The following is a 60,948-nucleotide window of genomic DNA, read 5'->3' as shown; positions in this document are numbered from 1 at the left end:
AGGCCTGTTTCTCAAAAATACTATATGAATATTTAAATTAAAAGGGAGGGGGGGGGGGGGGGATGTTTATTTCTTACAAAAGTATTCTGATTCCAAATTTGATGAAGAAAAAAATATTGTCAAGCAGAACAAAAATTTTGAATCCAGATTTCCCCATACCTTAAATTTAGAAAAAATAATAAAAATAATTAAATTGTTATTGTCGAAAAAAAATATACCCCCCCTCCCCCCAACCCACCACTTTTGAAGTGACATGGTTACTCCCCTAGTGTAACCAGAAAAAGTAACTGTTATACTGTTGGGCTGTTTTTAGCTCTTTGATTGGGTTGTTGTCTCTTTCACACATTCTTTGTATCATTCCCAATTTCATGACAATTTGCTTTTGTGTCATTGATATTAATGATCTGTGAAGTATGATTTCTCAAGAGGTTGTGGGTTTGTCTTTGATTTCATTTTGATTTTTACTGCATACTTGAAAAATTGATTTTGCAGCTTTAAATTTAATCATGTTGCACAGCATTAATGATTAGGGTTCAAGACTGGACTGGTTGACATTGAGTCAGCTAAATGTATGTGTATAAGGTAGGTTTAAAATTTTCAAGTTCTGATTGATAGGGATGGACATAGTCATAGGCATAGGTAAAGGAACAGAGATTCAGGGACTTACTGTCCAGCACTCTGTTGTCACTGATTTGGAGAGAGAAAAACCTGCACCATTTGTGCAATTCTACTATGCATTTAAACACTTAGGTTCAGTAATATTAACATGGACAGTCGACCTTCGGGCTTCCCATGGATAGAAAGCAAGTGCCTGTATTATGAACAGTTCCCAGATTATTTGTCTGCTTTTTTTTTTTTATTTGTTTTGTGTTTAAATTTCGTATTTCTTTTTATTTCTTTTGTTTAAAAGTATTTACCTGTAGGTTTCTGACTACATTTTTGTTTTTAGGTGGCATTTTTAGTTTGGAATAATTATAGTTCGATAAATTCAGTAATATTTATAGTTTCTTCTTTGTTTATGGTAGTCTATCGTCTGCTATAGAATATTTCTCTGGACTTACCTTATAAATGATGAAAAGATCCGAGTGGCCCCGAAAAATATGCAAATTGCCTGAACGTGAAACTCCACGGCAACACTTCCGGTAATAACAATGTCGGATTCCACCATTGAAAACAATCTAGGATAATGTGAAGGTCAGGATTATACAGTGCAAACACAATAAAAGGTAGGACAGTTGTGGATATTTGGAAAGGATTTTTATTCCGCTTAATGAAAAACGTCATCTCGAGTGAACGCGGCTGATATTTAAAAAAATTTCGACAAAAAACACGGTGCCAATTTTACATGACGGCGACTATAGGGTAATTTTTTGAAAATAAAACAAGCGTGTTTTAGGTATTTCAGTCTAATGAATGGAGGAAAGTATTGTTTCTGTTTAAAAACATTTACGACTGTTACATATAAAATAAAATCACAGTAAACTTCAAAATGGCAACAACACACGATTACTATCAAACGAATTAAAAGTTTTAACCATTTTAATCAGGATAAATAGTAATTTTCACAGGTCATTATTTGATGCCTTGAAGCACATTTCAATGAAACTTGGTATCGTCCATTAGTTCTTCAAACGAAAGACTTGTCGTTTTGAGAGAAATATCTATATATATGTATATAAATGTATGTCAGACAGGTCAGATAATTAAAAAAGGTATAAGTTATGTCACAAGCCCGTAAATTTCTGCATGCAGCAGTGTATGTACCTGTTTGGATCAAATACTGTTGGGGATGTCGTATCCGTGACAAGGTTTAACGTGACCATTTAAAAGTGTTACAGTGGACCATACTTTTTTTTTCATTTGTAGAATCCACAATTCCGTCTCCCTCTTCGTCGACTATATCTAATCAGTGAATGCTAGAACTTTTTGGAAAAATACCTATATGGTCTAAATACTCATATGGTCCAGCCCGTTAATAACCAAACGAGTATAATACTTATATGGTCCGACCATACGCGTATGGCAGATTTTCATCAAAATTAATGTAAAATTCAAGTCTTCAGTGTCTACTAGAAAACAAAACATTAAACAAATGTGATTAGATATATTTGATCAATATTTAAATTCAATATCACTAAAAATGGCCATCAACCGGAACCATATATTCGAAGCCAGAGTGCTTGAATAATCTGAATAGTATGCAATATGCAGTAACCGAAATATTAAAGGTATATGTATATAATACTAGTAAACACTTCTTAATAAAACTACCGAAGCTAATTTATAACCAATGTCACTAAGTCAATGATTTAAATGGTTATTTAACAGTTCAAAATAAGCAAAAACATTGACTGAATTTGTCCAACAAATAGAGCGATCCGAGGTATATAGGCTTCAAAATTTATGTAATTTAATTCGCAGTTGTAAGCACAAAGTCATATTTCTTTAAGGGGTTTTTAGTATTATATTTAGAGCGTTTGTATTATTGTTCTCGTCACACTTTCTATCATTTAATCCCACATATGAATTGACCATTCGATATGGTTCATCGGTAAATCAGTGATTGAGTCAGATTTAAAAACTTTAAATTCTTTTTTAAAGGCGTTTTTATATACATGTAAAAATAAGAAGATGTGGTATGATAGCCAATTAGACAACTCTCCACAAGAGACCAAATGGCATAGAGGTTAACAACTATAGGTCAACGTGCTGCCTTTAGCAGTGAGCCTCACTTTGAGAGCATTTCTCTCTTTGCCACTGCTTCTGATGTACATAAATTTTCTGTAGATATATTAAGGCGCAGCATTTTATTTTTAATTGTTAATCAACAAGCTTGCAACCGTGCCCCTATAAACTTTATATAAGATTTTATAAACCATTGTAAGCTTCTTATGTTTTCCCCCTGAATGGATGTTTGCTTAATATTAAGTAGCAGATATTACATGACGATTTTGGACAAAAGTCTTACAATATCGATTATATCATTTTATATGTATAACTATTTGTATCCATCTGTTGAAGCCTTTTTCAACCGATTTTTATAGTTTGTTCTTATGATGTACTGTTACACCACTGTCCAAGGTTAGGGAGAGTGTTGAGCGCTCACAAACATGTTTAACCCCGCCACATTCTTTATCATTCATTCCTGTCCCAAGTCAGGAGCCTGTAGTTCAGTGGTTGTCTTTGGTTCATGAAAGTCATATTTGTTTTTCGTAAACTGTTTTGTTATAAATTAGTTTGTTAGTTTTCTCAATTGAATTGTTTCATATTTTCATGTCGGGTCCTTTTATATCCGACCTTACGGTATGGGTTTTTCTCTTTGTTGAAGGCCTTACATCCACTTCATTTGAACTTTGGTGGATAGTTTTCTCATTGGCAATCATACCACATCTCCTTATCTTTATACAGTACTTTTGAATTAGTTTCCTTTTGATTACGTTAATGTTAAGGTTCGAAAAGTTAATACGTATCGTAACTAAATACAGCCAAACTTCCAAACCAAATACTTGTATCAATGCAAAGTTCTAGTAAATGTTAATAGTTATTTGTGGTAACGAAATCCTTGACTTAAAAATTTACCAATAATTTAAAGATACGTTCATCGAAATCCAAAATGTCACTACAGACATAAGCATAGCGAACAAGTTTGGATATGTTAGCGGCAATAACTGAAATTAGGCATTAAGCTTAAATCCTAGGCAATAGGCTAACGCCTAGGCAGTAAGTTATAGACAGAAATTTTCACGCATTCAGCTTATTTCCTGAAATCTGATGAAGATTATACCACCTATTGCCGATCATCATTTCACATGTTTCAGGCAATAAGTTTAACTTGGGTTTTTTGTTTTATATTCCAAATACATGTACATCCGGTGAAGTATTCTCTATGAATAATATTTTAAAAACTATATTCCAAAATTTAATATACATTAATTTAAAAAATATTTGTGTTTCAAGGAAAAGGGGGAATTGAATATACTATCTGAAAGTTGTGTAAAGGAAATTGTCTCTTCACCTATCGAGCCAGTTAGAGCTGGTCACAAATAGACAATTTTAGATAAGAATTTTTGCCAGTCACATTATCTATCAATCGGTTTTGTTGAATATATAAATTTTCTTAAATTTTCTTAGGCTATTACAACTAAATATGGTTAGACATTTTTTTACCATTGAAGGTTTGAATGGCTGGTTACTAAAGTAGACAAGAATGATGAGGGAATTTTCAAAGTTTATGTTTTTCTAGAGGAACTGTAAGGTATTTTTTGAAAATACATAAAGAAATAGGTCATAGCGGCCTATCATTATTGTAGTCCGTATAATAAAACAACCTAATAATGGCTTTGCAAATATTTTCCATGATTTCATTGTACTAATTCTTCCATTTTGTTAAAATTGTAACATGATAAAAAGCGCATAGGGAAGAGGGTATCACATAAGAAAATAAAATTTTGTTATGTGATACCCCCTTCCAAATCCTCTTATATCAAAAAGTGCTTCAAAGGTGGCTTCTAATTTAATTGATGTTTTCACAATTTTTCGTGTGGCACTTAAACAGCAAAGTGAAAAAGGTCGTATATTTACAGCTTATGTTTGGTTATATCCGAATTAATGCTATTGTGGCAAGAACTAGTTATTGTTCACGGTAAGCCAATACATTCCCAATCACAGGCTAGAATGAGTGGTCAAAAGGAAATATTTATAACATGCTTACTGCACGGATGAGGGACAATGAATTAACTATGTGGTCAGTTAGAATCAAATAAATCCATATACAAATGAATTCTGCTCTACACAGATGTATTGGACAATCACCAGTTGCAAATGCTTGAAACTTAAAAACTTTGCAATCGTCTTTGCCATATCTCAGCATCAAGTGGTAACAAATAAATTTCGATACAATTTTCTATCAATGTTAAAATAAAGAGATGTGGTATGATTGCCAATGAGACAACTATCCAACAAGTTAACATAGATTTTATGAGGTTTATTCGATGAGTTTTGTTATCAATATTTAACTAATGATTAAGTTCAGATAATTGACATTTATACTTCAGTTCTTATTATTTTAGTATGTATCAAATGTATTTTAACTTTAAATAAACTTCTTTTTATTACTCTCATTTTCATTTCATTAATGCATGGAGATAATTTTCAGGAATTAAGATTATATCCTAGGATTTAAGAATAATGTGCCTTACATTATTTAGGCAATAGACTTACTGCCTAGGCGTTAGCTTATTGATTAGGATTCAAGCTTAATGCCTAATTTCACTTATTACCGCTAACAGATATATAACACCGTAAGAAAGGACAAATGGAAAATTAATAATAGGGCACTTTTGTGTGATAATATTGTGTGATATTGTACTGAAGGTTTACAAAGTCAAAAAGTCAAAACTGTCAACCGAACTAAAAGTGCCACAATATCATGAAATAAACTCATCATAGATACCAGGATTTGAATTTATCTCAAACATTATAACAAAATAATTTTTAACACTCCAGAGATAGTTAATGCCATTATTTCTGTATGCTTTATACAGAAGTAAATGGTAATTTGTTTTATAATTTATTGTCACATTGTATAAGGGAGATTGATTTTACAAAAGATTTTACTTTTAATTACCATTCATTTATTCAATGTCATTAAGCATCAATGCAACACACAAATTGAACTAACAAGAAATAATGAATAAAACAATGAACAGAAGGTGTAATGTTTCAGTAATAAGCGACATACTATACTCTACTGTATCGTTAAATCTTCAGTTACAAAAGGCAATATTCATGAAGATATGATATGATTGACCATTACAAAGTACAATCGTTGCTAACAGATAACTAACATGAGCACAAGCATAGTACATATTTAGTTCCGGTAAGGAGACTTTTCAGTCTTCAGGAAGAAAACCAACCATATTTATGGAGCTTGTCGACAAGTTGGTGTGTCTCAGGAATATATTTCGTCTTAAGGGAATATCGTACTTTTTGAATGAGCTTAACATGAGTTATCATTTGAACGATCTACTTTGCACCCATGCCTAGTCCGTTTAATTTGATGTTACATGTATTTTTGAACATTTTTGCATGAACGTTTTTCTTTTTCTTTCGATATGGTAAACATTGTATTTTAAGGGCTTAAGAGCTTAATTGCTTAGTCATGGCGTTGTCAGTTAATTCTCGACTTATGAGTGTGAATGTCCTTCTGGTATCTCTTTTAAAGAAGTCGTCTTACAGATTTGATCAAAATAAACAGTTTTCAAATGTAGATCTTTATATTAGAAACAATTCTGCCCGGTCAAATTTTCTCTTTTGATAACATCTGGTCAAATTCGCTTCCATTTAGCATTGAACATTCAAAGAAGGAGATTTGTGTAAAAGTTTACCGACAACGGACGATGGTAATGAAAGAAACAGAAAAATAACATAGAAAAACAAATTTTCGAGCAGAAAAACGATTGTCTAAACATACAGAGACATAAAGACAACCACAACTGGTTGAGATTTAACTATTAAACTATTTAACAGCGACGTATAGTTGACCAAAACGTTTGTGTAATCATTTCTTATAACTGATGTGCTGTTTATTAATTACAACTAGAACACACCCGCGACATGTCGCGGGTCTTTGACTGAATTAAAATTTTAAATATGTATAAGCCTTATTTTTAGCCTGGATTTTTAGTATTGGTATTGTCATATGATAAAGTCATGTTGATTATAAATGCACGGTTTTCTCTGTTTTCAAAATCTTTTTGTTTGAACCCCTCGACCAGGAACTTATCCTTTATTTGTAATATTAATTATTTGGAAAACAAAAGGACCTGGAATGATGTATTGTTTAATCAACACCATTGTCCTATATTAGTTATATATAAAGTTGAATTATTTGATTCGCCGTTTTTACGTCATGCCGGCTAACAAATTGGAAACTGTACAGATATACGCCTTATTTTAAGTCTGGATTTTTTGTATTCGTATTGTCATCTTGTAAAGTCATGCTGATTAAAATACTACAACCAAAACAATGTGACAATGATTGAATTTAGAAGTGTCAACCCTGTATAAGTACGAAGTGTAGGTGTGATTATGACCCGTGTATATAGCAAATCCAAAATACACCGTTTGGTGGTGCGCCTGACAGATGCGGAACATACAGATTAGGTAATAGGTAACAGGTGACATATACTATTGGTATCGGTATCGGATTCGACCCGGAGCTTGTTAATTATTGGTTATATTAATTATGTAGAAAACAAAAAAGGTCTGGAATGGTGTAATGTTTAATCAACACCATTGTCCTATATAATTAGTTATAAATATAGTTGAATTCGTTGATTCGTCGTTTTTACCCAATGCCAGCTAACAAATTGGACCTCGTTATTTTAGTATTATAGATGAGGAACAAAGAGTAAAATACAAGCAAAACATTATGCAACCCAATATACATTTATTTATAATTTATTTCCGGTTCATTAATATCACTGCCACATGTTCATTCATCCAGTATTTCTCCATTCCCAATGACGCTTTATTCAAGAGATATTCGAATTGTTCAATAGTATGTTTGGAGCTAATCCCGCCATCTTCGTGCAGGTATAATCTTTCTCCTTTTTGAAATTCCCGGGTTAAATCTAATTTTCCTATAATATTGATAAAATTAACTCAGTATAAATATTTAAATGAGTGAGATAAATGTATGATAAGTGCTCCTTGCTCCTCAAACTGCTATCATAGAACAATTAATCTACTCTTTAAAAATACATTTTGAATTATTGATACAAATATAAAAAAATATATTTAGTATACAGAATGTAATTAGATTAATTATTATAATTTCATGTTTTCGATTTCAATGGCATAAAACTACTTTATTATATCTTCTTATTTCACAAAACATTAGAAAATGTCGCATAGATGTCGAGTTTTTTTTCCCTTAAAATTTGAAAACAAAGTTGTCTTTTTAATGCCAAACATTTGTTCGCTGCGCTCCGCATCATTACTAGCGTTGAGCCCCGACTAACCTAACCCTCTAATTATACGTCCCTGTTCAAGAATACATATTCTATATGCCACCTAGGTTTGTAAAGGAATCTATTGTATACACATGCATGATGCAAGTAAAGCCATTGTTAAACATTTAGCTTCAATATTATAGACCTAACCATGTCATATAAACTGGACCTGCAAAGCATCGTATTAAAAAACAAAATGATCTCAATAAAAAAAGCTGCTGAAGATTTGGCATACACTGTGCGTATTGTTATGCGTTTACTTTTCTACATTGGCTAGAGGTATAGGGGGAGGGTTGAGATCTCATAAACATGTTTAACCCCGCCGCATTTTTGCGCCTGTCCCAAGTCAGGAGCCTCTAGCCTTTGTTAGTCTTGTATTATTTTTAATTTTAGTTTCTTGTGTACAATTTGGAGTTTAGTATGGCGTTCATTATCACTGAACTAGTATATATATTTGTTTAGGGGCCAGCTGAAGGACGCCTCCGGGTGCGGGAATTTCTCGCTGCATTGAAGACCTGTTGGTGGCCTTCTGCTGTTGTCTGTTCTGTGGTCGGGTTGTTGTCTCTTTGACACATTCCCCATTTCCATTCTCAATTTTACTGTTTGTTAAAAAACTGTTATACAGACTCTGAAGTGTTTGATTCTTGATGTAAAACGAGGAATGTCATGTGTTTTTGACAATATTTCAATTTCTAAATTGTTTGGCTTAATTTGCGAGATAAAAAGTAAACAGTATAGTCATTGGCAGTGTTTTTGTTATACAGTTTCTAGTAGCAACTTTGATTAACAGTTACTGTACAATTCAAGTTAAAATCTTTAAATCAATGAAAAACATACCTCCCTTGTGCACAGGTTAGTAAAATATAAACTTATTCCTTTCAAAAGCGTGAACTTTCCAGAGCACCTGAGATCAACACAAGTTATAGGTGGGGTTCTTTTTGCTCAGTCTCAAGTTTACTATATTGTGTTTTGTAAACTGTTGTTTATCTTTCGGTCGTTTTTCGTTTTTTTTTTGCCATAGTGTTGTCACTTTGTTTCGACTTATGAGTTTGAATTTTCCTTGTATCACATTCCGCAATGTCGAATTTCTGGATTAATTCTCAGTGAGAACGCTCGTGACTGACAAGTCTAACCCAAATCTTAAAGGCAATTAGCGTGTGGGGTCGGCAACGTTATATAATTACAGCAATTACAATTTCTTTTTTTTATTTTACATAGAAATTTTAGGCCGACGTCACTAAACATCATGTCATGACTAATACAAAGTAACTTGAGATTTTGTGCTGACTTTTGAAAGTTTTTGACTAAACATTGGGGCAGGCACAAAAATATTTAATAGTTTCTATATTGTTTAGAGTATTTAAAGATCTGACGTTAATAGCAAAGTCCGCAAATGAACTTTCAAAATTGGGTGGCACTGTCTTTTCTTGTATAGTTCCTTAACCTTAGCAGATACATAGATTTTGGGTATGTTTAACATTTATAGGATTTTTATTCTCATACTAGCATAATAGTTGTTTCTTCCTATATAACATATTATGTAGAAGAATGTCATTTTACTTCAGAATCAATTTTGAATATCAAATAATTTAGAAATGAAAAGAAATAATTTGGTGTATATTTCTGATTTTCATTGTGAAAGATCTGTTATATCATTTTAAACGAGGTACATGTTTGCCATCGACTGGAGTTGTCACTATTAGCTAGATAAGACGAGTTTACTATGGTTGTCAAAAAAGCCTAAAACAAAATTAGCGAATATTGAAAGTTATAAAATCAGCTTCATATTAAAATAGTTTATTTATGATATGTTTAAGAACATCTGAAAAATATTAAGCCGACCAATTAAAATAACACGAAAAAAGACAGACAATAACGTGGTCTAAAGATATAAGAGCAAAAGATAAATAACGGTTTAGTACTATTGTTTGTCTTTTGGTTTTTTTTCCTTTTTAGCCATGGGTTGACAGTTTATTTTCGACTAATGAGTTTGAATGTCCCTCTGGTATATTTCGCCTCTCTTTTCCTCCGATATTGGTTTGATTTGTATATTTAGAATTTTTAATTTCATGTGTAGGATTTGGTAAACCGTTATTTATATTTTGCTCTTATGTCTTTAGACCATGTTATTGTCTGTCTTTTTTTCACGTGATTTTAATTGGTCGGCTGTTGGTAACTTCTTACTATTTTTCAGATGTCAATAAACATATCATAAAAAAAAAATATTTGAAGATGAAGCTGATTTTATCACTTTCAATGTTCTCTAATTTTGTTTAAGGCTTTTTTATCAGATATAAATGTACGGAATCCTCTGGTTTTATCCATGTAGTGCTATTAAAACTTTGCCCGGCAACCCCTACTTTTCTTTTGATAATTTTATTACAAATAGGTAAAAGCGATTTTAAAAAATCTAGTAAAATCCTTATTATTTTTTTCATAGTTTTTTTATTTGGAAAAATGTGCAAATGATAAATGTATGAAAAGTCAATAAAAAATCATTTCCTGCCAATTTTTTTCAATGACTTTTAATTTCAAAACAAGGACACGGACCTTTCATGTTGTTCTACCTTTTTTTACATCATTTATAATCTATCAATTTATAATAGTCTATAACTGCTGACTGTTCCCGAGCACATAAGCCCATCACAAGTTTTAAGTGGGGTTTTTGTTGTTTAATATTTTGTTTCTCGTGTAGTGGACGTATATCTTACTATACAAGTTTGATAAGCCATCTGGATTTACAATATTATCAAATGCGAACAGATCTTACAAAACAACGTTGTTAACTAAAAATATAAGTATTTTTTACTAACAATGCAATTATATTATATCCTACTACAAAACAACTTACAATTATATCATAGATTGAGACATAATTGTATAATATGCATAGTTCAACATTGCATACGTTTTTTTTTTGTTATAACACTAATATTTATAAAGGCGATCAGTCGAAGACACCGAATTGCCACCAGTAAATAACTACATTCGATAAGAAAGTTAAAACCTTTGCACATTTTAATATATCTTCTAAATCTTGTCAATAACTACAGCAGTTTTGGTTTCTATTTACTAGTAAATGATAATTGGCTAGATTCAGCAAAGAAGTTGTGTTTGCTGGTTGCTGTATGTCATATTTTATTTTCGTTTATTATTTTTTTTTCATAATTAGGCTAATGGTTTGTTCGTTTCAATTGTTTTATATTTCATGATGTCATGTATTATCGCTAACTTCACGGTATTAGTCTTGCCCATTTTAAAGACTATATGGTCATCTATAGCTGCTTAAAACCACATTATTTCGACGGGGGGTATTGTCTCATTGGAAGACATACCACATATCCTTCCTTTGCAATCATTCATGGTTTGAATTACAAAACACACTTATCAATAACGGTCATATTCGTCTATTTACAGTTCCATATATACACATATCCATGCTTTAAACAAGGACAAGAGACTGTCTAAAAATATTGTATGCCATACTGACAACGATTGAAAACCAAACTTGTACATCCTTGACCAATAAATTTAGTCATACTTGTTTTATACAAACCTATGTGAACCTCAGAATTCTCGATTGCCTCTATCTACACATTCACGTAGCTACAATTATCTGACTTTGAATTCGCCACCAATTCATTCTTAATTTTGAACTTTGATATATCAACATTAGCATTCATTTCTCTGTTCAAGCGATGGATGGAATTAAGATAAAAACTTTCGCTGTATCCTGCAGAAAGAATATTTATCATAATCAATTTAGAGATGATACATAAAAGACAAATATAAAAGTGCGTTTAAGATAACACAATATTGCATATACAGTATGTCCTCACATGATTTCATAGACAATCGTAGATTCCAGTATGATTTCATTACAAACTAGGGAAATATGCCAGTAAAACATGAAAATATTCAACGAACCAGAATATGAAAATGCTAGTATATTCTTTTTACAAAGTTTAAATAAAAATGAGGAACGAACTGTACAATATCAAAAATGTTACATTAAAAAATGTTTCGTAGAAAATACAAAATTAAAGATTTTGACTTTTTTATATTTATCATAATTGTATATTACGTTTAATGAGATATATGTAGTATCAAACACATGGAGACTAATATTTACCTTCAGGATCTAGGTAGGAAAGCTCTATAATGTCTTTACGAGATGTGTCTGTCACATCAAATGTAATCAATAATTTGTCATCGACTGCAACAAGATGTCAAGTAATAATTAAAATCATTCAAGACATCATGAGTACTGCAATTGAATAAAAAAGAAATATGTGTATACCGGTACACGTAACTAATTTGATTTTGGATGTAACACGTCTTCTGAATGGCTGAAAGTGTTTTGTCGACATAATTCTGTCATGTGACCGTGACGTCACCAACGTTTTTTTCAAAATGTACTCCTAACAAATGGAATTTTAGAAATAAATTATGAGAAATGACTGTAATTTTTTTTTGTCTATTTGAAATAACCTAAGAAATGTGTTGCATACTTTTAAATACTCGGGTTATTCAGTGTGCACCACATGTTTAATGTTATTTATTCATAGATAAAAAAAATATTACAGCCATAATAAAGAATCCTTAAGCGAAAAAAATATTTTTATTTACATGCAGTACCAATATGTACATATACGGGGGTTATTGTTGTGTTGTGTAGATAGAAAAAAAGAACGACATTGACGTAATATCTGTCTTTCTGTACAATACAATTTCATCTTCGGTGTTGTTTTCTTAATTATTATGTATTTAGTATGATATTTGATGTGCTCACTTGAATTCACAAGTTTGATCCCCAGCATGACTTGACGTTAAACAAATCATGCCAACATATTTAATAAGTGTGGCAAGTTCATCTTTTATAAACTCAGCGTTTTGAAGAAGTTATAACACATTCAAAATTCTACTTTCCGTTTTAAACATTGACATTGTATAAAGCATATTTAAGTGGTCGCTCAAGCAACTGCCATACTAATGAGAGGTTTAGATAGCTATAAAACCAGGTTTAACCCACCATTTTCTACAGAAGAAAATTCCTGTACCAAGTCAGGAATATGACAGTTGTTATCTATTCGTTTGACGTGTTTGATCTTTTTATTTTGCCTTTTGATTAGGGAATTTCCATTTTGAATTTTCCTCGGAGTCGGTATTATTGTGATTTTACATTTTTTCATACATATACTAATTTTTTATTGGCTGCAGGACGAATAACCTGATTTGTATTGTGTTTCAATTTATGTATACGCATCCCGATATTACAATTATAATCTCTGTCAATCTAATCAATCATTACATAATTAAAGAGATGTAATAAGTTTGCCAATGAGATAACTATCCCTCCTAGTTCAAATGACGTGGATATGAGTAATCATAGATCGCCAGAAAGCCTTCAAAATGAGACCAACCCATACCGTGAAGTCTTTTAGGATATAAAAGTTCACGATATAAACATGTGGAACAATTCAAACGAGGAGGCAAACAGCTAAATTTATACCAATATAATTCACGAAATACAAATATGGCGAAGTTGAACCAACGACAATATCTGAATTACTGCCAAATAAAAATGCGAGGTTTAACGTTTGTGTTTGCTCAATCCTTCTTCTATCCTCGGACACTAACAAACGTTTTGTTGTTTTTTTTTCTCAATGAAAGTATAAATACCACGATAATATTTGCTGACAATAGAGAACAGGATTGTGGTTACGATGTATATACCACGCAAATGTTTTTGAACGGTCAGCTGAATCATGATGGCTACGGAAAAACGTCAGAGTGATTGCGTCAAATTTATCATTTCAAACCATTGATGTAATAGCTTTATTAAAAAAGCAGTACACAAACACGTCAGTAACAGGTACATGTATTTTTTATTTTATTTTGGGGGTTTTTAAAATTCATTCGAGATGAAACCTAATGACGATCAAATGTTTAGCAGGTTTCAGCCAAGTGTTAGAAAATGAAAATTCAAATCTATATCAACGTTTATATGTAATAAAAGTTCAGCACTGGAGATATAAAGTACTTTAAAAGGACTCAAACGCCGGGCTTGACATATCCAGCGTTTGCTTTTAAATCTACAGCGCTAGACTTTACAAATCCAGCGCTTGACTTTAAAAACCACGACTCTTTACATGTATGAGAACAACATGACTCCCTACATTTCAGTATGTGAATCTTTGACAGACATTGTGTCAGTCCATTGATCGATATAGCAAAGGTTTGTATTGACATTTAACAACACTCATGCGCCTGCCACTAAATCCTCCGGTTGTTTTATCATGTCATATCTTATTTATTAATAAGTAGAGAATGGGTGTTCATAGTAAGTTTTGAATTAATTTTGATTCATGTATTCACAATGGTGATCCACTTGACATAATGAACGATAAATTGTCTATTGTTGATGGCTGCATGTTGCAATATGAATGTCTTTTGTTTGATTCCGTCGCTATTTTGGAGCCTGGGGCCTCGGTGGCCAAGTGGTCTAAGTAGTTCTACTACTGTAATCACTAGCCAGTCAACACTGAGGTTGTGAGTTCGAACTCCGCTCATGCGGGTGCACTCGACTCCAATCTTGATTGACTATGATTGTCAGTTTTCCTATCGAAGGTCGGTGGTTTTCGCCGGGCACCCCGGCTTCCTCCACCAATAAAAACTGGCCGCCACGAAATAGCCCAAATGTGGCGCTTAAAAGTGGCGTTTAAACACCATCAATCATTTTTGGGCCTCATTGAACTACAGTTTACCCAAAATGCCCCTTTGTTCAAAAGATTTGATTTTATATGGTGGACGGACAGACGAACGGAAGTAAGGATGTACGGAAGAAAGGAAAAACTGACGAATGATCAAGTTCATCACTTCATTTCTTCTTCGCCTAGAGTACCTTGCATAGTGTTTCGTATTTCCAATAGAACATCTAACTGCTTTTCATACGATAAACTCTGCAAACTTCCAAACCATACAATTATTTTTTTATCTGTCATAGTTCTGTGAATGAAATAATGGGGGAAAAGTTACTAATTACTTATTAATTAATGCATTTGGAAGCTTATATAAGCTAACGTATTCAAGACTCGCAAGATGCTTTATTTTTGGAAACATAAATCGGAATTTATAACTCAGTCTGAAAAAAAGGTTGTAAGTTATAGAATTATTTTAAGACAATTTTTTTTTTCATAACAAAGAGAAACAAAATATATTTTTTTAATCGATGTATTTTTTTCTTTTATAATTTTCAAACAAAAACAAGCTATTTTTTTTAACCTTCTGATACTACAAGAATTAAAAAAATAGCGTCGCTCCCCGCACATAAAAATGATGTAAAGTCGGTAGCTGTAAACATTTTCTCTGGCAGAAGTATTATTCTATAAATATTTGCAAAATTATGAATACCTTATCATCATTGGATACAAGCGATTTGGTTTTTGTGGGTGGTTATTTTTTGGTTCACCGGACTACAAACCACACGACAGCTTGAATATATATCGCGATTCTATATTGCCTGCATTGCCTCTGTGTTAGGAAACAATAAAGCATAGAAATTCGGAAAGAGAGCTACTATGAGCTCATGGGAGCCAAGCGACAGTCTCCATTTGACATCCTATCTTAAAAACTTCTTTCAAAGTGAAAGGCCCAACTTTTTATTCAATAAAGAACTATGCGTCGTTTTCGTAGATATTCCAATGAAACATTCAAACAAACAAGGATGCAACATTGTAAGCCAATTAAGATTAAGTCCCTTTAGTATACAAACAGAATCTACCTGGGTTTGCAAGCTCATTTTCTGTATCTCTGAAAGACAGAATTTTCAATATTATTTTCAATGCTATCCATAGACATTTTTATAAATATACTAACTTTACTTTTCTCAGTGCTGCCATGTATTCCTCTCCGATTGGTTGGATTTCTAATTTATTTCCATATATTGTTTTCAGGTTTGCAGCGGTTTTGCTAAGAAAATCTATAAAATAGTGATTCATAATGTTTAATGTTTAAAATCTTAGCCAGGCAAACACTACATTGAATACAAGAACATTAGAAAAAGTAGTACAGTGTGCAGTAACACAGAAAATCCTAGCAGTCGTCTTTGATACTTATTTCCGCAGCTTTTGCTGTTGCTAATACGTACCATTGGAAGAAATATGATAACATCGTGTTTATGTTATATATATATTTAGGCCATTAAAAAGAGTATGTTTGTTTGCCCTAACCCTACCTACCCAGAAAATCGCTGCCTACTCAAAATCTTTTATTGTCCTGATGTGAAAAAGTTTTTTTTTTAATCAGATAGGCATGATATAATAAACAATTGACACTTCAATTTCTCTTTGCCAAAATAAAAAAAAAAGGAAATGCATGCCTACCTACCCACTGTCTCTACCTTTGAGTAGGGTTTGGGCAAACCAAACTATTTTTAAGTGTGGCCTTATTTACTATATTATATAATTATAAATCAAACAAGTTTTCTTTTGAGCTTTAGACTAAACCACGTGCAAAATGATTTTAATTTTTTAATTGTAAAACTTTGAATCTTTGGATTTTCTTACCCTTCCCGAGCACCTGAGATCACCCCCAGTTTTTGGTGGGGTTTGTGTTGCTTATATAGTCTTTATTTTCCTATGTTGTGTTTTGTGTACTATTGTTTGTCTGTTTGTTCTTTTCTTTTGTAGCCATGGCGTTATCTAGCCTCAAATGCAGTATGCATATGTTATTGATCAATAAATGATTCATCATACAAATAATCGACTTTCTTTTCAAATATTTCATCAACAAAAGGAGATAGACAAGTTCGAAAAACACATTTGGTTAATAAGGAAGATAAAAAATGCGTTCATCATCACATACAATATGCCTAACACGTGCTAATTTATATACCAACCTTTAGAAATATCTACTGGGACGTAAGTTAGAGATTCATGCGTATTTAAAAGTTTATCTAAGATCAACATTGTCTTGCTTGCATTTCCACTACCAAGATCAACAATCATTCTCGAATCTTTCAAAATTTCTATCAATTCCTTTAAAATACAACTACATTAAAAAAAAAGAAACAAAATTGCCGCAGAAATGATAATGTTTTCTTTTCTCTGACTCTTTAGTCCTTACACAATTTTATCATCTACCAATTAGAAAGGTTTTATCAATTTAAAATGTCGCCGTTGTATTATATTTACTTGCATGACAAGTTTCATTGTCAATAAAAGAAGAAAAAAACTGGTATCTATAATGAGTTTATTTACAACCACTGGGTCGATGCCACTGCTGGTGGAGTTTTTATTCCCCGAGGTTATCACCAGCCCAGTAGTCAGCACTTCTGTGTTGACATGAATTTTCGTTGATATAATCATATTATAAATTAACTGATTACAAAACTTTAAAATTTTGAAATAATAAGGTTTTTCTACCTCAGGAATAGATCACCTTAGCTGTATTTTGGTAAAACCTGTAGGAATTTTTGGTCCTCAATGCTCTTCAACTTCGTACTTAATCATGTTTATTTAGGCTTTTCAACTTTTTTTTTATTCGAGCGTCACTGATGAGTCTTTTGTAGACGAAACGCGCGTCTGGCGTAAATACAAAATTTAAATCCTGGTATCTATGATGAGTTTATTTAAAACAGAATCCGATTGATTTAAATGTTATTCAGCCCTAATTATAAGCTTTACATGTGATGACGGAACTGTTAGTAACGGATGGCAATCTACAAAATTATATTTTCATGGCAATTGTATGTGGTTATCATATTTCCCGAAAGAAACATGATACATATGCCAACTTATATTGCTAAAAATGAATTAAAGTTATTTTGTATTGATGCCTACAACTTATATTGCTAAAATGAAGAAAAAAAAACTATTGTAAATGTGCCTAGTATTGACCGAATCAAGTCCATTTTACAGATTGTTTTATGTTGGCCTGTAACACCATTGTCCGAGGTGGTTAGAGGGTGTTGATGCTAAGTATATGATAAGTTATGATAATCTACAATACAATGCAGTACGCTGTCGTTTTATTTCGATGTTATATTGCATATATTAGACAATGTTTGATATCTTTTTCTATCTAAACGACATGTTAGCTTAATTTACGAGTACGTACTGTTAAAATGTCACTCAGAATTTTCCTTTCAAAACGATGAAAGTAGTACCATTTGCATTGCTCCATACAAATATCATTTAACCGAGATCCTTCTTCGTCATAACGGTACCATGCTGGGATATGCACTGGATTAGCTGAAAGTCCGTTTAGTAATTCTCTCTTCAGGTTGTCCATGCTAGAATTAACTACTTGAACAATAATTGAAAAAGTATTAGTAGATAAAGCTTGCGTACATGTATATCATAAATCCACCAAACGTCTTTGAACGTTATAATAACAGTAAATGTCTGTGTAGGGTTCACGGTGCTCTGTGATACGGTTCACTGGACGGCGTTGTCAATGTATCTGGTGTTTGTTGTTCAAATTGTTGTTAAACTAGTAATATAATTAATACAAACGAGTCGTTAAAAGTAGATAACAAGATTAGTAAATAAAAGAATTAAATTGTGTTAGAAAATAGCAACGTGGTCGGAGCCGATGAAATTGTAGGATTTGATGTGCCTTAATTGTGAAGAATGAATGACAATCATGTTCTTAGTGAGGGATTGTTCTATTGTTCGACCCTACATGTACTTACAGTTCAAAACAAAGAATTTCTATAAATAAGATACATCTGCCCAAAGCCATTTATGAGCTTGAGAGGATTAAATTTTATTATTGAAATTGATAAAAAAATTAAATATTTAACATCTAACTAATACTTCTTCAGTTCAATATGTTGAAGATTACAAGAAGTTCAACAAACAAATATCAAAATAGTTGAATTTACTGATGCAGTAAAAGTTGGTACGTTAAAGTTATAATAAAGCAACACAAAAGGAAAGAAAAAAACAGGCCATTCTTAATATAACTTAATCTTAGAGCTTATACACTTACAAAATTTCAGATTACTGGATCAGCGGTTGGTAAAAATAGTATTTACATACAGGGGGTTACGTCAACCTTTGAATTATTTGCTTAACGTATTAAAAGAATTAAAATTTCAATTTCAATTTAAAGGCATTTTATTTGATCATTTCATTTCAGTTAATTACCTTACTTATTGTATAGATTTAGATTTTTAGATTTATTAGGAAAACACTCAGACACATTTACAATGTGTTACAAGAGGTCATTATTGATAACATATATACATTAAATATGACAGAAATGAACATGTGATTAACAAAGTAATACAAACAAAATTTAAAGAAGAGAAGACAGTTTTCCGATAAACACTGACAATTTCTTATATAATTCAATATTGCAAAGTGAAAAAAGGCCTTCCATTTTTACAATGTTTGGGTTATTGCTATAATATTGTGGTAAATATCTGTTTCTCAATTCTACTATCTCTGCATTTTTACAAATAAATAATACATGATATTCATCACCAATATCCTCTTTGCATAAATTACATTTTCTATCTGATTTTGGTATATTGTACCATCTATAGGCAATCGTAAGTTTGCAGTTCTAAATTTTGAAATCCAAATTCTAAATGACTCTGGTAAGTTAATAAGATTTCTTTCTATTTCAAAACTCATTTTGAACAGTGAATAAAATTGTCCACGCGATGTGGTGTGTAAATCACTGTACCATTTTTGTATGAACTGGTCACACAAAATTTGTTTTACTAAAACCTTTTCGTATACAGCAAACTGGTTTAAAAAAATGAAACTCATGCCTAACTCATTAAATATAGATTCTATGTGGTTTATCCACTTGAAATTCACTCCATGATTGCTTTTTAAACATAGCATTAACTTGTATAAAGTACTGCTAAGTTTATTTTCATTTAATACTAATTTACTCCAAAAAGAATCATCCTCAATTTGACCCGAATTTCGAGTGGAAACCTCCCAAGGTCTCCATAAACCATAAATGATGCAGATGAATTTCGAACTTTCAGAATTCTTTTACAGAATTTCAAGTGGATTTGTTCAATAATTTTTAGGTTTTCAAAACCCCACACTTCTGAACCGTACAATAAAATTGGTTCAATCATAGAATCAAACATTTTTAATTGTTTATCTATAGGTATTGATTCATAACGAAATAATTTGTTTACTGTTTATTCAAAATACACTCAGACGCAGATTTCCTGCGTAACAGGAGCGACTAATACACATAAATTTACAAATAACATAGAAGCGAAATGAGTAGAATACATAAAATAAAACAATATAAATATTTTTTTTTTACAAAACTAAATGTATACTACATCTATTGACCAGATCGCAAAAAGTCCGTGCAATCTGTAAAGTTTAAATAACCACGTGATCACATGAACACAATAAAATGATAGTAACAAAAAGTGTAACATATATAAATATTCATATGTGATGATTTACAGAGAAAGCAGTAGTTTTTCAACCTTTTGAATGAAAATAGAAAGGTTAGTTAATACATTTAAGTTGCAATATTTCAACATTCCATAAAGTTTGTTGATATTTGGGTTGATTCTGTAGTAATTAGGAATATATGCATTTCTTACTTCAATAACATCAGCATTGTTACAAAGCGCTATGTAATGATACTCATCTCCAAGACCAGTCTTACAAAGCTTACATTTTCTTTCAATTTCTGGAATTCTATTCTATCTCCCCGTTTCGATAGGAAATTTGATATTACAAGTGCGAAGTTTGCAAATATAGAGTCTACTAAAGTTTCTAAGTCTAATTAGATAGGGTTCCATACAGAAGTCAGTCTTAAATTTTAATTAGAACTTCCCCCTTGATGAGTTATCGATATCCGAAAACCATTTTTGTATGAACTGGTCATGGAGTCTTTGTTTAACGTTCATTTTTAAAAAAATCAAATTAACGTTTCCTTGTACATGCCAGATTTCACTGTTACCAGTTTCATCAAAAATAGATTTTACATAATTAATCTACTTAAAAGAATTATAGCCATTTTCAAATAAATTAAATATAAGCTTGTAGAGTTTTCCAGACAGTTTATCAACATTTGTTACAAGTTTGTAATCAGAAACAAATCATTTTCATCTTTATACTAATTTCGATAGGAAATCGGCCAAGTTCACCATAGACCATGAAATTTGCGGTCGTTGACCTAACCCCCAGAATTTTTTTGCAGAACTGTAAATGTATCTTCTCAATATTCATCTTATTTTCATATCCCCAAATTTCGGAGGAATAAGTCAAAATAGGGGCTACCAAAGAATCAAATAGTTTTATCTGTAAATCTAAAGGAATACTAATATTATTAATTCTCTGGTACAGACTGTATAAAGCTTTTTGAGCTTGATCTACTAATTTGTTTCTGACTTTACAAAAATTACCATTATAATTTAATAACAAGCCAAGATATGTATATGTATCTTGAATCTCAATTTCATCATTACATAGATTAAATTTGAATTTCTTATTACAGTTACGTTTAGAAAAAATTACAATTTTTGTCTTTGAGACATTGACCTTAAGTTTCCAAGTATTACAATATTGTTCAAATATATTTAAAGTATTTTGTAAATCTTCAGCAGTATCTGCAAAGATAACTGTATCATCTGCATATAGTAAAATGTAAATGCAATATAACGCTTTTTGTGCTTGCTCTACAAGTTTTTTTCTTGTGTTAATAAACGTTCCGTTATATTTGAAAATAACACCTAAGTATGAATATGTATCAACAATTTCAAGGTTACAGTCTTGCAAAGTAAAAATAAAGTTCTGTCTCGTTTTTCTTTTACAAAAAATCATAACTTTAGTTTTATTAACATTAACCTGCAGTTTCCATATATCACAATATGATTGAAAAATGTCTAGAGCTCTTCGCATACCTTCCATACTTTCAGACAGAATGACAGTGTCATCTGCATATAAAATAACAAATAATTTATAAAAAATTTGCAACTCACTTTCGAGCTTCTCTTTAATAATATTAAGAGGTTCACCGTCTAACTGGCTGAAATAACTTTCTAGATCATTTAGAAATATAGAAAAAAGAAACGGTGATAAACTTTCCCCCTGCCTTACACCAGTAAGACATGGGAAACATTCAGACTGGTCACCATTATACTGAACGCAAGATTTAATGTCATGGTACATGTTAAAGAATACCTTAAAAAATTTACCTTTAATCTCACAATTTTGTAATGTTTTCCATAGCCCCGATCGCCAGACGGAGTCGAACGCCTTCCGAAAGTCGACGAAAGTACAATAAAGCTTCTTGCCAAACGAAAAATATAACTCAATTAGAGTATGCAATACAAAAATGTTGTCAACTGTTGAATATCCTTTCCTAAAACCAGGTTGGTTTTCGGAAATGAGACTCAATTCGTTAGCAAACATATTTAATCTAGAATTTATAACAGACGTAAATAATTTTCCTAGGCAACTGATAAGAGTGATTGCCCTGAAATTATCAGGGTCAGACGGGTTACCCTTGTTTTTAAAAACAGGTTATATAATTCCACTTGTCCAGCTTTCTAGAATAATACCAGTATCTAACACTAAATTAAAAAGCTCGCAATATATAGAAATTAACAATGGAGTTGAATATTTCAAATATTCATTTAAAATTTTATCTGTACCTGGAGCTTTGTTATTTTTCAGCTCCTTTATTGCTTCAGATATTTCTAATTCTGTTATTTTTCCATTTAATAACTCATCATATACAGGATGTTCACAAATATTATCAATATTCAGACTAAAATCTCCCTCATCATCTTCACTTGCATTTAAATTTTTAAAATATTCAAAAAAGTGTAAATCTCCACTTGTGGGTTATCTTTTCTTTTACTTGAAAATTTGTGAAGTGTATTCCAAAATGCTTTTGTGTTTGTTTTTGATAATGATCGAAGCTCGTTTGCGCAATTTTCTTGGTATTTTTTTATAATTGAGTATTCTTATTAAGGAGTTGTCGGTATTCTTTAGCCTTCATATTCATCAGTGTTTTGTTATCAGCAGTCTTAATTTTTTTGTATTTCCTTCTTGCTCTGTGGAACTCATCACGCATAATCTTACAGTCTATTTTAAACCATGTTTTTTTTTAGTTGATCTTTGACACAGTTTACCCGCTGGTCCAAATGCAGTTGAAGTCGTATCTAAGAGTACATTTCCGAGTTCACTAATTAGGTCATTGACCTGTAGTGGTGTAACGGATTCCGTTTGAAAATTTTCGAGGGTGTGTTTGATTAAATTCAATGCATCCGTGTCATCGCTGAGTACCTGTGTAAACTCGTGTGCCTTGTTTGTGTTCCATCGAACGCAAGTGTTGTTATTCTTATTTTGTTGATCAGTGTAATTTTTGTTTGTAATGCATAAAGAAAAATGCATCTGATTATGAACATCAGATAGTGTAGAATTAAAGTCAAATATTTCAAATTCAATAACTAGGTCAAGCATATCAGGTGACAAAATAAGGTAATCAACAAGACTTGCGTCTTTACAAGTGTTTTTTTTCCAATAAATTTATTCTGATGCAATCTACCATTTGCAAAACATAATGAACATCGTTTGCATAACTCTATTAATTTTCTGCCATAATTGTTATAATTTTGTCCTCACTACACCTTTCAAGAGGGATGCCTTTTTTTATAAAGTTATTTACAAACAATGTATTTTCATTCATAATTTCAGATGCATTAACAAAGCTTTTTCTGAAGAATCCTTGGAATTTTCAGGAGGGATGTAAATACATCCAATTAGAAATTTATTGCTCATCAAAGTTTTAGTACAATTTAATGAAAATTACACCAGTTACAGAACAAATTCTGAGTCTGACTTCAAAAATTTCAGGCAGTCAGAAAGTGATTTTGTAAATACTACGACTATACCCCCTGATTTTTCACAATTTTTTTCTATTTTTTGCAAAGTAGCTGTAACCATCTGGTAATTTTAACTCGTCAAACTCATCAATTTTAGTTTCAACAAATATCAGAATATCATAATTTTTAATCATTACATCAAAATCTGGATTTAAAAATTTTGATTTGATACCACATACATTTAAAAAGGTTATTTTCAAAGTATTATGATTGTCAGTTAAATGACCGTAATCAGTGTCTGATGTGTTGTCCTAATCTCCACCATTATTAGGTAACGGTTGACCTGGAATTGTAGGCGGGGGTACACTTCACCATCTACAAGGAGTTTATCGTACACTAGCTTTGCGTGTCGTCTTTGCCTTTTGAATTCCTTCATTTTCGGGATAAGTTTTTTACTCCTGTCAATTATTTCACGCGTGGTATTGCTGGTATATAGAAAATTGTGGTTTGTTCTTTAAATTACTCGCAGCTGCTCTGTTAACACGCACATGATCACTGAATCTAGTAAAACTGGCAATAATGCTTCGTTCCTTGCCGTCAGACCGCTCACCATCGGTGTACATTTTGGAATTTTATATCTCCAACATTAGGAACCATATGTAATGTAAAGAATTAGAATCAAATATTGGCTATGGAATAAATTTCAATTGTAACTAAAACATAGAATTTATCGATTTTGAACTGTAAATAAACAAAAAGATACTTTTTCACTGATATATGACATGATTTTCATTCATACTCACGACAAACAATGCCTACCATTTCATCGTATTTGTTGTGTACATGTCATATGCCTAAACTCAATTTATGAAACTTTCCAATATTATAAAATAGCCCATAAATTACCAAGACCTACATGATGTATCCATAAATGAATTGCCTAAAACGGAAGTCACGCATTAATCATAATGATAATCCCTGTCTCCGTGATAAGTACTCGGTAACGCTCGTGCTTTATCATGAAGAAAGGGATTATCATTCTCTTACATATACTTGTCAACTAATTTTAATCATTGTATTAATTAATCACTGAATTAATTTTAAATTATATGATTATGTTTCACTAGGGCTACTTACTATGTACATTGTAATGAGCTCGGGGGACACTTCAATATTGAATTGATAGGGGTGGCGCTGGGGTTCTGTTACCCCACCCTTTTCATATAATTTAGTTTTTAGAAATGTATATCTTTTTATATATTGCGTATGTAAAAATGCAACCTTACCCCATAATGGTTGGATTTCGTGTGGAACGAGAATCACATTCAGGCATAATCGAGAAAATATCACCTTGAACGGAAGTTGGGGACCTTGGGCCTACTTAACCAAAATTTCCAGGAAGGGATTTATTTTTAAAATAGGTCCAAAGTTAGGATATGACCTCCTACCCCGCCCTAACTTTGAGAGTTAGTGACGAAATTTCCGACGGCAATTCTTTTTTCACCACTAGGTGCAAACGGAAGTTGGGGACCTTGGGCCTGCTTGACAAAAATTTCCAGGTGGGGTATAGCACGGATTTTTAAAAATAGGTCCAAAGTTGGAAAATGACCCCCTACTCCACCCTTACTTTTGGAGTTAATAAAAAATTTCCTACAGCAATACTTTTTTCACCACTAGGTGCAAACGGAAGTTGCAGACCTTGGACCTGCTTGTCCAAAATTTCCAGGTGGGGTATAGCACGGATTTTTTTTTTCTTGAATAACAATTTAGTAATTTCACTGCACACAATACTTTAATAACTAAAAATAAATCCTGCGTCTTATCAAAACTAAGCGAAATCCACTGGTTACAGAGAGAGCTAATGATTCGCAAAAACAGACTTGTCTTACAAGAGAACGCAATTTTCTATTCTTGAAGTGCAGAAATATTGTTACTTTTTAGGAACTATTTAACAGGATGCCGAAAATATGGAAAACTATTTCACACAATATCGACTAAATAATTTCTGAATATGTGGAAGTCGTTACTGCGCATGTAACATGTGTAACAAGCAACATTGCCAATATTTGGATAATTTAATGTTTTTCATAATTATTGACGATTCTATTTAATACTCATAAGTGTTAACTGTTAAAGTTTTAAAGCGTGCATCACGCTGTTTGGTACATTGAAAGCATAATAATATTGTATTCTAATTTTTGAACAGGAAATGAAATTTATAAATTCATTGAATAGTAACTATCTTCTATATAAAAAAGTTATTGTAGTTATTATATATTAATAAAAACGTTTTTTGAGTAAGTTTGAATCGTTGCAACTGTTGTTATTAGACATATCTGAAAACTGGCTGCTAGCTTGAGTCTAGCGAGGTGCTTACCAACGTCACAACAACAACAAATAAAAGTATATTTATTTTCAAAATAAATGGGTTAGATCATTAGTGGTATAATTAAATATACAAATCTTTAGTTCGCTTCATTGCTCTGATTTCAGAAAACGTTTGTATTAATTACGTACAGAGTATATATATTTAATAACCTTCGTTTTTCGATAGAAGTGAATTACTAGACTATCAAAAAGTAGTATCATATACAATAGACGTGTGTTATGTTAGCTTGGAACTGTTACTCGTTTAATATAAAAAAGAAGATGTGGTATGATTGCCAATGAGACAACTCTCCACAAGAGACCAAATGACACAGAAATTAACAACTATAGGTTACCGTAAGTTATTTTTCACCGCAGAAAAAATTATCTGGTTCTAGCTGATTACTTCAACTACACGTACGATTTACTTTTTTTTCTTCATATTTGGGTATTTTACACATACAACGGTATTACAATTTACTTTATACCGTTTTCCACACTGGGTAAATGCATATACAGCTGTATACAGATTCTCATATATAATTATGTTTAAAGCACTGTTATTGTAAATTATAAATTATGTGCGTAGGCTAACTATGCTTGATAAATCTAAATATCATATATAAAACAATAAAAAAATATGGATTGGTCATCCATTCCTATCAAATAAAAATTAAAAAAACGACATTTTGAAAATCATAAGATACAAGTATATAGTGAAATCCTATAAAATGGGCATACTGACTACTTTTGAAATAAGGAGTTATCTAAAGAAATGCATATGCTTAATTGATCTTTAACAATACATACATGTGTCCAATTTTATTTGAAAAAAAATCTAAAAAGTAACGAACAATATACATTTTAACAATAATACAAGATTTACACACGCTTCAAATAATTAGAGTCATTGAATCAACTTCACTTTGCTTTGCTCATCCGAACATAACAATATTGTGATTACTTCGAAATAAAACAACTGAAGACTTGTAGGATTAAGAGACGCAACAAAGCAGTTTTAATAAATACTATTGGCTAGCATGTAATGCTATACAACATAACATAATCACAAAACATCTCACAATCCCTGAATCACAATACACAAATACGAATAATATGAATTGGCAATAGAAAAAAACTTATATACAAAGGCATTATAATTAGTATTATCTGAATACAGCTGTTACACTCGCTATATATATGATTTTTTTTTTCGATAATTAGAAAAAGGCGCCAAAAAGAATCATATAATAGTAAAGGTCTAAACCGGATTACTTCTTATAATGCAGGGCAAAGTAAAATCGATATTTTGATAAATAAGAAATATTGTTATCATAATACAATATATGATCGAGATCAATTACCTGAATCGATTTAGTAAATCATCCGAATCGAAATGTTTTAGAAAAAGAAGTCAAACTTTTGAGATGTGCCAATGTAGAACAAGAAAGAAATGTCAGATCTAGATAGATAATTAAATCATTGTTCTTAATTTTATAATACCGTGTTCCTACTTACGTCTGATTTTAAACCTTAAAATACCCACATCGGTATTTATAAATGACCCATTGGAAATATTAAGCTGTACGGCTTTCATAGGTTATCTCTGAGGCTACTCTAACACAGAGATTGGTTCACTGAAGTCAGGTTATGATGTCAAAGTTCGCGGAATGTTCAACAGGGATATACACTCATTTATGTTAATTAGTATCCTTCAAGGATATTGGAGTCATCTTTAAACGTAGATGAGCAGCACGTGGCCAAAAGGTTATTGCTTACTTCTCATTTCATTATTCAGAAAGAGGAAAAAAAGTATGATGTACTCAGACGAACAAAGTCGGTACTCTGATGTAATGAGAGTTTGCAACCAAATAATTATATCTTCTGCGGAGCCCATTCTCAAATGCATAGGTATGTTGATTACGAAAAAAATATATATTTACGGTATTTTTGATTGTGCTTATATTTGGTTTACAATTTTGACAAATCTTCTTTATTCTAACATTTTCGTTTTTTTTCATATACATGTATATACAAAAAAGTTATTTAGAAGAAAACAAACTCATCAAACAGGGTATAGATTTTTTTTAAATCAAATAATAATAATGTTTAGGCTTATGTATTTTTGTTCTTTGCCTCGGAACTGCCCTTGACCAGTGCATCGCTATGAACAGTGTCGTTATATGGATTAGTTCTCGTTATTGTGACCTCATTATGAGCTAAAGGTCATCATCTGAAGGTTTACACTCCGTTCTTCTTTGCGTCAAATGTGTTTTTTCTATACCTTACTTCAATGGTCATCAAATGGAACTGAACACTTGAACAAGGAAATTTTAAATTACCACTTTTTTCATATTGTTAGTTTTAGAAGAGATGACGATTATGCCCAAAAGTTACAAAATTTTATAGTTTGTGTATAAATTGTTTTTCAAATAATTATTTATGTGAAATAATTTTATGAAACGCGATGCCACTGAACATGTCTTTTAGCGAATATGACATTTGTGTATTTTTTCCGTCTTTCTCTCAATCGCTTTGCAATTGAAGCGGCATATCTGGTTTACAAAAAACAAAGCAATCAAAACAATTTTCTGTTATTCTATAATAAATATGGTACAATCGAACAAGATATGACCAGATGTTTTGCCTTTTATAAGCATTTAGGCTGTGCAATAACTTATTCCACCAAGCACACGCTTTTTAAAATAACAAACAGGTCGGGGAACTACAACATTGAAATAAGTGGCATGGGGGCTAGCAAAATCCAGCTCTAATCTGAAATTAGAATCCACAATCAGTAGTCAGACAATACAGGAACGCGAAAAAACAATGAAACATATAATGATGAAGATGAAGATGAACTCTATTACGAGTTTTCAGAAAATTCGAGGAAAGTATGTTTTTGTCCTATTACATGTAACTGATTTTTTTTTTACACGAGTACAACACATTTTGTTCAGAAAAATAACTTTCATCACGTATATCCATTTTAGAAACGTTGTGCAAGCATTTTGAAGATGACGTAATAGTTATTGCTGATTACTGTACTGCGGATGGAGGGAATTCGGTTGAAATACTTAACAAAATGAAGGGTATGTTTTCTTATTTAAAATTAAGTCAAGGTAACATTTTTTAAATACAATGTATTTATTGTAGAAATCATTGAGTTATTTTCACTTCCGATTAATATTTAATCTATTTGGCTTTGTTCTTCAATAACGTATTTCAATATACTTACTGACCGTTTTGCAAATACTTTTTACAAATGTCTATTTGTTGGCTAGACGTTTCCATTTTGTTCTTGAGCATCACTGAAGAGACATGAATTGCAGAAATGCACATCTGATGAATTAAAATTAATTGGTACTGTTGATATTGTTGCTATATAAGATAAGACGATGTGGTATGCTTGCCAATGAGATGTTCAAATGAAGCGAGTTTCCGCAATCATAGGTCAACGTAGATCTATAACAATGATCAACATCCATACCGTAAAGTCAATTGTGAATACCCCCATATGACAAAATGTGAAACAATTCAAACGAAAAAACAAAATGCCCGATTTATAACACAACAATAAGTGAAAATCAAATAAGATCGACAGCAACCATCGACAGCCACTAAATAAAAGGCTTCTAATTATGGACAGGCAAAAATAGAATGTGGAGGGGTTCAACATGTTTGTGGGCGTTCGACCCTCCCATAGCCTGACATAGCACAACATACGAACAAACTTTAAAAGATCAGTTGGAAATGGCTTGACTCATCAGATCGACACGAATCACAAAAGAAATAACAGAACGACGAAAAAAACACAACGTAAAGATAAAGGAGTACTCGCAGTTACTGACAGCTAGTTCAAAGCCCTTAAAAGTCGTCACAAACAGTCTAAGAATAACAGGAACTTGTGCAATGATATTGATGATATCTTGATATATATGTATTGTAGTGCTAACAGTTGTCAACCTTGTATTTATTGCAGAAAAAATAGATGAACATTCAAGACAGATGTTTGTAATATTCGAAGATCATCCGAATAACGAATTCAGTAGTCTTTTCAGCACTATAAATTGTATGTTGGTACATAAAATACTTATTACATTTACATAGTTCTCTCATAGATACAAACACTTGCTGTGGAAGTTTGGCTCATCCGTAAAACTTTATTGCAAAATGGATATCGCATACCAATTTTACTCACTTGTGACGCTCGAATCAAAAATGTTAAAAGGCTATATAACGTAGTAGTTAAAGAGCATTGTGAACAGAGTAATCTGAAAAGTTTTACCCGATACAAAGGTGACTGGGATGTCTTCCTCCATCTTTGATTTTGAAGTAGCAGATAACAATTGGTCTAGATCTTTAATGATATGTGCAAATTTTGAGAGTAGTATGCAATTCATTTGTAAGACTTTTCATGTTAATATAGAAAATTATGTGTTTTATCATATTTACGGCTGTTTTTTTCTAAAAAACACATTTTTTTTTTTGTTTTATTCATTTTTTTCAACTTTGCCACATAAAGGGAGATAACTCAGAAAGTAGGGGAGATAACTCAGATAAAGTAATTTTTATAATAGAAAGTGTTATAATAAATTTACCTATTTTAATATGTAGCAAGAAAACAAGTCCGGTGACCTTATTTTTTTCTTTTTCTTATCTGAAAGCATGTTATAAGAGCTATATTCTCACATTTTATCTTAAAATTATATGGTGTAGTTTTCTTTTTATCACACAAAATTGGATTTTCCATGCATAATCTATACAAAATCTGACAATTTTGCACAACCTGTAGCGTGAAAAAAAAGTTTGGTAACCCAAACGTTTTATTATATTTTGGAAAAAAGCATGATAAAAACTACATTTTGACAAATTATCAAAAATATCTTTGGGTTTTAATTAAGACCCTCCGCACCCCTCCCCATCCACCTTAATAAAAATTGAAAAAAAAAAAAAAAAAAAAAAAATAGAGCTATATTATATACAATTATATTCATAAAACCTGTCGCTTTTAATATTTTCACATATTACACTATATGTTTTTCTCTTACTCTTTATGAAGTCTACCCTAAATCCGTTGATTAGTACTGGTTAAGTGGTTTATATTTTAAAAAGTCTAGGAGAACGTGATTTATTTTCAAGATGTAATTGACAGCGAGTATCAATTGCAGATCGGTAATATGTATGTTGCTAATTGTTCAAACATGCTATAATTGTTTTATGATCGGACGCTGGAGCTTCGTGGTGCAAGACGAATCACGAAAATTCTTTAACATAAGAATGCATTCAATCATCCTGGACCTTTCTTTACGATTCCACTTCGAGTACAGGATGCCATAAGGTCAGTCCCTGTTGATTTAATCATGATGATATACAATCGATATTTGGTGCTTAAATATATTGAATTAAGAAGAGACAGCAAGGAATAATAAGTTGAATTCAAAATGATAAAGTTAGTTACGACTAGTATTCAGGTGTTGTGACCATATGGTCTTAAATGCATGATTTTTTTTATTAGTTGTTATTGTTTTTGAACTAACTGTCAGTAACTGCGAGTACTCTCAGATCTGTACTTAGTGTCTTTTTGTTGTTGGGATTAACAAGTACCCGGCCGCGTCCCCTCTGTGTTTTTGTTAGATGTATTTCTATTTGTATGAGTTAAGCCTTTTTCAACTGATTTTTATAGTTCGTTCTTATGTTGTACTGTTACACAACTGTCCCAGGTTAGGGGAGGGTTGGGATCCCACTAACATGTTTAACCAGGCCACATTATGTATGTATGTGCCTGTCCCAAGTCAGGAGCCTGTAATTCAGTGGTTGACGTTTGTGAATGTGTTACATATTTGTTTTTCGTTCATTTTTTTGTACATAAATTTAGGCCGTTAGTTTTCTCGTTTGAATTGCATTTTGAGGCCTTTTATAGCTGACTATGCGGTATGGGCTTTGCTCATTGTTGAAGGCCTTACGGTTACTTATATTTGTTCATTTCTGTGTCATTTGGTCTCCTGTGAAGAGTTGTCTCATTGACAATTATACCACATCTTCTTTTTATATATATATGGGTTCAAACCCGATTAAGTGTGTAGTACTAATTGTAGTAAAAAACAATATTAGATATCTGAGAGATGTCAAACTATTGTCCGAAATTTTCATTTAATATCTGCTACTTAATATTAAGCAAACATTCATTCAGGTGGAAAACATAAGAAGCTTATAATGTAAGTGGCTTTTAAAATCTTATGTGAAGTTTATAGGGACATGATTGAAAGCTGGTTGATTAACAATTTAGAATAAAATGCTGCACCTTAATACGAATAACGAAAATTTGTGTACACCACTCACTGTGACCAGAGGCAGTCCCAATGAGAAAAATGCGCTCAAAGTAAGGCTCATTGTTGAAGGCAGCACGGTGACTGGTGGAGGGTTAATTGTCTAATTGGCTATCATACCTCATCTTCTTATTTTTACATGTATATAAAAACGCCTTTAAAAAAAAATTCGGAATTTTTAAATCTGACTCAATCACTGACTTACTGATATCGAATGGTCAATCCATTTGTGGGATTAAATGATAGAAAGTGTTACGAGCTAGAACAATAATGCAAACGTTCTGAATGTAATACATGTACTTGTATACTTAAAACCCCTCAAAGAAATATGACCTTGTGTTTAAAACTCCGAATTAAATAACCTAAAGCTCAAAGGTTATTATCTCGGATCGCTCTATTTGTTGGACAAATTCAATCAATGTTTTTGCTTATTGTTAATATTTGAAGTTTTAAATATGCATATAAATCATTGACTTAGTGACATTGGTTATACTTGTTAAGTTTTCTACTTAGTTGGTTCTATTTAGAAGTGTTTATTCTATATATTTACCTTTAATATTTTGATCACTGCACATTGTATACTATTTAAATGATTCAAGCACTCCGGGTTCGAAAATTCAATGTTTCGTTTTCAGGAAGACATTGAAGACTTGATTTTTATATATATTTTTTGAGTTGTCAGAAAATCTGCTCTTCAACCTCCTAATCATGATTTACTGACTTTGGATTGTAAACATTCTACGCTTTGTTTCTTATTTTTATTTTCAATGTAAAACACATAATTTTCCCTTATCTAACTATATATACATGTGCATATGTATGGAAATAGCTTCTATCATAGATTTGGTCTCCAAAAGTTAAAACGGTGAAATATAATCTCTTTTTGGTTTAACTATGGCAATAATCTGCATTTATTTGAAACAAAATATTGCAAAAGGGGGGGTTGAAAATGTCTAAAATGTCCCAAAAATTTGGTCCAAAGAAGAATTTCAAACCATTAGCTATAGAGTGATACATTTTCTGAAAGCATTGACATTTATCTATCATATGCATTTCACCTCATTTTTTCCAAAAATTAAATTGAAAGGTTCGAGGGTCAAATGTTGGAAAGCACTACAATAATTTCTAGACATATGGGCGGTACGGATGTGAAAATACGGACTGCCAAAAAAGAAAAAGGGCCTTTAGAACATGCAAAAAACAATCTTGATGTTCATATAAAACCCTCTTTGAAAGCTATATTATTCTTCAGCTATCTGAAAATGAATTTTATTGCACAAGAACTTTCATGTTTAAAAATATTCTCCATGGCCAAAATGCGAAACTAAATTTCTAACTGTGTATTGCTACCTCAGCGTGTCAGTCTAATACAAAGCAGGGTTAATATACATGTATGTATTAAATTAACATGTTCTCGTTCTGAATATGCATTAATTTGCCACTGAACGTTAAACAGCTATCCATCATCATCATTACCACCAAATGCGTCATCTGAGACTTGCCTGCATGTTCGCCATGTCTATTGATTAATCTTCCTGCAAATAAATACATACATGACTCTTCTGATTTTTTTTATATTTGCTATTACTGAGATTTTTTACAAATGTTTCTATTCCTATTGAGAACATGACTTTGTGATAGAATACAATAAAACAATTTTCTCCTTGTGGTGTTTTCGTGTGACTTTAAGGGCATAAAACATGATCAATTTCACTATCTGAACTTACGTTGCCATTGTGAATTTTAACAAAACATTGGCATATCATAAATTAACCCCCATTCAATCAATTGCAGAGATACAAGAACAATTAAAACAGATGCAAATTGTTATGTTAAGTTAATAGATATTTTCTGCACTTTCCAGGCAAGCTTAATCAACATAATATGTACCAAGCTGTGTGTTCCAAGGACATGTATAAACAATGTTTACCGTCAAATTTTATACATTTGATATTTTCCACCTTTGGATTCCATTGGTTATCAGAAAGGTAAGCCATAATGACATGTCTAATTTGTTCAATGAACCAGCATTCCTGATGAAAGTAAATCCGGAAAAGCTCTTCAAACGCATAAGATTTATAAAGTGCTGTTTTCATTTTTGTTATTATCTAATTGGAAGTTCATCTTATTAATGTGCCCTTAAATGTCTTATTATTTAACAACAATATAATTATTACATGCTCTCTTTGACATAATAACATATTTTCGGGTGTCTTGTCACTTATTCACATAGTTGTGTGTGTAACTACAATATATGTATCTGCTTCTGTTTATTATTGCTTTGCATCACGGTGCGAAGCCATTAGTGTCATACGATGTTCTTGCCATCTCGAAATCATTACGTAACAAATATCGGTTCTCATTGGTTGACTTTTGGGTTTGGGAAAGATTCTATGAGATAAAGAATTGGGAACATGTCCCGGACAGGAGAAGATATAAAAATACGGACAAAGTTCCAGTATGTGTATTTTAGATCCGATCTGATACCCGTTCAATGAATAATTTTGCCTTTACTGGTTTACCATGCTTTATAATGTCGTGTCGAATTCATGATAATAAAAACAAGCAGGGACTAGTACTATTTCCTGAGTGCTTATTTGACTTAATATGTATATACACCACATGTACAACAAAAAATACATATTACTGCCAATAATTTTCAAGAATTTTGTCAGAATGAGAATACATGTATTCCATGTTATAAAACCAAATGATATATATATATAAAATGGATACGCCAAGACAATGGTAAACCCAGAATTGTGCATTAGAATTGTGAGAATGATCTGGAATATTTAGGAGGCATCTAATTGCAATTTAATAAAATGGTAGTGTAGGAAAACACGCATGAGGATATTCATATGCAAATAAATATTGCGTCAAAAAGACGGGCGTCAAATACCACATTAATGTGTGTTTGCACTAAGGAGATAAATAACATCTTTCTCATACTCAAACAGCCATATCTTACTTAGAATTTTGATACAGCGAAGCATCCCAAAGCTTTTAAGGAAGCTAAAACGTGTATGTTTTTTAATACTTTTCCAAAGTAAAAACAAAATGAACACAAAAACTAAATAATTTGATTGAAAAGCAATATTCTTCGAACAGACCTTGCAATATAGAACATGGAATGTTCGTACATGATGGTAACGAGATTGAACAGAAACTATTTGCTCAACAAGCCGAGAAGGACTGGGAAACATTCCTTCTTCAACGAGGAAAAGAATTAAAACGTGGTATGATTATATCTAACATTTTAATTGTATACGAATAAAATTTAACATTTAGACCTAACATGTCAAGTTTAGCATCCTTTTGATGTCCAATTCACATATGTCCTTTCTGCACCAACATAAAGCACCATTTGCGTAATTGTAGGCACAACTTTGAAATGATGAAAAAAAGTTTTTTTTTTTTTTTATTTTAGGGGTCAAATGAAAAAGAAGTGTCTAATGGCTCGGGTATTCCTGTTTTGTATAGAGGGGTCAATGAGTTTCATCTTTAAATAGAGCTAGCTTCAGAAACAGAAAAAAATGTCTAATGGCTGGGGTATTCCTGTTTTGTATAGAGGGGTCAATTAGTTTTTATCTTTAAATAGAGCAAGCTTCAGAAACAGAAAAAAATGTCTAATGGCTGGGGTATTCCTGTTTTGTATAGCGGAGTCAATTAGTTTCATCTTTAAATAGAGCAAGCTTTAGAAACAGAAATAAAATGTCTAATGGCTAGGGTATTCCTGTTTGTATAAAGGGATCAAGTAGTTTTCATCTGTAAAAAGAGCTAGCTTGAGAAACAGAGAAAAGTTTAATGACTAGGGTATTCCTGTTTTGAAAAAAGAGACCAATGAGCTTTCATCTGTAGAGCAAGCTTCAGAAACGGAAAAAAAGTCTAATTGCTAAGGTATTCCTGTTTTGTATAGAGTACCTTTACATTGTACATCTCTTTATATTGTATATCCTTGACATTTACATGCACTTGCTTGAAATTATCGAAATGTATTTACTGCAGAACAAAAACAAAAATTTGAAAGCCGTTGGTATATATACTTATTTATATATGGCAAAATATAGACCTAAATCGAATAGCTAAAACCATCTGAAACTTAATTTGTCTGATGGGGATTATTCAGGGAGTCAATTTAGTAAAATATCTACAAAACGATATATATATTTATTAAGTCAACCATCTTTCTTACCAGGGTGTTAGATTGTTATGAAAAACGATACTGTATCCAATAAATGTATACAAAATATACATATACGCTTAAAAAGTATATTGGTATTGTATTACCATAATATGTTTTTTTTAATAAAAGATGAACAATTATACTAACAAGATGGTATGAAAGGTAGCAGACCCCCTAAGGCGCATTTGACCGAAGTCGGTTTGAATTTTTTGTATAGCTCTATTCGGTTAATATTCATTAAAAACTTAATATGTAAGCTTTCCAAACTGACAAATATCATAAATCTGTCTGGGTTTTGCTCATTGTTGAGGATCGTATGGTGACCTATAGCTGCTTACAACCTCGTCATATGTCTCTGGTTGATACTTGTAGTTGTATTAGTTATTGGCAATACTGCAGAGTCTCCTTATTTTTGATAAGGTTACCGTAGAAACACATATAGTGTGAAATCATATACACATTTTTAACAACTCGCCCATGGGCTGCATGGTTCTTCTACTGAATAATTACTGACGCGCACCCTCCGTCAAGTAGCCCGCGCTATAATATCGATATTGATACTTCATTTGGTCCGGTTTGTTGCTGCTGGACAATAACTCTTTGAGTGTACTAAACGCCAATTAGTCGGCAATATGGCATTGGTTCGGTTTTTGTCTGTAAATCTGTCATAGTTTAAGTACTCACAGCTAGGTCCTTGAGTATTAATAATTAGAACAAATAAGGCATATAACTACGAATATTTCATTGTTTCTTTCAAAATTTAGCAAAAATTGCCAGTTGAACTCCAAACAGTTAACGGAATATGCAAAATACACAGGCCAGGGGATTTCAAGTGGAAGTCTTGCCTATGGTAAAACGGAGCAACTCCTTAAGTACAGTATTTTGCTTATTACATGCTACGCTAAAGCTATTACCAAAAAGTATAAGATAACCACAACATAACCAAGTATTCATACTTTAAATTATTATTGATAGTTTTCAGGTGGAATAATGTATCTTATCGGTTTGGTAAAAGATGATAAAGGAGGGTATGGTTCATTAGAGTTTCACAAGCAAATGTCAGAAGTTCAAAAGACAATGTTTCAAGAGGGATTTATATCTAAGGTACTATAATAATATCATATAAGGCAATTATATTATAACCTTGAACTTCATTTTCATTCTTATTTGATGAACTTCCACAGGTTAATTTGATTATAATGCGAGCTGTAAAAGATGTGGATATATGCTATCTCTGCATTTCATCATTTAATCTGTTTTTCAAATGGTAAGACACATACTGTGTTGCATATAAAAAAAATTGTGAATGAAAATATAGTGTTACTTGTACTATTGCCAACAAGACAACTATCCACCAGAGTCCAAATGACATGGGTAAAATATTTAGCAGATAAAGGTTAAAGTAGGGTCACCATCAATAGGTGTAACCGATACCGTTTAATCAGCGATATAAGGCCCCGACATGACAAAATATGAAACAATGCAAACATAAAAACATAAAAACAAACTATTTTGTGAAAAAAAAACTTATAACGAGATAATAAAAAAGTAAACAAATAACAGAAACAAAACAAGTGTATATAGTGTATCTGACCAAAAAGGAAACGAAAAAGATTATGACAGACATCAACCAACGACAACCACTGAACTACAGGCTCCTGATATGGGACAGGCACTGCTTAAAAATATCCTCTTTGATAATACCTATAAAAGACAGGCGAAAGATACCAAAGGGATATTCAAACTCATGAAACGAAAACAAATTGACAATGTCATGGCAAAAAAACAAAAAACAACGAAAAGACAAACAACAGTACACAAAACACTGCAAAGAATATAAAGACTGAGCAACACGAACCCCACTAAAATCTGGGGATAAAAACATTCCTTTTTTATCGACAGTTTCACTATATACACTTTATGTGTTTTTGTTATCATTTTCCTTTTTATGATATCTCGTTATAAGTTTCTTCAAAAAAGAGTTATGATTTCTCAATTTTACGACATCAATTTGCTTGAGAAAGATGAAAACATAAAAAAAACTTCTTAGATAATTACAGCATTCGTCGATATTTAAGCATTTTAATTTTGTTTTAACTCTTTGAGGGGTCCGTACGTGACCTTTTTCAAGGCTACATTGCTGTCCCTATCCAGTCTTCCCTCGTTTTGAAATGGTAGTCCAAATTTCTAGCCCTTCATCCCGGTCGAACCCTATTACAGGACCTACATATACTATTTTATTTATTGTCTTAAACGTGCATGAAATGTTTGCCACTGGACGTAAATCAACCAATAATCAATATTTGTTTTTATTAAACAGGAAGAACATAAGGCTATGCTTATTAAGACTTATAATCGTTCAGAAGATGAAATGAGACTACCGTTTTGCCAAGGATCAAAGGTTTCTGCATTAGGGTTAGAATTACAATCCTTCACAAGGAGAAACTGGAAAGCGGTTAAACATCCTGGAAACGAAAACAGTAGGTATTAAATATTAGATTAGAAGAAATATTCTATAACTTGTCGTAAATGGAGAAATAATGAAACATCAATAATCTATTTCGACAGGACATCAAAGTCACACAAAAAATCCAACTGAAAGACATCTAGAGGTCTACTAAGTCTTCACCAATAGACAGTTAGATATATAATGCCTCAAGGTTTGAAATAGTACTGATTCTGAAAGATTGCGACTATCATAAAAAGAAAACCTCAACCAACACCAAATGATCAAAATAGCAAATAAAGTACAATTAGATATGACATAAGTCAACCACTGAAAATGCTCCAGACTTGTGAAATAGTATGAATATTTGATGTGGTAAGACAAGTTCTTTTATATCTAATATCATATGAAAAGTACTACTGGAAAACACTTAACTTTAAAATTAGAGATAAAATAGATAACAATAATAAAATGTTTGCATGCTACGGGTTACGTTCTTCTCGTATAATTTATGATGACGTGATACTAAATCCCTAACGAGATGGGTTGTGATTGATTTTTATATGATGAAGACGTGATCTTTCGATCAGCTTAATTGAGGTCCAAAGCTGGCATGTCAATAACTGCTACATGTGTATAGTAGTCCTTTGTTTATATGTAAGACTCTGAACCGCGATGGTACTCCGAACCGCGATGATCACGCTAATGTGCAGTTGTTTGACGCTGAAGTGTGTTTTTGATCACGCTGAAGTGCAATGGTATCAATGTGACGCTATCTTGTTGATAGCTATGCCGAAGTGCGATGGTGGTAACACAGAAGGTCTACATAAACTATAATTTCAATGCTTTACATGTCGATGTAGAAGTCAGTTTGTTTGTTAGAACAGCTTTTCTGGTTTTCAAGTTAATAAGGGGCTTTATACTATACTAATGCAAGAAAGGAGGAGTGCTTGGTGAAGAGGAGAAAGAAAACCTTCTATGGGGGGTTTGTTTTTTCGAAATCTACTAAAGGTTCTTTTTTGCGTACGATAGAGCGTGGCATTCTCTAAATTATTACGGGTCCGCAAACAGACTATCCGTATAATAATATTACGGTAAACGAGGAACCGAGTAAAGATAAAAATTAATGTTAACGCAGATTTATATCCAGAAAATCAAAGAGGACAATCTCTCATTTAGTATGCAATTGTAATTAAGGACTTACAATAACGAATGAAAATTTATGTACTAACTATTAACAAAAATCTCTAATAATTGAACATTGTATTTATTAAATTTGGTTCATTTGTATGTTTCGGAGTTTAGTGTGGCGTCCATTTCACTGTACTAGTATACATTATTGTTTAGATGCCAGCTGAACCCCGCCTTTGGGTGCGTGATTTTCTCGCTGATTTGAACATAGATTGGTGGCCTTGGGATGTTGTTTTGCTCTTTGGTCGGGATGTTATTTCTTTGACACGTTCCCCTTTTCCTTTCTCTATTCTTTCAAAAGATATTTTTAAATATAAACACAAAACGATCTTCATCGAAGGTGCTCGAGTACCAATAGTCCAACAGTTTTTCACTGTTTTTAAATAACATTTGTTAAAATGTTAAAACGAAAGTCCGATAGCCCAAACTTTAATTACATAGATGATAATTAACCATAATTAAATATACATTTGTAAGTCGTTGAATTGCAAGATATTGTTTAAAAAATCACGAACAATAACTTCTGAGTAATGGAATGCGGTGGGTTAATTTTGCTATACATTATATATTTTTAATGCCTATTGTCTGAACAAGTTCTTAATTTTGTATTATATCGCTTTCATGCAAAGCTTTGATTCCTTGTCCGGAATTAACCAAACTAGGTCCTTTTGGTTTGATCAGCTCATCAACGTCTGTTTTAGGTTTTGCATTTTTAAATATTTTGGCCTCCATCATCACTGAAGTGACATTAATTGCCGAAATACGCATCTGCTGTAGTAACATTGCTATTACATGTGAATATTAGGTTGGTACACTGCAGTTATAATTAGTTTACTAAATAAAAAAAAATAGTTCATTTGAAGAATCCCATTTATTAATAACACTTTTACAATAAATGTAATGCTTTGGCTTACTTTTTTGTCCTTTTTGGTTTATAGCTCTTCAACTTTTTAATATGCTTTTGGATTTTCAAATGTTTGGCCTCGAGCATCACTGAAGAGACATTGATTGTCGAAATGCGGATCTGGTGCAGAAACATTGGTACCGTTTATGTTGTTACATAATTGCTATTAAAGAATTTTTTAATTGGATTTTAGGGTGAATTCAATATTAATATATCTTTATTCTCAATAAACCATATACATAGGTATAGAGAAGGCATTTATGTACAATATTTACAATAAGACAGAACAAACAAAACAATTGCTAAGACAATATATGAAGTACATTTTAGCCAGGAGCACATATACCTATGTTGATAATCTTTATAAATTTACAAAGTTTAATCAGTTCTGATTTGTGTTTTGAAGACATAATCTGCTTGTATTTAACAGTATTTGCATTTTTGAAATAGTAATGTGACATACAATGTTTCCTGTTTTCTTCAAAGTATTTGCATTCTAATATGTAATGAAATTCATCACCAATGTCATTTTTACTACATAGAAGACACAGTCTATTATTTCTAACTATATTATTCCATCTACCCTGTTCAATAGGGAGCTTGTGATTTGTGGTCCTAAATCTACAAAAATCAATAGACAGTTTGTTCCGAAGAATTTCAAAATAATCATCTTTTCCAAAAAAAATCTAAATATTCTAATCATAATTACTTGCAGATCAAAAAAAGCTAATGTGGGCATCATGTTTGACATCTGTTGCAAGAGTTTGGAGTCATATGCCTATGATCGAAAGCCTTGAACATCACCGCACAACGGAAGACAAAATAAATTTGATGAACCGTTTCTATGACAATTTGAAGACACGTCTACTTGAATGTACATTTGACTTAGACTACACAATTGCTGATCTAATCATATCTAAAACCTAAGTGTGTGTTTCTGCAGTGAACTCATTTATAACATACATGAGAATAACGTTTAGCAGGAGTTTAAATGCACTCTTTCACAATTTTTTGTCCACTTTTTAGTATCACAGGGATTCACAAAATTTGAAACCAGAAGAGAATATTGGGCACTGTCGAACAAAGGTTGTTAAACATGACACGATTCAGTCTAGTGTCCAAGAATTTCGAATTAAGTGTCGCGGAATTTCAAATAACGTTAAATCAAAGAGCCTTTGAACAGGTTTGTAATAATAAAGATACTTTACCGGTTTTCAAATATCTCACAAGTTTAAATATAAAGCAGACAACCATGAAGTGAAAATAAACGTAAAATGAAGCGACAGAGGGAAACCAAATCGGCTCTCGGAGTAAGCATTTCCTGCCATACATAAATTCAAACGATTCCAAAACCAGACCAGGTTGTAATATTTGAAAGAAGCAAAAACAAAACCCAAGATAAAACCGGTATAATCCAATTTGTTTAAATCTCCTTATCTCCTAACAAAAAAAATATACGGGATCTATGACAGAGTTAAAATGCCACGAGTGCGTTGAGATGGAGACAACGATCAAACAGTTCGTGAAGCGACAGTAGAACTTGTTAAATAAATATTGGGACAGTAGGTATATAGACTAAGTGTTCGGTTGAGATTGTGTTTTTCTAATGAATCGCTCCACTTTTTTTCGAATGAAGACAGTTTTTTCGGAGTGAAATTAAATACGATCAAATCAACTTATTTTATTTCGCAAGAATATCAGTTTTATACAATACTGCTTAAATTGTTTTTAATAATAATCAAGTTATAAACACATTGAGGACAAACTACGTATAATTGTATTTTATTTCACTTAAAATGAACTTTTTACATCGTTCGGGTTGTTTTTGTTTTCGAGTACTTCTACGGAGCCCTGTTGGTTTCATATCAATAAAGTGTTTATTAAAGTCTAGCGCTGGAGATGAAACAGTTTAGCGCTGTAGATTGTAAGTCAAGTACTGGAGATGTAAAGTCCAGCCCTGGAAATACAAAGTCAAGCGCTGGAAATGAAAAGTAGATATAAAGTCAAGCGCTGTAGATAAAAAGTCCGATGCTGTAGATATAAAGTCTAGCGCCAAAGATGTAAATATCAGCGTTGCAAGTGTAAAGTCCAGCGCTGTAGATATATTAAGTTCAAGCGCTGTTATTTTAAAGTCAAGCGCTGTAGATGTAAGGTTCAGCGCTGGAGATGTTAAGTCCAATCTGAGCGCTGTAGATATAAAGTCTATATAAATGAACGACAATTTTTGCAGAAAATTAAAGTAGTTGTGGTGTACGTGCTTTTTGTTTTTGTTTTTAAAGTAGTTTATTTGAACTTTTCATATTTTGTAACGCAAATGTATCAAAACATCACATTTTACACATTAGAAAAATGTTATTCACTCGATAAAACCTGGACGCTACCCGAAAAAAAAAACCAGACTGTTCTCGAAAAAAGCTTGACATATACAAATCAATTAATTCTCAAAATAACCTTATTCATCTACATACAAGTATTTCTTTTACTTTTAAGTGTCTCTAATTGAAAGGAGGACAAAGATGTTATGGACGCATTTTCTTTTATTTGTACATTCGTATGTGTTTTAAAATAATTCTTTTTCACATTTTGGAATAAAACCATTCAACTTGTATAACTTCAAAGTTGTCTAATGAATTCAGCAATTTTCAACTGATTTTTATAGTTCGTTCGTATGTTATGCTGTTACTACTCTTCAAGATTAGGAGCCCGAAAACATGTTTAACCTTGTCACATTTCGTAAATGCCTGTCCCGTGTCTGGAGCCTGTTATTCAGTGGTTAAAGTTTGTTACTGTATATCACATTTGTTGTTCGTATATTGTCTTGAACATAAATCAGGCCGTTAGTTTTCCCGTTTGGATTGTTTTACATTTGTCATTTTGGGGTCTTTTATGGCTTGGTATGGGTTTTGCTCATTATTGAAGGCCGTACGATTACCTATAGTTTCTTACTTTTACGTCATTGGTCTCTGGTAGGAAATGGTCTCATTGGCAATCATACCACTTTTCTATATTCAAACGATGTGTGGTTAATAACATCTGTTTATCACATGCGTTAAAATGCTTCTTATATTTATTTTGAGCTTCGGTTTCACGTCTTACCAGAAAAGATGTCTTTTTGTTAACATTTTGCATCATTAATCACTAGGAAAAACCTGGTTACATTGAAAACCCCCTATTACTATACTCGACAAAAACACGATCTGAGCAGGACACTATTTTAACCTTGAATGGTATAGATGTTGAGCGGATGTGTATACCTTGACGTTTGTTATATTGATTACATCCTGTTCTTCCGTCATTTCATTTGGCAAGGCATTGGTACAAATGAGCGTAACACTTTTTTTTCCATTAATCATCGTTTGGCATGAATAATTAGTGCAAAACATCGATATTCAAATTTACGTAGAATAAAAAAAAACCAATTACATTAAATGTTGAATTCATTTTAGCCCAGGTTCATATTGAAAATGTCTTTCGTTCCATGCTAAAATTCAAAGAATCTAAGCTTCGTGCGTGTTCTTCAAGTTTCTAACAACATTATGACGTAATGTAAACATGTGAATAATTTACATGTATAAACGACAAAAAACTGGGAGTAGGGCCACGAAGGGTTAAAAACGGCCCTGTCTCAGAAATTGACGAAATTACTGCAGAAGGATCACTAAGTAGTGTAGTTCATAAAACGATAACAATTAGACTTGTAACTGTGTTTGTATGTTTTCCAGGGCGTCAGAAAAGACCAAGGTACAATGGTATTTTAGCCATTTGCGCGTAACGTTAACATTGTTTTCAGTAACGTTCTAGTAACGTTATAATCATTTTACCACAATAATTTTTTTACAAAATATTTCTTGAATCTCGTCCATATATCTTGTTTTTTTTTAAACTCTATTAACAGAAACTTACTAATGATAAGGTTAAAGCTGCACATAAGCGCTACAATTAAATTTTGTATAAATGGCACGAATACTCGTTTTCTGTATTGATATTCACGAAATAGAAATTGCAGAGACTATGTAAACAAATATAATTCTATAGCAAAGATTAAATTAAAAGTCATAAAGGATTTTAAAACATAAGCAATGAATGTCTTCTATTGGGGAGAAGGAATTTAGATTAAAAGCTGTAAAATATCTTGGCGAGCGAAGTACAGCCGTAAAAAAGTATGAGGATAGTTGATCACACAACATCATCTTATTTGTATATGGAAAGAAAACCGTGATTCACTTAAACACGGAAAAGTTTATTTTCTAGTAAAAAAGTAAAAGATGAAAACACAGATAAAGATAAACGTTGTGTATAGACAGTACATAGCATTACATGTACCTCAATAATCATACTTTAGAACACATTATAATTGTACAAAAGTCACCAGACACCAGAACCCTACGTGCACTCATCATTCTCATTCCGGAAGATTACATGCTTATTCTCAACGCAACATTCAGAATTAAACACTTGAATGAACAATAGTTTCATATAATACTGCCATTCATACGTTACTGACCACATTACATAGTACTGCTATCTCTAATTGTACCTAATGCGCATGAAATAAGTAGTCATCTGTAGAAATTGAAATATAATTCTTTCAAATGGTTCAGTGAATCCTTTTTATATTCTCCCAGAACTTTTTTTACCAGACAAAGTAATAGTTTAAAGGCAGTGGCTATTTTGCCGGCGCCGCCAAAATTGAAAATATGCTATTTTGCCAAATCTCGGTAATCGGATGCCAGTATGCCAGTAAAAAAGATTTTGTTTACAGATATGCAATTCAAAACTACTTTTTTCAAAACTAAATTTAATCTAAACATTTTTGATTTTGAAGCTATGTGATTTATTTTTTAGACTGTATAACGTTTTTATCAAATCGATATGCTATGAGATTATTTATTCTTATGCATACATGTAGCATTAGACTGATTTTAGAAGCAATTTCATCTACATGTTTTGATATAATTTCACTGCTACAAATGGATGCTCAATAGTTTTTATTTTTGTTCCTTTTTACAAATTCTTATTTTCACTTGGACTCATAAATGTTTTTAAACGATTGTATATATCTCAGATATTGTGACATTTATCTTTTTCAACTATATGTCGAATAATAATTTGATTCTTTTATGTTGACAATGCACATTTTCGTAGTATTTTTCACAAGTAAATATTTAAATTCACTCTTTACAAAGAACCGGCAAAATAACAAATTCACTATATTGCCGGCGCCGGCAAAATAGTCATTGCTATCGAAATATGCTATTTTGCTTGTTCTAATGAAGATATTTTAATCAAAGACGACAACAGAGCATATAGCCACTGCCTAGTTTAAAAAACTCAAAAATTTGACAGAATACTCATTCTCAGTTGTCCATTGGAACGATTTCATTAAGCGATTTAGCTATATTCAATTACATCTATCCGACATTTGCATGTTTCTATCAATTACATTTTAAAAGAACAAATACTTTTATTATTTTATGATTCGTGTTATCTTAAAGGGGCATTAACTACGAGATATAGAAAAAAAAGGTTTTTTTTTGTTTAAATAAATCATTAATGAAAGTGGAATAGTGAAATAATAATTCGCTTTTAGCAGCCAATTTGGTTCAGTTTTGTCAAAATAAGCAAGGAATCATCACTAATGAATTATTGACTTGCTAGTGGATAATTCGACATCATTAGATAGTATTCATGTGAAGTTCTATTTAACCCTTTAGCTAGAGATGGGTTACGTATGAACTAGGCGTGTTCAGGTATTAAAAGAAAAAGAATGTCAACATTGGAAGTGAAACAAGAGTAAACCATTTGGTTGACTGATTCGATTTACAAAAACTCATTCTTTTACAGGTAAAAACGATTCTTAACATATAATTGATTTAACCTATAAAATCAAATCAAACAGACCTAGAAAAAATTGCACGAGTTTGCTATCTATTTATATCTTTGTTTATGTTTACATCGGATAAGATGACCGTCGGCGTTCTTCAGAAGGTCGCCTCGATGGTTAATTAGATGGCGTCTAGACTAAAATACACACGAAATGGTGATACATACTATCGAGTCTATGCATCGTAATTTTTTTTATTTCATACTTTTTTTAATTTTGATATACTTTTTAGTATGTTATAAGTCGAATATGAGAATTTGAGTCAAATCGGTGAACATGAATTTGACAGCTAATGCCCCTTTAAGTTTTTAACTGAAATTCTTTTTAAGGTTTTCACAATTGTATTTATTCTTAATTAGCTTTTATCTTGTAATCTTAACACGTCTTGCACGTGGTTAAAGTGTTCAGGTATTCCACATACAACTATCATTCTTTTCTCGAAAAAGGTTCGAGTGTACTTTGTTATTATTTTTATTATCATTTGGTCAAATTAAACAGATTCATGCCTCAATCCGTATGAAAAAAAAGAAGATGTGATATTATTGCAGAGAAGACAACTTTTAACCAGATACCGAATGACGTGCATGGATTCATTTTAAAACTAATAAAAATCCATGAATATCAGTTTTTTTTTATTTGGCGTTGATTGTAACAATATAAGTATATGTAAGCTGCGTCCATTCGAGTAATGTATTATCTATAACTATAATTAATGTACAAGATCAATTATTTTTGTCTACATATAAAAAGGAAATGAGGTATGATTGCCAATGAGACAACTCTTCACACTGTTTGTTTTCTTAAAAGTGATATTGATATGTTATATTAAAAAAATATTGTTTTAAGAGTTTTCAAAAAGTTTGCTTAGTTACAAAAAGTACGATATAAACAAATAGGTTTCAAAAAGATGAGCAAGATGAATACTGAGATAAACGTAAATGTGACAGCTACTTAACAATGATAAAATTAATATTATATTCTTCAACTACACTCTGCTCACTGTCACTTTCGTCCATGCCTGGAGGATAAATGCTGCATCTTCAAGAGAAGCTCCTCAATTCTGGATTCCATGTGTGAGGCAACGTGCGTAAATTAACATGTTCTCGTCCGGAATATGCATCTAACTTGCCGCTGGACATTAAACAGTCATCCATCAACATGAGACAAACAACTTATGTAGTCAAATGGTGTGTTTCTTTGATATTCAATATTTTTTTTCTTTTTTCCAAAAAAGCGAAATAATAGACGCTTAAATATCTTCTCAAAAGATTTTAAAATCTTTAATCACTTATCTAATTATGTTTAAAGTCATTATTGTACTGTAACTTTTAAAAAAGGATATATGATTGATAGTTGTTTGACAAACGTCCAGTGGCAAATACTTCATGCATATATATGACGGAGAGCAATTTAGAGAATCTATTTAAAACCGGAAACAAGAAATTGAATAAGAGACATTTCTCCAAAAAGGGGGGGGGGGATAAAGAATCATAAGACCAATAAAATCATAAAACACCATGAACATATAGAGGCGACAAAAAAAAAACAGAAATGAAAAAATATATAAATACAGGTGACTACAGATTGAACACGAACCTCGCCCCCCCCCCCCTCCCCCCCCCCCCCCCCAAAAAAAAAACAGAAATATAAAGATAACTAATAGATTATTTATTCATAGTAGGCAGCCATTTTTGTTGGTCGCTTGTAACATAGTCTCACTCAAATTTAAAAGGGACCAAATAAACAATTGCTCCTTGGATGCATTTTGACCAATTATGCACGCTATCCCGCGTGAATATCAGATATTTATTTGTAGTTACCCAAGCTATATGATTGTGTCGGATAGTTTTGTTTATCTTTATTGCAGTTTTCATTGAAAACAAATATTTGTTCTGGTTGAATATCACGGACAGTATACACCATGCCCTCTCATGGCGTCGTAATTTTTATTTTAATTAAAGAAATATTGAAAAGCTTATTTAACCACTGTGCAATATGAAATAAAAATTCTCACGTGGTTTCGTCTTATGTCCTACGATTTTCTATGTATGCTATTGTTGACAGTTCTGTAATTTATTTACACCATCCGTAGTAATTATTTAAAATGTTAACTTGGCATGCCATACATGATAGAAAATACGGACGTGAAAGAAAGCATTTCATCAAAGCGTCAACATATAAGATTACAATGCGCGGGTTACCTTTCGACGATTTCGTCTTTAAAAAAAAAATATCTAAAAGTAAATTTGTATTGATTTTTTTATGTTGACACCCATATCGATCTGCTGGATATAAAATTTTACGGAAAAAAACTACGGCTCTAATTTAAAACTGTCATATTTTTGTTTGCAAAGCACAGACCGGGCTAATCATTACAAAATAACGTGGAAATGAACTTTAGAATAACTTGCAAATTCATATTTTTATTTCCACTAATATTTGTCTTGTTTTCTAATAAAAACAGTTATGAGGACGTATCTATCCGTGTTTAAAAACCTCGCCGGATCGGCGGTTAACGAAGTTTCGCTGAAAACAAAGACTTGTTATTCCATTTTCTTCTTTTTTGTTTGTTATAAATAAGAAAATGATAAATTATAGAATTTATTTTATTTAAAGCAATTGTACAAGTTCATGGTACAGTTATTTTGTCACAGAATCTATCCTACCTTGGAAATGGCGGCGTTGAATCAGGATTTGCTTGTTAGCAAAAGTTAAATTTAGATGTGGCCACAGGCCTCGACCACGCTAAGTATTGTTGCAAACTGAGTCAAAGTGTCAAACAATCAAAATAAGAGTAAATTACTTTGGTCGAGGCCTGTGGCCAATGCGAAATTTAACCAGGAAGTGTAAAATTCTTTAAGAATTTGGACATTTTGAGCGTTCTGGTTTGATTCCGTGTATTACGTCACACTAATGACGTCACAAAAATATGATTTTATAATATAATAATAAATAACGATATATGTAGATATGTTTTAGCTATAAAGGATCCACCTTATTTCTCTTTTATTTTTTGTCACCTCACCGGGCCAATATCGGCACTTCGTGGCCATAGGTCAAAGTACGGCCTTCAACATGGAGCCTTGGCTCACACCGAACAGCAAGCTATAAAGGGCCCCAAAATGACTAGCGTAAAACAATTCAAACAGGAAAACCAACGGTCTAGTCTATACACAAAAAAACACGAGAAACACGATTTTTAACTTTTAGAGACCTTCCAAACCATACGTGTTAGATTTATCTACACATGTGGAACATTATGTACGGCAGGAAGGACGGACGAACTGACGGAATCGCCGATTACCATGTAACACCTGCTTAATATGGATTATAATAACAATATTTTTTCTTTTCCTAAAAGTAATAAAGAAGGAAATTAATAACCAAAACCAATTGACATGTCCTTTGACGTCTTAGTTCCTAAATTTTTGTTATCTCCATCTATTCTCTTTTTGTCGTTTTTTTTTATATTTGTGTATTTTCGGTTTCTTCTTTATATTATAATTTAGCAATGATTTTTTTGCCACAAGACTTCTTGGATGAACTTGTTAAAATACTTTTCTTGTTTCTGTCTCTTTTCTACCATTATACGTTTCCTTATATTTGTTGTTATTTGTCAATTTTTCTCCCTCAATTTTTTTTCAAATTACGATCATATTCAAATGCTTCTTTTGATGATTTTAAATCTATTAACTGAAGACGACGTTTGATCCTAAAAACTTATTTTTTTTTTCGAAATCTCATTTTATTAACACTTCATATATAATAGGTCCATACTGAATATTAGTCTCAGGTCAAAGATAGTGTAAATGAGTCATACGAGCAATTATTCAGACTGTAGCTTTTAATTTTACAATATTTTTTTCAGCAAAAGTAATCTGTCAGATACCACCAGTCTCGTCCTCTTTTGCTTGTTTTGATAAATTAAAAGATTATACTTATCTAAAATATGTAATTCATGGAGGGCTTGATAAAAGTAAAAAAAAAAAAAAAATCAAAGACTCAAATGGCCGGGTTACACAAAGGAACATGAGTTATTTTTGTGAAGTTTCAAGGATCTGAGTTGAACTCTATAAGAACTAGATGTGTCGGAACAACACGATTGACTCCGCTCGCAAAAAAAGCTTGAAGCCATTTTTAGGAGTAGAAATTTGAGAATGAAAGTCCGTGTAACTTTTATTTTCGCGAAATTTTCAAAGACCAAAGCTGTTATTTCGGCACAAAAAACAGCGGAGTGGAACCAAACGTAAACCCAATCTATAACTCATCATAGTAAACTAACATAGTAAAAATCAGATCAATATGTGAAGGCGTTAAGATAACAAATCCGTAAAACTGTTACTTTCAAAGTCCAAAGCCTGTAATTTCGACAAAATATCAGCAGAGCGGAACCAATCGTACTAAACTAGATCTGTAACTCATCATAGTAGACTCACATATTAAAAATCAGCTCATTGTGTGAAGGCGTTTACAAAAAAAGTCCGTATAACTGTTTGTTGCGGAATGACGGAATGCCGGAATGAAGGAATGCCGGAATGACGGATAAGGGTAACATTATATGGCCCCGACTACTTTGTGGCGGGGCCATAACAATTGGTTACACAAAATAAGTACCGTCTTTTCTAAACTTGACTAAAAATTACTTAATTCTAAATTTTATGCGCAAATGCAACTGGTCAATATAAAGTTATGAACTGAATATTGTGCTAAAGCAATGTCAAACAAAACTACGCGGTGTAAAACAAACGGCAAAATTGTTTTTTTTTTACGAACTTTTTTCAAATTTGTAAAATGAATGGTAAATTTCCCCTTGATCTTCAAGTGGGCTAATCTCTGTGAATTTTAGAGTGTATAAATTGGATAGAATTTTAGTTATTGTACTATCGCTTGTCATAGGAGAATAGGACTGGCTTTAAATTACTTCTAACACATACCTTACCCTAACACTAGTCAAACACCTAAACCTAACCCTAAATTAAAACATGGTTCCCTAAACTTGAAGCAGATGAATGCATGATGGGATCTATGAAAAGGAACAATTTGGTCTTTAAACGAAGAGGCCCGACCGGTGTATTTAAAGGAGAAACCGGTTTCCGTCCAGTCTTTTTTTTAATTGGATACATGTTTTTGTCGTGTCAGAATAAATATTCCTCAAGTATATGTCACTTGATGTTCAATAATTTCATTTACCCCCTTTTCAAAGGTATTTCACTGTGAATTAAGCATGCACAAAATATTTCTCCCTGGACCTTACGCAAACAACAATCTATCAATTAATTTATTTTGTCCCCATTTTTCAGGTTATTTTAATAGTTATTTTCAAAAAAATAAAAATGTCAGTTGGTTTTATTTAATTTAACATTTAGTTTATGTCTAGTTAGTTCCATCTTTGTTAGTTTTAAATTGTTATTATACGAATGTAAAATGCCAATTAATCAACTGACAATTAAAGCCGATCCGCAGAATTTTCATTTGTTTTAGGTAGCAATACACAGTTAGAAGTATAGTTTCGCATTTTGGCCCCGGTGGATTTTTCAAATATGAAAGTTATTGTACAATAAAATTCATTTTAAGACAGCTAATGACTAATTTAGGAACATCAAGATTATTTCTTAGATGATTTATGGGCCATTTTCTGTTTGACTGTCCGTATTTTCATAGCCAGACCGGCCATAGGATCAGAAATGTTGGTAATGTTTAAAAACACTTTTTTTTCACACGAACTTTTTGACGTAATTTTACAAAACATGAAACGAAAGACATATGATTTTTATTTGATCTCTTGATAGATATCTGTTAACAGTTTCAGAAAAGCTATCACTCCAAGGGATTAAAATTCTACTTTTGACCAAATTTTTGGGAAATATGTGACATCTTTACCCCCCTTTTTGCAATATTTTATAGCAAATACATGCAGGTTGTTGCCATGGATACACCAACAAGAAATTATCTTTTACCATTTCAACTACTAGATATCAACTCTATGGAAGATACTGATTTCATATGTATGCACATATATGACACACACAGTAAGCTTCATTTGTAAGAAAGCAAGGAAAAGGGGATGGCAAAATTTATGAGGATAAATTTTTTATTTTTTCTTAACTGTATATTGCTACCTTATCATTCATACACATATAAGACAAACCTATCCAGTCTACTTTTACAATGTATTCATATACATTAATGTAATGTATTAATTGACATTTTTAGCAACACCAGAAAATTTATTTTTGTTAGATCTTTTAATTAACTTTTCGAAAACAAATCACTGTGTTCAATTCGATATGTTCATATCACATGCGGAACCATCAATGCTCCCCTTCTCTCCGACTTGTTACTTAATCCTTTATTTATATATATTGTCCAGACTCCATAAAAGGGACGAAAAGAAACACTCATTACTTTTATTTTATATTCTACTATTTTAGCGGCCTTAATGACATAAATCTTACTAGACTACACGATTCTCTTGGTTGATAAATATCACAGAATTTTATCAAAATTGTTAAGGCTACATACATTTATCTTATGCTTGTGTCCTGTTGTCTATAATTTCTCGGATAAAGAGATATTTCTCAACGAAAGTGATACGAAAAATGTGTTATTTTGATTGGCCTACCCAACATCATGAAACAATATTGGGACATTCCCATTGTCTTTTCGTTAGGCCATTGATTACTATCAAAGGTTAACACGATGTAGTTTACCTCCATGGTAACGGGGATATGCAGAATCCTAAGTGAAAGTCAAAACAGTTATTAGCAATAACGCATTTACTCTGCATGATATATATGGTTAGCCATATAAACCTCACAGGAACATCGCATTTTATTAGTTGCTGTAAAGTAAGGGTTTGTTCAAAGTGAAAGATTGTAAATGACATTACTTTGCAGGTGTAGTATTTTCTTTATTTCTTTAGAATTATAGAATAGTATTGATTTAAGATATACCTAACTTCTTATTTATCTAATATTTTCTCTCAATCTATGATTTACAATTCGTGAACAACTTCAAAAAAATTGAAGGAGTGTCATAGTAGACGTAATCACAGATATGATGATGATGAACTATATTAACACATGTTAAGCCGTTTTTAATGAAAGGATTACATTTTGTATATAACTAATGTACACAGGAAAAAATGCAATTTATGTTTATCATATGTTTTTAAAACATATGAAAAACAAATAATTTTCATATGTTTTTTTTTTTTTTCATATGTTTGACAACTTGTATTTCCTATCATGATTTCCTTGAAAGAGGGTTGCTGCTCACAAGGACGCCTTTTAACGAAGAGTTCAATATGTGACGTTGAAATCATCCAGTCGTAAATTTTACGGACGCCATCATGAGTTGGTTGACCATTATGGAATATCCGTTTCACAGATGATAGCGGATATGTTCCTAATTTTGTAACTATAATTTCGTCCCCTTTTACCGAATGTGACCTACCGAATTAGACTTATTACCGGGTTTGTAATAATATGGGCAACACGACGGGTGCCATATGTGGATCAGGATCTGCTTACCCTTCCGGAGCACCTGAGATCACGCCCAGTTTTTCTTGGTTCGTATTACTCAGACTTTAGTTTTTTTCTATGTTGTGTTTTGTGTACTATTGTTTGTCTGTTTGTCTTTTTCTTTTTTAGTCGTGGTGTTGTCAATTTGTTTTTGACTTATGCATGGGTTCGAATGTCTTTTTGGTATCTTTCGCCTCTCTTTTTCATTTGTTTTGAAACATATGAATACAAATGTAGCAAACATAATGTTTTCGTATGTTTTAAAACATCACATGAAAAAATAAAAGAAGAGCGTGTCAATGGAACACAGTTGATGCCCCCACTTGTACACTTGTAGTTTACAGTGTCAGTTTAAATGATTGTCCCAAGAAGTTTGTTTGATTCTCTTACGATCCTTTGAAAAAAAATAACAATTTGTGTGAATTTGAAGCATATATAAACTCACCCCGTTAAAAGATAATATTTATATTCTATGAAAATCTAGTGTATTATGAAAGACGTTTTTGTTGTGTTTTTTTATATGTTTAAATACAACTTCATTTTAGTTCACGGTCTAGTTATCAAGATGACTGAATATTCATAGCTCTGTTAAAGATATTAACTTCCTGGTTGTGTTTTTCGTTATGAAGGAAGAAGTTGTAGCTGTTGTTTTACTTTTTCTGAAAGTTTATTTATGCGAAGCGGGTAGGTAAATCAGTTATTTTAGTCAGTATCTTGAGTATTATTGTGTAGATTGAGGGACGATCCTCATAACTGAATAATATACCAATTTATCATATACTTTTAATTTTTACAGTATTATAATATTGAATTTAATATTTTCCGGAAACGTGCCTTGCGAGCAAAATAGTGTTATATATATACCGGTTATTCTACAATGGTTGTGACCTGCTTTCTATATACTACATAAACAGATTTTTTTGTATCGCAATGAAAGGAGTTTTGGTTAGCCTATCAAGCAATCTGTTATCAAATTGCAACATTTCCATTGGCTATTCTTTAGGTAAAAGATGACTTTCAATAGTCTCACTGGAATTCATTTCCCCACTGAAACGAATACGTTTGATTTAATCAATAGAATACAAAACTTGAATTTGTTTCAGCTGAATTTTGTTTGGTCAAAGATTCAATTTTTAGGCGTGCAAAAAGTTTGAACATGTGTGATGTTAATGTTCGACACCGGTAGATAACTTGTTTCGTCATGCGTTTAGCTGCAATAGAAACAATAACCATGTTTCGTGGAGTTTTATTTTTTACACAAATATCAATTTTACCATAAGAGAAATAAGTGTCAAAACTTTTAAGAATTGAGTATCGCTCGATGTCAAAAAAGAGGCGAAAGATACCAAAGGGACATTCAAACTCATAAGTCGAAAATAAACTGACATCGCTAAAAAATGAAAAAGAGAGCAACAGACAAACAATAGTAAACAAAACATTACATAGAAAACTAAATACAGAGCAACACGAACCCCACCAAAACTGGGAGCGATCTCAAGTGCTCCAAAAGGGTAAGCAGATTCTGCTCCACATGTGACACTCGTCATGTTGCTCATGTTAGTACAAACCCGGTAATAAGTCTAATTCGATAAATTACATTCGGGGAAAACGGGACGGGATTGTAGTTACGACATTAGAAACATATCCGCTATCACCCTAGAACAAGCTTTCAGTAACTGTAATAACTCTTATATCGGTAATTTGTGTCATTGTTCTTTTGTTAGTTATTTTGTGTGTGCTTCGAACCGAATTGAAGAATCAAGCCCTACATTAGAAACACATCCGTTATCATCTGTGAAACGGATATTACATAACAGTCAAATAATACGCAATGGCGTCCGTAAAATTTACGAAGGGATGATTTAAACTTTACCACTTGGAACTCTCGGTTGAATAGCTTCCGTGTGAACATTCCTTATCTACAATGTTAATAATAGAATTAGACATGACAAAGGCGCGTTTACTGATGCATTGAACATCAATTATAACTCGAGTTGATTCCAAGCGATATTATTCTCACTCGTTATGAATAAAATAGAGAATACAAACGGGGAATGTGCCAAAGAGAAAACAACTCGATCGAAGAGCCCAAGGCAACAAATGGGTCTTCAACGCAGCAAGAAAATCCCGCACCCGGAGGCGTTCTTTGGCTGACCCCTAAACAAATAATGTAGACTAGTTCAGTGAATTGGATGCCTAACTACTCTTGAAACATACAAATAAACTAGAATTTAGTTAAAGTTAAAAAAAAGTCCGAATTCGATATAAGAATAGGTAACAGAAAAACAAAGCAAAATGACAATGATTAACATAAAAAACCTATAATTACCACTTATTTCGTACAACAGCATTGGGTTTGCATAAGTAACAGTTTGACATCTCTTAAATATAACAAAATTAAATATATCCTGCCTATGTTATTGACTTACAGTAAAAGTTTAAAAGTTGAAATTTATATCCTTAAAGTTAAACATTTGCATACAGTTATATCTTTTCTAAGTAGAATGTGATAAAAAGATTTAAAAAAATACATTGTTTTATTTCCTGTGTTTTGTCAGCCCTTATTGTGTCTCAGTGCGTATATCATAACCTAGGACTGATAGAGGTGATAAACATTTAATATAAAAGTTGTCATGCTATTATCTAATATCACTCTGCTTGTTGTTGTCTAGTATTTGATATTTTAGTATCTAAAACGATGATTTACTTATTTTAAGTAATAATTGCCCTAGAACAAGCTTTCAGTAACTGTAATAACTCTTAGATCGGTAATTTGTGTCATTGTCCTTTTGTTAGTTATTTTGTGTGTGCTTCGAGCCGAATTGATGAATCAAGCCCTTTACAACAGTTAATTACTGATATTTAGTTTGCGCCTTACTGATTAAGATTAACCGTGAAAAGAAGTCAGACGCATGAAATTTATAAAGCGTTATTTTCATTTTTACAGCACAACGTCGATACCGCTGCCGCCGATGGTATCATTAACTCAGTAGTCAGAACTGCGGTACTGACGTGATTTATAACACCTCTTTCTACAATATTCCGTTTACAGATTAAGAAATAGTTAAGAAACGAAAGTCTCACCTCACTCAGACAAAGCTCTTCAACTGTTTCGGTTCTTATATATCCTTGGCTTTCAAATACTCAACTTTTATCGTTCCTGGTTAATTCAAGGCGCTTCGGACTCATGAAATTTACAAAGTGTTATTTTAATTTTTTTATCTCTTTGAATGACAATCTGAAATATTTTTAAATAAATACCAATAAGACTTTGGGTGACAATATTATCAATACATCAAATACGAGAAGCAACATTTCTTAAGGCAACAGCTATGTAAATGGTTGGTCTCACGAATATTTATGAATTTGTTTGCAACTAGAGCGGGTTGTACTACAATATTTATATATTAGTTACATTTATACTTTCATATATATAGAAAATTGAATATTTTGTAGAAAGAAGTGTAAATGTATAGGATGCATGTAAATATCGCAAAAGAATTGAATAATCGGACTATAAATTGCCTTTCCTTTAAAACCCAGTCTCACGATTTTCTTTTAAAATGATATGTTAAAAACATGTTTAGCATGTTCGTGAACCAACTAGCCATTTTACCATAGTTTTTCTCTTACCGTATTTGTATTTACGCGATTCTTGACGTGCTCGAAATGTCAAGTGACAACTGTTATTGTAAAAAAAAAAAAAATCACTGTTAAAAAAAATTAAAGTAATGTAATCTATGAATCTTATCATAAAACTGAAATTAGTAAATTTGTCGTAAAAATAGTTAAAAAAAAATTTTCTCCAGAAAATGTAATAGTTGGTTCCACAAAACAGCTTGTCTGTCAGATTCAAAATGGTAACCGTTGGGAAAAATACAGTGATGGATATACTTTTTGGGAAACAATAAATAATGGTGGTAGATACTCTGGTGCATATTCAAGTATCCTCACAATAACGAACTTCAAAATAGAAGATTCGGGAAATTTTAGGTGCAAAGTTGATGGAACCGATTCGACTGGAACTGGCATAGTGCTCAAACCTGAAAGTGAGTTATTAAAGTATTAATTCGATTTCATTTTGTATGAAAAAGAACCTCCGAGGCATTATCTAAATACTGTATACTACAGGATAAATCACCCGAATATCTAGCTTAGTTTCAATAATATTGTGTTCAAAATAAACCGAGTTGGACTTGGCAACAAGAAAAGCCTATGAAGGCCATCACTGCAAGGTACAAATATTTATCAATTAACATTATTTATGTTCAACATTTTGTTTCATTGTATTTAGTTTTTAGTCGAATTGGGCCTTATTACTTGAAAAATTCAATAAAAAAACAGACACAAAAAAGCCCAATTGAGTGAATTGTTGGACTTTAAAATGTATCGCTATACAGGTGTTTCGTTATTGATAATGTATTCATGAACAGCCTTGATAAGCTGAGTTACGTCTTCCATGATAATAGACCAAACAACAAATAGTCATGACTTCAAATCATGAAGAACAATCAAAAAAGTACTGTTGATAGTCTTTACATCTATATACTCATTGCGGACAAACCGGTTCTTACATATAACAATTACATAAAACAAGAGAGACTTTTAATTACTTAATTCATTTCGCAATTGATTTATCAATTCTAGCTTTGAACTGGTTTAACAATATGAAATAATATGAAACTTATCTCCACTACGTATATGTACGAAATGGTACAATTCTTAGCATCTCTTTTGGAATTGTATTAATTTTGTGTGAAAAGCCAATGTTAAAATAAATCAAACACATAACTAGGAAAACATCAGTTCATTATTTATAAATTGGTTGGACACAACCAGTCTTATATCCAACAGATATTAACCAAAAAAGATAGAACTCTTTATAACATCTTTACACCACTATGGAATATCTGTTTCATAGAAAAATGATGGATGTGTTCCAATTGTCGTAACCACAATTCCGTCCTCGTTGTTCTCAAATGTGACCTACAGAATTAAACTGGGCTTGTCCTTACATGTCTAACACGACGGATGCCCAATGTTGAGCATAATCTGCTTACCTTTCTGGAGTACCTGAGATAACCTCTTGAATTTTTCTGGTATTCGTGTTACTCAGTCTTCAGTGCTTTATGTTATGTTTTGTGAACTGTAGTTTGTCTTTTCGTCATTTTTCGTGTTTTTGCCATTGCATTGTCAGTTTGTTTTCGTGAGAAGGCACATCGATCATAGATTTTGAATGAGTCTACTCACTAAGTGTCACTCCGTTTGTAGTTCATGCTGTTGTTTGTTTTGTATCTGGATCCATCTACTGTACGTCGGTTTTCAATAACTCATTGAATCAAAATAAAATCATGTTATTAAAATTACTTGACCTTTATTGATTAACCAAGTTTTAGATTTTTCTATAAAAGTGAAACGCTCACTTTGAAGTGAATCAAAAAAGGCATTCCATTCATTTTGTCGAGGAATTGTATGCGAACTGTAAGAAAAGAAGTTTTAAAATAATAAGCAAATAATTTCGCGTAGTTAAAATCCTTATAGTTATAATACCTTTACTTCAATTTTATAGTTCAAGCAATAATTGGTTCATCAATCACACTAACATGCACCGTATCAGGAACACCACTTCATTGGTTTGTAATTGGCAACTTCGGTGCGCGAACTGACAGCGTTGTATACGAAGGCTTTACAACTAAGTATTTGAATATAAAATCTCTGACAACAATGACAGCTGCTACTTATTACTGTCAGCAGACAAATGGACCGAAAGGACCGGACATTACAGTATCTATCTCAGGTGAGTGCTTCATTTATATATAAACAAATTCGAAAGTTTAAATTGCAGATATTATTATGATATTTTAAGTTAAATATGTAGTCTGCAAAACCCTTGTATAATTATCAATTGTAATCTACGCTATTGTTTTGATACATTTTATTGATGAGAATAGTAAAAGACATTAGACACTAGTATTGAAACTTAAAAGACGACCCTTAATTGAAAATTGGCAATCAGTTTCATGAAGTTCTAGAAGATAAACATTTTTGTCAGTTTGTGTGTTGTTTTTATGAATAATATTAATGAAGATCAAATTCAAGCAATTTCAATTGGTGTTCACAATGTAGTATCAATCCCTTGTTCTAATGTTTTGATGTTAAAAACCCATTCTAAGACTTATATTTCGTTGATGGCTAACATTATTGTTTTAGCGTTATATATCAATTACTTTAATATATCCGTAAGTATTCCTTTTGAATTGTTGTACGTTTTGCA

General features: G+C 31.9%; 2 protein-coding genes across 5 annotated transcripts; one reads left to right on the top strand and one right to left on the bottom strand.

Moving 5' to 3' along the window:
• Positions 1–7,412: 7,412 nt before the first annotated feature.
• Positions 7,413–18,459, bottom strand: LOC127704241 (histidine N-alpha-methyltransferase-like). Of its 2 annotated transcripts, XM_052208198.1 has the most exons (7): positions 18,135–18,459; positions 16,915–17,053; positions 15,894–15,996; positions 14,920–15,023; positions 12,148–12,231; positions 11,572–11,748; positions 7,413–7,643 (listed from the first exon to the last, which is right to left on the bottom strand). In XM_052208198.1, exons 1-6 carry the CDS (start codon positions 18,306–18,308, stop codon positions 11,606–11,608), a joined length of 747 nt encoding a protein of 248 aa, XP_052064158.1. In that variant the 5' UTR covers positions 18,309–18,459; the 3' UTR covers positions 7,413–7,643; positions 11,572–11,605. The 2 variants fall into 2 exon arrangements, 1 of the variants encoding a protein (XP_052064158.1); XR_007983194.1 differs by lacking the exon at positions 14,920–15,023 and having other exon boundaries at positions 18,135–18,449.
• Positions 18,460–27,723: 9,264 nt separating this feature from the next.
• On the top strand, positions 27,724–42,471 carry LOC127704239 (uncharacterized). 3 transcript variants are annotated; one of them, XR_007983193.1, is made up of 8 exons: positions 27,724–28,122; positions 29,205–29,303; positions 30,194–30,283; positions 34,405–34,528; positions 35,652–35,779; positions 37,702–37,830; positions 39,047–39,206; positions 41,983–42,471. XR_007983193.1 is itself a non-coding variant. In XM_052208194.1 (8 exons), the coding sequence occupies exons 1-8, from the start codon at positions 27,957–27,959 to the stop codon at positions 42,192–42,194; spliced, it is 1,101 nt and encodes a 366-aa protein (XP_052064154.1). In that variant the 5' UTR covers positions 27,724–27,956; the 3' UTR covers positions 42,195–42,471. The 3 variants fall into 3 exon arrangements, 2 of the variants coding, with proteins under 2 accessions (XP_052064154.1, XP_052064155.1); XM_052208194.1 differs by having other exon boundaries at positions 37,709–37,830; XM_052208195.1 differs by lacking the exons at positions 37,702–37,830; positions 39,047–39,206; positions 41,983–42,471 and adding an exon at positions 35,971–36,164.
• The last annotated feature ends 18,477 nt before the right edge of the window (positions 42,472–60,948 follow it).

This window comes from Mytilus californianus, unplaced genomic scaffold (genome assembly GCF_021869535.1).
Source record: "Mytilus californianus isolate M0D057914Y unplaced genomic scaffold, xbMytCali1.0.p SCAF_6, whole genome shotgun sequence".
NCBI lineage: Eukaryota > Metazoa > Mollusca > Bivalvia > Mytilida > Mytilidae > Mytilus > Mytilus californianus.
This window is presented reverse-complemented; position numbering and strand designations above follow the sequence as displayed.

Coding starts and splice junctions, on each gene's coding strand:
- LOC127704241 (XM_052208198.1), bottom strand. CDS start 18,308: ATGGACAACCTGAAGAGAGAATTACTAAACGGACTTTCAGCTAATCCA. Junction 17,054..18,134: donor TTCTGAGTGACATTTTAACA/GTACGTACTCGT, acceptor TGTATTTTAAAG/GAATTGATAGAAATTTTGAA. Junction 12,232..14,919: donor AATACGAAACACTATGCAAG/GTACTCTAGGCG, acceptor ATCTTGTTGCAG/TCGATGACAAATTATTGATT.
- LOC127704239 (XM_052208194.1), top strand. CDS start 27,957: ATGAGCAGCACGTGGCCAAAAGGTTATTGCTTACTTCTCATTTCATTA. Junction 30,284..34,404: donor TCTTTTCAGCACTATAAATT/GTATGTTGGTAC, acceptor TGCACTTTCCAG/GCAAGCTTAATCAACATAAT. Junction 35,780..37,708: donor AGGAAAAGAATTAAAACGTG/GTATGATTATAT, acceptor GATAGTTTTCAG/GTGGAATAATGTATCTTATC.